At 40.5% G+C, this 58502-nt stretch overlaps 3 protein-coding genes across 3 annotated transcripts; 1 reads left to right on the forward strand and 2 right to left on the reverse strand.

Annotated features, from left to right (window-relative positions):
• Positions 1-444: 444 nt before the first annotated feature.
• Positions 445-15476, reverse strand: RNASEH2B (ribonuclease H2 subunit B). Its single transcript, XM_087715169.1, has 11 exons — positions 15348-15476; positions 13251-13322; positions 12545-12652; positions 10689-10765; positions 10282-10399; positions 7915-7979; positions 6754-6859; positions 6391-6472; positions 4789-4831; positions 2397-2477; positions 445-843 (listed from the first exon to the last, which is right to left on the reverse strand). Exons 1-11 carry the CDS (start codon positions 15433-15435, stop codon positions 736-738), a joined length of 948 nt encoding a protein of 315 aa, XP_087571295.1. The 5' UTR covers positions 15436-15476; the 3' UTR covers positions 445-735.
• Positions 15477-17919: 2443 nt separating this feature from the next.
• Positions 17920-22734, forward strand: SF3B6 (splicing factor 3b subunit 6). Its single transcript, XM_014070251.2, has 4 exons — positions 17920-18103; positions 19707-19825; positions 20621-20759; positions 21757-22734. The coding sequence occupies exons 1-4, from the start codon at positions 18074-18076 to the stop codon at positions 21844-21846; spliced, it is 378 nt and encodes a 125-aa protein (XP_013925726.1). The 5' UTR covers positions 17920-18073; the 3' UTR covers positions 21847-22734.
• Positions 22735-25103: 2369 nt separating this feature from the next.
• On the reverse strand, positions 25104-54029 carry FKBP1B (FKBP prolyl isomerase 1B). The gene is made up of 4 exons (XM_087716953.1): positions 53860-54029; positions 48964-49011; positions 27023-27135; positions 25104-25735 (listed from the first exon to the last, which is right to left on the reverse strand). The coding sequence occupies exons 1-4, from the start codon at positions 53894-53896 to the stop codon at positions 25607-25609; spliced, it is 327 nt and encodes a 108-aa protein (XP_087573079.1). The 5' UTR covers positions 53897-54029; the 3' UTR covers positions 25104-25606.
• Positions 54030-58502: the final 4473 nt, after the last annotated feature.

A 58502-nucleotide genomic window follows, 5' to 3' on the forward strand; every position in this document is an offset into this window, starting at 1 on the left:
CCTTACCAGAAGGACCCCCCCCTGTGGAGTACCATGAAGCCGTTACCACGGCGACTCCACTGCGCTGTACAGTAGAAGCCATTTTATGGCAGTATGGTAGAAGCAATTGTAAGGCACAACAGGCTGTATCTTAGCAGAACACACACCCCGAGGTCTTACCCCCACTAGACTAGACTAGACTAGGTTAGACTAGACTAGACTAAAATAGAATATAGTAGATAGATAGATAGATTCAGCTTCTCTTTAAAACAATATCTTTAAAATTCTCCCAGTTTATAAAACAATACCTCAATTCATTCATCATTTAAGTTGGTAAGCAAAGACTCTGATCACCCTGGTCACTAGTGTGGGGAAAAAAACAGTCAACAATAATAATACCCAATCAGTTTTTAAAATACAAAGAAGACACACGTAAGATTTCCCTCAGCCAAAAAACATCAACAATTTAAAAAACAAGAAGTGCAAATTTATTCAGAGATGAATGCATGCTTTGCATTATACTGTGACTTTTCAGTAATCATGATATAAAGACAGATTTCTATCTGTAGCAAATGACTGGGCCTAGTTTTCCTAATACAAACAAAAAAATAACTTTGATTACATTCATATCAGCATCGTAGGTTTCTACTTATGCCTTAATAGGGGAAAATTGAAGAAGAAAGAAAGCTATAAGGAGTTTGAGTTTCATTAAAAAAAACCAAGATAATTACTAAACCAAACAGCACCCGCCTCCCTTCATTTTGGTGTGGTAGTTTTTGGTCTGAAGAAAGAAGACATTGTTTTCATGCCGCTCTTGTCAACTTTCGCTAAAGCTTTTTGTGCAGATGACATTTTACTGCTTGCCTGAAAGTAAGAAGAAAACATCAGCACAAAGTTTAGGATTCAATTCTTTTCACATACAGGACTCAAATGGTAATTGCCCAGAATCCCTCACACATTTTATTCAGAGGGTCATTATAAAAATCACGCCAATCCCAAAGAATTAACTAAAGATTTTTTAAAAATCAGTAAACGATCTGAGAAGCAAATTCGTGTAAAAACATCCTTTTTCAGATTACACTGTGGAAAAAAAAATCAAATACAAGCATGTTCTTCCTAAACCATGTGACCTCCTGAAAAGATCGATATATAATATTTAACACTGTTGGTATGATTTTGATAATCATGAAACAAAGCCTGACATAAACATCAGAATAAAATTTCTACTTCAATCTTGATTTATTAATTTGTTAGTCAGCACTTATGGTGACTAAACTGAATCAAAATACTTATCAGAGGAAATACCTCACCAAGGCAATAGTAAACTTGGATAGATAGACTGGCATGCCAAAGATCCAAAAGAAAAGTTGGCTGCATCTTTTGGATGCTATTTGGAACCCTGACAGACTTGGATAGTTATGAGACCTGAGCAAGCTAGCAAGAAGATGATTTTATTGTCTCCACTGATTTTAGCTAGCCAAATCTTTGGCTACACATATAGCTAAAATTTGAACTTGTAATTCTCTAGCATTCCTAAGAATGAACCTATTTCCAGCCCTCCCAACAAAATACTATTCTAATCCACACAATTTTTAAAAACAGATTTACACTGATACTTCGCAGACATGTTGTCAAGCAGACAACATGAATGAGAGGCTACTAACACCAACTATTATGCATATCAAAGCAGCCACAGGCATAGGAAATCTGGCTTATCAGGAATCAATCACTTCTTTGCAATTCTCAGTTCATTGGCTTGGTAGGAGACCAGATTAAGTGGGCCGTCTAACCAGCGCTTTCAGTTTCTGTGCTACTTTTCATGTCCTCTACTGGTACTTTTATGTGACATTCTGGTTTTATACTAAATCGGTATCACAAGAATATTCCAAGCCCCGCTGATCTCTGTGGGAAACATTGTACTGAGCTGCACTTTCCAAAAATAACCCTTTTAAGATGCTTGCAGAATTAAAACCTGGCACCATTAGGAAAAACACTGAATATATTAATGCCACTGTTGCAATGTACTGTGCACATCGCATTAAGGCAACATTTACCCTCCAGCAGTGCTCAGATACCACACTGAGCCAAAAACCAAGCAAACGGCATTATGGTTTTGTGTGATAAAAGTGAATCCTGTAGAAAAGTAATTTAAACCTCCAGAAACCATGCTTTTATTTTTTTAAATCAGCTCTTTAAAAAGTAGTAGTTTTAATTTTCTCTCCCCACTCTTCCTAATATTTTATCTTGCTGCTTTGACAGTTAATCTGTCTACACTATTCTGAAATGCAGAATTCTATTGATGTCTTATAGCTCGCACTTGCTTAAATAGTTGTCCTGTTTCCCTCCCCTTTTTTTTAAAAAAATGACCATCTTACTATTAGACAAAATATGAGGAAAGAAAACACAGAAATACATACCTTTTTGTTTTTCAGATCACCAGTATTGAATTTAGTATAATCCTCCTCAGCTTCCACGGGACCATCTGTCAGTTTCCTTTTCTATAATGTTAAAAGAGTGATTTGTGTCATAAATCACATGTTGGGCTTGTGGACTTCAGTTAAAAATGTCCAGACTTTATGGAATAAACGTAGACATACATCCAGGGGTGGGCTGCTGGGGGTTTGCAGGGGTTCGCGAGAACCTCTAACTAAGATTCTGGGCAGTTTGGAGAACCCCCAAATGCCACTCCTGGCCCACCCCGCCCCTTCCAGGAGTCCCCCACGCAGCCCGTTTTGGATGCAGATAAGTGCAGGGCGCGCATGGAGGCTCGGAGAGGGTTAGGGTGTACCGCAAATTCAGGAAGGCCAGAAACAGGCCTGTTTCCAGCTTCCAGAGGGCCTCTGGAGCCTGGGGAAGCCGTTTTCGCCCTCCCGGAGGCTCAAGAAAAGCCTTTAAAGCCCGGGGAGGGCAAATACCCCCTGTCATGGTGCAGGAGGCCGACTAGGCCTCACCCACCATGGCCATGCCCACTCAGCAACCGGGCAGAGAACCCCTTACTAAATTTTTGAAGCCCATCCCTGCATACACCATAGGGAAATATGAAGTATCACTGTATGATCGAATCTTTGATGATTAATTAGTAAATCTTAAGCTGAGGTGTGGATTTTGAAAGTGCTGCTATCCTTCTCACATTTGTCAAAAATAAAAAACCCAAATGAGACAGTCATGAAATGACACAATTGGAATTTGGGACTGCGTACTACATTGCCACCTGAAAATACATATCTGCGTAGCCAAAAAATATGCAAAACAGTTTGTCCAAGACAAACTTTCAGTTGTTTTGTTCATGAATTCCATGTTTTAGATCTTCTATTCCGATATGGACAGAAACTCCATTGTTCCAGGTGTTACATTTTAGCTGCTGTAATTGAAAATTACCTCTTTAATGCCATCAGGTGGTTGTTCAGGATTCTGCATTTTCTGAATCCTATTGTTTCTAATAGCTGAATTATCTAATACGGTTTTATTTTCACACAATCACAGAATATTTAAATTACTTCAGAGTTTTGCTTCTTCTAATCCTTAGCCAATCCTACATAGATTGGCTGAACTTCTGGGTGCAACTTTGGCTTGAGTTCAAAACAAAACATATTCTTCATTTCTTGAACACTCATATTATTAGGGGTCAGCTTGAGTTCCATGAGATACAATAAAAAGTTTTTTTAAATAATTCAGGTTTTATTCTTGCTTAATTCTCCTAAGGCTTTAGCATTTTCATAATGAGCTCATATCAGATGTCAGGGTAAGACTGAACCTACTGTTTAAAGCAGGGGTCTCCAACCTTGGCAACTTTAAGACTTGTGGACTTCAACTTCCAGAATTCCTCAGCCAGCAAATTGGCTGAGGAATTCTGAGAATTGAAGTCCTCAAGTCTTAAAGTTGCCGAGGTTGGAGACCCCTGCTTTAAAGTGTATTTTTACACAAGGATGCCCAGCAGCTGAAAAGCTCACTGCTGCCTGATGAAGCAGCTTGCATAACTAACTTGATGTTACCTATATGCTTGAAAAAGCAAAATCTTTTTATAACAAAGGTAATAAATATTTCAAGAATTATCTTCCACTTCAATGAATTCAAAGTAATTCTTTTATAGCCTGGATTTTTTTTTCCAGTCCTGCTGTAAAATCAGTGAGCAGCATCTAAACCAGAGGTGGGTTCCTACCAGTTCGCACCTATTTGGTAGAACCGGTTCGTCAAATCTACCGAACCGGTTAGAAGAGGTTCCACCAGTGGACCCGGAAAGCAGGCCACACCTACAGAAGAGGTTCCAAAATTTTTTGAAACCCACCACTATGATTATTCTACACTATCATGCTCATATTTATAAAACTCAGTGCCTCTGTGAAAGGTAAGGATGACTACTGCGTTTGTGGTGCAATCAGAACATGCGTGTGTTGAAGTTGTTTTAACGCAAACCAAAGATGCCTTTTAAAAAACAAGTATACATCATATTCTTATGCATGCCAGTGCTGTGTGTGAGGTAATTTAAGGTGGTTCTGACAAGTGTCATCGGCATCTTCATATCCGGTCACATGGGCGGCAAGTCACTCCCATCCGGTCACATGGGCGGCAAGCAACTCCCACAAAGGAGGCCACACCCACAGAGTAGGTTCGAACAATTTTTGAAACCCACCACTGATCTAAACCAAGGGCAGATCTAAATAGGGTTTTCTCAAATATTACTAGATTATGATTACCACCATTTCTGACCAATGGCCACAGAAATGGAGCACAAGGATTTGGAATCCAAGCACCTCTGAATGTCACAGAGTTGTAAGTTTTGAGAAGCGGCCTGTCTTAAGAAGTCCTTACCTTTGATGCTGGCTCTGTGGGAAGATCTGTAACTTGTGGAAGTCTGGAAGACAGAAAGATCAAGTTAAACTCTAGAGCTATCAGATTATCTCAGCACATTTGTTTTACCTAATCATGTGATTATGAATTCTGCTGTGAGTTTTCCACAGAAATTAATTTACAGAATTATAACGCATTCATCAACAATTAAACAAAATGTTAAAGACTGTGAAGTTTTCCTTGAGTCAAGTTCAACTCCTGGTGACTTTATGGACATGTCCTAATGGTTTTTTTAACAGTACAGCAATACAGAAATGATTTGCCATTGCCTACTACCAAGATGTTTCTTGAGAGACCGCCTCCTGCCAATTACCTCCTCGCAACCCATTAGATCGCATAGATTGGGCCTCCTCCGAGTTCCATCTGCCAGTCAGTGTCGACTGGCAACTACGCGGAGGAGAGTCTTTTTAGTAGCAGCTCCGACCCTTTGGAACGATCTCCCCGTGGAGATTCGTACCCTCACCATCCTCCAGACCTTCCGCACAGCCCTCAAGACCTGGCTATCCCGTCAGGCCTGGGGTTAAAGATTATAATCCATCCCCGCCCGAATGATGAATGTTGCTCTATTCTTTTAATTATGTATTGTCCTATATGTCATTGTATGTTTCCCCTTCCTATATAAGTTGTAAGCCGCCCTGAGTCCCCTCAGGGAAAAGGGCGGCCTATAAATAAACTTAAACAAACAAACAAAAAAGTTTCCCCACCAATATTCCAATCGTGATATTTTCTGACCGTCTTCCATCTTCTAAGTATTAACTAGATTTGACCGAACTAAAGCTTTTTCAAGATCAGCTATGGTCAGCTACCTAACTGGGCAAATATATTTTTATACACTTACTAACTCATCTTAGTGAAATCAAATGTTAAGAGCATTATTTGAGAACCATTTTTCAGCTATATGGCTATATTTTTCAAAGTCTTCACTATGTATTTAGTGCATCAGTGCACTGGATACTTCAAGCATGTGAACCTTATCCCAAAGATTAAAAGGTAGCAAAGACAAAACATGGACTAAAACACACACACACACACACACACACACACACACACACACACACACACACACACTGGGGTACCCCTTCTTTCCTATACAACTGCCCTCTGGAATTGTGATAGAATATAGAATCTCTAGGAGGTAGGGGATGCACTGCATAGGAATAAGAGATGAAGACATAGTTCTTAGAGCATATGCTTGAAGGTAGTTAGCATAGTGTTTCACTTCAGCAAGATTCTGTCTACAGGTGTGGAACAATAAATAACTGTGCTTGGAAGAATCACCGTATGTCGTTCCTGGTTTTGGGGTCTAACAAGGATCTTCAGAAATCAGGTTTCTGCTACTTTGGGGAATATCCCCACCATTCTATGAAGTCCTGTTTAACACAATTTGCTTCACTGAACAGTATACTCCTAACTTGGGAAAGTGGGCAAGAAAAGCAGCTGGCAGGGAAATAGGGGCGGGCTCCACTACACTACTTAAGCACGTTTTTCAAACCAGTATTAGTCAATGGAAGCATGTCAAGGAAATTCTTCTTTGAAGCAGTTTGAAAAAAATTAAATTCTCACCTTAAATAATTAGCTAATGATGCACTTAGCTGTTCAGGAATATACTCTGATATTAAGCCATGAGCATAACAAATATAATCTTCTGAAAAATAAATGAAATAGATATTGCATGTTATTCACCTATCTTATTTAGCAGCCTTGGGTCCCAAATGTGCTAATTCTATTCACACACGCCCCCTTTATCAGCTCCTCCTAGTTTTGGAAAAACAAACAAACCAAAACACAAATGATTTTGCTAGGGTCCCTTTCTGGCAATGATTAAAAGGAGAAGTAAAACCCCAAAATAAGTTTCACAAATCAAAGTCCATGAAGGCAAAGCAGTATATTTTACTTTAAAAAGCTTTCTTCAACAAATTACCTTACCTTCTGTGCCACTGTTGGCCTGATTGTTGCTGATAAATGTAGCAGCCTGTACTTTTCCACCAACAGGTATGTTATTTTCTTTCAATACTTTCACCAGTTGGTTAACCTAGCAAAAGCCACAAAATAGTATCACCATAATCAAAGTTTGAAGCCACACACTGAAATCCATTATTTTTTTTTCATAGCAAATGTCATATTTGTCATAGGGATAGGAAGCATAGACATTTATCAAAATGGTATCTGTTCAGGCAATGAGATTTTTCTAAAGAATAAAATATTCCTATTAAAGTTGTACAGCAGAAGATTATGAAGAATTGTACTCTTAGTACACATTACTATTAGAATCACTGCATTAAGAAAGGTAGCTGTAGAACTCAAATAAATAAACATTTAGGTAAGTGATTAATGCACATTGTTAAGTTGCAATATCGAAATCATTTTCCCCTAATGTAACAAACATTGTTCCATAGTAACCAAACCATGGTAGGAAGAATAAAGCTAGCACAATTATGCTAATATCAGCCATTTCTTTGCAACTGCTCTCCTGAAATTGTACAAAAAACTTTTTTTTTTTAAAAAAAAGTAAGAGTTGTGTTACAGGACTCATGCCTGTTGCTTTTTAGACTATTACTAAATTGAACTAAATAATATATTATGTTATAGATTAAAAAGTGGATGTATTTGTAAATATTTACTGAAATTACTATGGGGCATTCTGTCCAATTTAATTCAATCATTGTGTTCTAAAAAGCTTTACCATTTTTTTCAGATTCCCTAAAGTCACCAATATTGAAACAACTATAAAACTCTGAAACTGATGACATGTGGATCCGAGTCCTTGGTATCATATTTTATAAATATACAGTCTAATGCTAAGTTAGAACTTTTTGAAAGACAAAAAAATAAGTCCCAAGAAGCAAGATCAGCCCTCAGTCAAGAACTGCAGTCAAATAAAAACCATATATGAAATGGCTAGCATTTTCTCTACACAAAGAGAGAAAATATCAATTTTAAAATCAATTGTTTACATTATTGTGTTTTCCAGTTATAACTATTACATATTTTCTTTATATTTCAATACATTGTATTATGCAATCGACACGTCATTAAAAAAAGAAATGCTATACTTAATATTAAAATGGGTGGTAGAGAAAAATATACCTTTTTATTTAACCATGTCAGTGTTTTCTTCTCACTGTATCTAAAAAATTTCTTACCACTTATTTCTGAGAATAAAGAGAAAGAAGAGAAATAATGAAAATATATTTAGTCTGTGCATTAATGGAATTGAGACAAACTACACATGTATTTCAGTATCTGGAGAAGTTTATCAACATCACTGAATATTTTGGAGGTGATGAATACACACCTTGAATATACACACACTTAATTAATACTAAATCCAAACCATAGTCTAGTCAATTTATCTCAGTGTTACCTAAAACACTTTTCTTTTGTGAATAGTGCCTTTCTGCTGTGTTGTATTACAATTTCCAGTATCCTCAGAATAGTTGTGTTAATAGTGGGCAGGAATGATGAGAGTTGAGGGAACCAGGACATTTCACTACAACTGGTAGCAGCCCTGTAGAGCAGTATTTCTCAAACTTGGCAACATTAAGACGTGTGGATTTCAACTCCCAAAATTCCTCAACAAGACATTCTAGCTAGAGAATTCTGGGAGTTGAAGTCTGCACACCTCAGTGTTGCCAAGTTTGAGAAACACTGCTTAAGAGATTCAGAGCCACGTTTTTACAATCTTGCAGGGGCTCTGGCACTGAGTTTGATACCTCTTTTTATTACCATATTTTTTGGAGTATAAGACACACCGGAGTATAAGATGCACCAAGATTTTGAAGAGGCAAATTAAAAAAATAGTTTTTTCACTCTGCATACCTCCCCAAAATGCCCATTTTTCGTGAAAACGGGCCTGTTTTTTTGTTTAAAAAAAGGGTGTGCATAGCCTTTAGGAGGCTTATAGAGTGCTTCTGGGGACTGGGGTGGCAAAAATGAGCAAAAAACGGTCCGTTTTTCGCTCATTTTTGCCCTCCGCAGCCACCAGGAGCACTCTGGAAGCCTCCTAAAGGCTATGCACGGTCATTTTGCAAAGGGGGCGGGGTTTTGGGAGGCAAAATATACTGTATTCAGTGTATAAGACACACCCAGATTTTCACCCTCTTGAGGGAAAAGGATGCGTCTTATACTCCAAAAATACGGTACATACAGTTAGAGCAAATGCTTATATATTTATAGAGAACATTTCTAGAAATATGAATAGCATGGTCTGGATCTTGAAGTTGCCTCCTAAAAATAGATGAACTCCTTTCGTCCATAGAAACTTCTTATTTAGTAGAGCACTGGACAGGCAACTATTTTTGCAGACTGCCTACAAAAACTACCAGATGCCCTGCCCTATTCCCTAATTCTTATACAGGTAGTCCTCATAGTTCGCAGTTATGACAGTGATGAAAAAGTAACTTTTTCAAAAGAAAGGAGGTAGGGTGGGGGAGGAGAGGGAGAAGAAAGTGATGGATAAGGTACAAATATGGCGTATGGAGAGCAGAAGAGCCCATAATTGTTTTTGGGAGTTGATGGTAAGATGAATTGATGCAAACATTTAGTAAGACAATACAATGTTGGCTATGTAATAGTATACACATGGTTATATGCTATGAAAATGAATATATATATATGTTATATTTATGCTGATAAATAAATAAAGCATAAATATAACAAATATAACAAAAAGGCAACAGTAAAAAATATTGGGTTTCTGTCTGGATGGTCTCTTGTGACGAGCCGAAGACAGAGAGTGGAAGTGTGACTTTCCTCCCATATTTGGGCATACCAGGGGTTGTGACTTTAAAAAAAATATATATATATATATATATATATATATATATATATATATATATATATATATATATATATATATATATATATATATATATATATATATATATATATATATATATATATATATATATATATATATATATTAAAAAAAGAAAAAGTAACTTTGCAACCCATTTTTGCGTTCACAACCTTCGGAGGTTGTAAAGCAAAGGAAAGCTGAAGTAAGATCAGTCAGTTTTACTTAGTGACCACTTTGCTTAATGACTGAGTTGCTGATCCCAACTGTGGTTGCTAAACAAGGACTACCTGGAATCCTTTAAGCCCTTCCCGCCCCAGCATAGGAGATGGAATTATGAATTAGGGTTAGGGGAATTAGGAGAGTATTGGCTCTACCCGACCAGGAGGACTATTCAAATAGAACTCTCTCTAGTAGCACTTCAAGTGACAGAAACCTGGATATAAACTCTAGGTCAACAACCTCAGTAGTTTCTTATTTAGGGATCACTTTGGATTCACACAGGACACTAGATTTATTCTATCTCATTTCTTTTGCTCCTGCATGGATGGTTTGTGGGAGGCTCCTAAAACAGCTGGCTATGTCAACTGGCCTAACCTAAGCAGTGGCTAAAGTTTGCAGGTCTACATTAATTAATAATATTTTTGCTTCTTCGGTACCTTTTTGCTCAGCTATGTGGTGAATTGACTGTGAAGTACTTGTGCAATGTAGCAATTGTATGCTGGAAGAAAACTCTTCATCCACCAAAACCTGATCCAGTGGCTGAAACTTTCCCTGCTGAGGGTGAGGCAGAGGAACAATCAGTTTAAAAAAAAAAAAAAGTATTAATTCAAATAATTCTTAAAAGAAAACATGGCTCCCAAAAAGTTTAATGGAAGGTTTTTTCCCCCAAATAAGATTATCTTACTGCTGAGCCAAATGTTCTAATACATAAGAAAGCAGTAGAGAATTAAATATAATTACCGAAATGGTTCTTGAGACATTTAGAAATGATGGATATTTTGCGGGGAGGGGGGCAGAGTTACATAATGTAACGTCATCTTTCTGAAATATTTTAGCTGCCTACCTCTTTCTCTGCTTTCATGAGGTAAAAAAGCACAAGAAACAAAGGGTCCATTGGTGTAGCAAAAAATAGACGTCCATCTGAAGGTGGAAAAATAAATATTATTCTAAAAGGAACTCTATCCACAATCCAGACTGCTTCCATATAAGTTAGGGACAATGATTTTTATTGAACATTTATAGGTATTTATTGAACATTTATAGGCCGCCCTTTTCCCTGAGGGGACTCAGGGCGGCTTACAACAATGAGGGAAGGGAGTGCAAGACAAGACATAAAAGAAAAACGTGAGTAAAAAAAAAAATTAACCATAAAACACAACATTCATTCAACATTCGGGCGGGGTGAGAGTAAAATCCTATCCCCAGGCCTGACGGGATAGCCAGATCTTGAGGGCCGTGCGGAAGGCCTGGACTGTGGTGAGGGTGCGGATCTCCATGGGGAGGTTGTTCCATAGCGTCGGAGCTGCAGCTGAGAAGGCTCTCCTCCGCGTAGTCGCCAGTCGGCACTGACTGGCGGATGGAATTCGGAGGAGGCCTACCCTGTGCGATCTGATGGGACGCAGGGAGGTAATTGGCAGAAGGCGGTCTCTCAGATAGCCAGATCCACTACCATGGAGCGCTTTATAGGTGGTAAGTAGGATTCAGCAGCAAAGTGAAAGACCTACAATCTATTCTTGACAATTTAAATTTAGACTTTAAAGTTTTTAAAAGGGTAAGTATATTATAAATAGGAAATATGTTGTACACCCAAATTACAAATATCTGTTGGTTTCCACACATATACAAGATACATACAGGAGAATAAAAATAATAGGACTATCTGCTATGCTACATCAAATACAGTTTCAAAATGTATTACCTTTCTAAGAACATCATGCAAACCAGGATAAGATGCAGCTGGTTTAAAGAGTTGCAGGCCATGGCTCAAACCTGCTCTGAGCCATTTTTTAAATCAAATTTGAAGTGTCCATAGCACCCTACCCAAATTTCATAAAAACCTCTATATTTTTGTTAAAATAACTGCTATATTAGTAATTTTTTTTACCTGCAGGGCAAAACTGAATCTCATGTGACTCAAAGTGAGAAGAAATAAATTGGATATTGTGATTCAGGTTAAGTATAGTCTGCTAAAAATTTCTCCAGAATTGCCCTATTTGGTCATAGTAATTTTCCACTTGGTGTTTTAAAAAATTGAGATGATGGATGAATAACTTGATTTATTCACCCCATCCCACCCAAGACCTGAGTCTAAGTAGAATAACTTGCCCAATACAGAGTAACAAATAAGGCCATAATTCTATCTTCTGACTATCTAACCTCAAGGGAAATGAGATTTAAGGAAAAAAGTCAATATCTCTCTCCCAGGTGCTACCAGAGAAAATGGATCGCTGAAAAAGGTAAAGTGTAATCCCTTCTCTGACCTCAACATTTTCTCAAAACACGACCAAAACGAAAACATGGAGGAAAAGGGACATCAAAAAACCTGGCTTCTTCCTCCCCTACCAGACATAAAGATTACACCAAATCCAGAGGTGGATAGTGATACCTTCAAATCACTGCAAAGAGACCATCTTAACATTTGATACAAGTCGTGATGATTCAATGAAATAAATGCAAATTTGTTGGAACATCCCAATTGCTACTTCTATAAGGGGTGGAAGAAATAAGAAGTTGTAATATGAATAACTTCAAGGTAGAGAAAATATTTTAAGAAGTGCAATTGAGACTCAAGGAATTGCACGAGAAGTGGAGAGTATACGGAACTCCGGGAATGTTACATTAAACTACAACTCCCAGCCTCTCTCATCAATGACAATGCATCCAGAAAGCCAGATTCCCCAGCCTTGCCTTTCCACTTACCATGCTGAACTTCTTGACTAATAAACCATGACCGGTATTCTTCATGAAAAGCTTTTATTTCAAATATCTGGCGTGCATCACTACCAAATAAATAAAGGGCAGCTTGTCCTGTTAAGAAAGAAACCAGTATCACATTATGGTTTTGCTGTGCAATATTTTTCCGAGGCTCATCTGACTTAAAATAAATAAAATAGTAATTTTACAGAAAAACATGTAAGTATGTATGAGTTGTAAGCAAAAGAAAAGTTAACAAATGTACAAAAGGCTAAAATAGCAATAGCAGTTAGACTTATATACCGCTTCATAGGGCTTTCAGCCTATCTAAGCAGTTTACAGAGTCAGCATATTGCCCCCAACAACAATCCGGGTTCTCATTTTACCCACCTCGGAAGGATGGAAGGCTGAGTCAACCTTGAGCCGGTGAGATTTGAACAGCCGAACTGCTGAACTGCAGTCAGCTGAAGTAGCCTGCAGTGCTGCATTTAACCACTGCGCCACCTCCACCTCGGAGGAAATGATTCATACTATTCCACTATTAAATAATCAAACAACAATTGAGTGTGTATACCATAGCATGTCAGCTTTTAAAGTTTCAGCTGACAAAGTGATAATAGTAACCATTAGGAGGACAAGACTATGACTACACATGGAAATAAAATAGATCAGATGGTGTTAAGCAAGTAATATTCTACAGTGTGGGCCTTGCCTGTATTTGGATGTGGAAGCCTTGTAAACAAAGGTCCAGCGCCCGGCTTCTTTGGGAGATCTGTTGCAGTTTCTGAAAAAGGGAGAATACTAGAATGTGATACCTATAGATAAATTATAACAGCACCTTTAAAACCATGATTGTAAATGTAGGACTAGTCAGATCTGAGGGATATAAATTCTTCTCCCAAGAACCAAAGAAATCTTCCTTTTGCCCTCTTCAAACTTGAAAAGAGTTTATTGGCTGAACCCTACCTCTTGAAGGCAGCCTTCTTATAAATAAGGCTGGAAGGAAAAGCCCAGACGTTGCTTTTCCTAAACCACTGATGTTCATGGGCATGGAAGTAAGATGGCCAAGCCACTTCACTTTATCCTGATGTCGTAGTCTGATTCAGAAGACAGCTGGGCTTGCCTGGATCCCACCAATGCATAGAGCCTTTTGGGGTCTCTCTGAGCTTGGTTGCTTGCAAATGTTTCATTACTCAATTAGGTGACATCAGTGCCACAATTTCAGATTAAAAATAGAAGATATGCAATATTTGGAGCATGACGGTCTTCAAACTTGCTATCAGGTTCCTTCTTTCTTTGTTTCTAAGCCAGTGTTATTCAAACTTAGCAAGTTTATGATATGTGAACTACGCAGCCCAGCATGTTCTGGGAATTAAAGTCCATTTGCCTTAAAGTTACCAAATTTGGTCTAGACTGATGTTGAAATGAGACCCCATGGATTCAGTGCCTGGTTTAACTGGCTAGAACATAAACTTGCAGGGAAATTGTGTGAAGCTGGGGTGATCAAGCTTCTTTGATCTACATATGCTTAAGCATGGAAGAGATGAATCAAGGGAAGAGGGCACCAATCACTGCTACTTTACACTTAGAAACCACTTAGTAGCAATAGCAATAGCAGTTAGACTTATATACCGCTTCATAGGGCTTTCAGCCCTCTCTAAGCGGTTTACAGAGTCAGCATATCGCCCCCACAGTCTGGGTCCTCATTTCACCCACCTTGGAAGGATGGAAGGCTGAGTCAACCTTGAGCCGGTGAGATTTGAACCACTGAACTGCAGATAACAGTCAGCTGAAGTGGCCTGCAGTACTGCACCCTAACCACTGCGCCACCAGTGAAATCCCACCAAACAATTGGATGAAACTCCACACCAGCTAAGGAATTCTGGAATTTGAAGTCCAAACACCTTAGAAATTAGTAAGTTCGAGAAACACTGTTCTAAACTAAGCAATATCAGGCCTGGATGGGAGACCACAGCATCGACCAGGCCAGCGGTCACCAACTGGTGGTCCATGGACCACTGGTGGTTCGCAAGAAAATTTTGATGGTCCACAGAAAAATTATTTGCATTTTTGACATTGCAATAAATACTATTTATCTTTTTTTAAAATCATATTAGTGGTCCATGGGATTTAAAATTATGAATTTAGTGGTCCCTGAGGTCCAAAAGGGTGATGACCCCTGGACTGGGCAATCAAAACAAAAATATACCATGAGGAAGCAATAGCAGATCTCCCCTGCATTTTAGCCAAAATGCCCTATACAAATGCACCCATCAAGTCAGAATCAGAATAGAGCTGGAAGGGATCTTGGAGGTCTTCTAGTCCAGCCCCCTGCTCAGGCAGGAAAGCCATATCATTTCAGACAAGTGACTATCCTGTCTCTTCTTAAAAACCTCCAGTGATGAAGCACCCACACTTTCTGAAGGCAAAGCTGCTCACTGTTAGGAAGTTTCTCCTTAGTTCCACGTTACTTCTCTCCTTGATTCGTTTCCATCCATTGCTTTTTGCCCTGCTCTTCTGAGAAGTCCCAGAAATTGAATTAAAACTCTGAAGACAGGTTCGTTTTACATTGGACCAGCCAACCTCTTCTGGGATCGCTGTCGGGCCGTAGGAAGGAAGAGATCGCAAACGGGGAAGGCTAACCCAAAGCCCAGCACCATCCACACAACCACCGACCGCGCTGCTTCCAGGCAACATAATAAAAAGCTCAATCGCTGGAATGCAGTCCGCAATTAGCCCTCCCCCGTGCACGGAAGGGAGCCGCTTCTTTTAACACTCCAGGATCGGGCTGGCTCTGGGGCAACGTTACCTGGGAGAACCACCACCCATTGACGACTGCTGCCAGCGCCGCTTTTTTCTGCCCGAGCCGCTGGCGCTTTCGCCTTCCCGCCCGGCATCTCGCGTCTGTTAAGAGCCGCAGCCTCCCTCCGCTCTTGCCTTACTAACCGCAGAGGTATTAAGGGTTAGAGCCGCGGGCGCCGCTTAGCTTGCGAGTCAAGTTTGAAAAATATCCTCACTGCTGCTCGCAAACCAGCCACAGGGAGCTGCCTTCCTGGCGTGGGAAGCCGAGGGTACAAGCGGCTGCTCTGCGGCTGCAGTGCAACTACCCTGAGCTCTTCCTAACTGTCACAAATATATCGGGATTGTAATGTTTTTGGCGTGGGCTTGGATGAAAAACGAAGGAAAAGAAAGGGAAAAAGAATCATAGACGTGATTTGAAAGCATCTGTGAAATACAGGTAGCCCTCTGTAAGATCTAAAAGAACATTTCTTCAGACCACGTGGAGACCACATGGAGGTTATTTATATGAAACATTTTATTTTCATCTTCAGCCATGAATTTTACAATGTTTTACAATGCATGGACCACAAACACACACAAAAAAACTATTAAAATTGAGGTATTGGTATCACTGTGCTTTAGAGCCATAATGCACAATGTCTTTGGATCATAAAAAGGATGGGCTGTAAGATCTAAAAGAACATTTCTTCAGACCACATGGAGGTTATTTATATGAAACATTTTATTTTCATCTTCAGCCATGAATTTTACAGAGCATTAAAAATAAATGAAGAATATAGCTACAGTAGCTATTTTAGATGTTAGAGGATGGCTAAGCAGATCAGCCCAAAGTAGGCATCCCTGCATGATGATTAGTTTAGATTAAGAGGTATCCCATACACAAAAGTGTAACAAAATCTTCAATTCTGAACTGAAGAAGCTTCTTGGATGAAGCATTTTCAAGAGAAAAAAAACAAGAAAGGCTAGTTGCTTTTTGAAAACACCCTAAGAACAATTCTGTTGCTGCCATCTCATGGCTAAATTATAGGACTTCAGCTCCTAACTAGTGCCACTTCAAGGAAGAAGTCACACGAGTGCAATTTTCCCCCTTATTGTTGTATGCTGCTATCAAAAGCAAGGATTTGGATGGAAATTTAACATATACATGATACATGTGCATAGATGATACACATATACATACACATAGAACTGCTATTATTGTTAAGAAGCCTCTTCTAATATCTGTGAAAACATCAGGACTAAACATGTTTCCTATTGAATAGTATAAAAAATTTATAGAACATTTGGGAAAAAGAATTTGTCAAATATATGAAGAGATGTTTGATCAGGGAATTTTATTACCAGCATTTAATCAGGCTTATACTAGTTATATTAAAAGCAGGTAAAATCATACTTAATATGGAAATCATTTTTCTTTAAAACTCTGGATTTTGTGATGTCTTTTTACTTACCAAGTTTTGGGAGAAAATATTGGATTATATAAATATAATTATGCACAAAAGGAAACCTTTTTAGGTATTTTTTGAACTACATTGAAATTGATAACTGAACAAAGTAAATGGATTATCTATGCCTTTACTATAGTCAAAAAATTGATATTGCAGTATTGGAAAGATGTATGGCTCCTTTCCTTCAATTGATTGAAGACATGATTGTATTTGCCACCTATGAGCAGATTACCTGTAGACCCAGATTTCACATGGACAAATATAATAAAATATGGGACTGTATTTATACAAAATACAATGTTAATAAAATATAATTATATAAATGTATTACACACACTTGGATTGTATATAGAATTGTAATTATTTACCGTTAAAATGATACAATATACCTTTTTTGTTGCATTTTCCCCTTTTTTAAAGAAATGTTTTCCCCTTTTCTTTGACAATGCAAGAATCTGTGCATTTGACAATGCATATATCTTTGTGGAGTCCCCCCCCCCCGTTTCTCTTTCATTATTATAAAAGCAACAAAAGAACAAGTAACAATTAAAAAAAGAAGTCACTCCCAATATCATTCAGAATCTGCTTTTCCATAAAATAAACCCATCATTCTTGGCCCTGCGCTCTGGAACAATGGACCTTGATTTTCTTCTTTTGAGACAACTTTTCGGATTATTTAAAGTGCTTCCACATACATTTGTTCAAAGGACTTAATTTCTAATCTGCTGATCATCCATGTAGCCTTTCTTTGAAACCGTTCGTTTGTTTCATTGTACTCTGGTATATTTGATTCAGGTAAGCAAAGAAACGACTCTTTTTTGAGCAGCAACGGATCATACACTTCTTTTTGTTTTACGTATCACAAAGCCAGGTAAATAATGAATGGACCCACTCCCAAATTCTGCTTCAAATTGGGGGATTAATGCTGGTGGCGGAAAAAGCATGATTCTTTCCAAGCCATCTACGGAAAAAAAAATTCTCCGCGTATCCCAGTTTAAGAATATAGGTACAAAGCAGAAAACCCCTCCCACTCTGACACTGTAGTAGATGGTTAATCGGAACCGGAAATCGTGGTAGCGTGGACGCCTATGTAGCCATTTGAGGTGGGCGGAGGAAGAAAGTGCAACAGCCGGAAGTCTGATCTTCTTCCGGGTGAGGCGTAGCGCAACGCAGGGGGCTTTGGCGTACTTTCTCTGCGTTCGGCGGTTTCGGCGTCTACCGAGGTCTCCTTTTTTTTTTTTTTTTTTTTTGGTGGGTGAACCCGAAGTATCCGAGGACCGTTGCCATGGCGATGCAAGCGGCGAAACGCGCGAATGTGAGTCGGGAGGGCGACCATTTTGAAGCCCCCCCTTTTTTTTTTCCTCCCTTAACTTGCTGCCTTTTGTCATTTGGGAAAAGAAGAAAAAACGTGAACGTGATCGGGGAAGCCGGCAGCTTTCCCGATTTCGTACCCGCCCATCTGGGCTAATATCCCCGTCATCCACAACTGTGTTATGTGTGATGGGAATTGTAGTCCCGGCCTTCTCGAGAGTTTCTTTGGAGGGGATGTGGGCTGAATGGACCTGCGCCCCATAAGTAGATTGGCCGTTGGCATCTATAACTCTCCTGCCCTTATGGCCGGTGTTGAATGTGGGAACATGGTCCCCCAGGATTGCTGCATAAGGCAGCAACCAATAACATCATAAACACAATTAAAATTAGGCGTGCTTTTAACAAAATAAGAAATGAGGTGATAAGCTGCCTGGGAAAGCCAAGGGAAATCATCAAAGCCATTAAAAAGCAAAAGAATATTTTGGACATGTGATGCAACACCCAGAAAAATATGGCATACTTCACTTAATCCTCCAGGGAAAAATTGAAGGCAAGGAGATCCAGGCAGAAGAACATCAAGGCTTCAAAACCTAAGGGACTGGTGTGGATGAAACTCAGTAGCACTTTTTAATGCGGCTGTTGACAAAAACAGGATTGCCAACATGATCGCCAATGCCCATGACGGATATAGCACAAGGAGAAGTGCTTTTTTGGATAGGGTGGGAATAGAGAAACTTGTGGTTCTCTTCAGCTTTGGTTGTACAGCTTGCCATCAACTGGGCTCAGGTGAATGTAATACTGTGTTAATAAGCACCCTGAGTTCAATGTAACACGTGGTTGGCAGCCACATTTGCAGTTCAGTTATTGACACCTAGAACCAGTTATTGTGGGTAGTAGAATATAAGGAATTAACTTGTATTGGAATATATTATGTGTATTTTTTGAAGTATAAGATGCACCCTTCCCCCCCCTAAAAGAGCGTGGAAATGTTGGTGCGTCTTATACACTGAATAAAGCCATTTTTGGCCTCCTAAAGCTCCGCCCCTGCATCCCATTTTTTGAAAAATGGGCGAAAAACGGGCCGTTGGGTGTTTTTGCCTTCCCCGGCCCCCAGAAGCACTCTGCATGCTTCAGCAGGGCTGGGGGAAGGGAAAAATGCTCCCGTTTTGGTGAAAAACTGGGGTGCTTTTTCCGTCTCCCAGCCCTGCTGAAGCCTGCAAAGTGCTTCTGGGGGCCGGGGAGGACAAAAAACTTTTTTTTCTTACTTACCTCTTCGAAATCTGGTGCGTCTTATACACCGGTGCATCTTATAGTCCGAAAAATACTGGTATATCATCTCATGTTTAGGGTTAAGAGCCATAATTGAGCATCATCACCTATTTGTAATACTGAACCCCAAACATGCAGAAGATCTCATCTAATGCTTTATGCATATATTAAACAGGAGGGGGAGAGAACAGCAAAGCTTTTACATCTGTAATAGCTTATGAAATTTGCCTGTTTCTATTTTCTAAAAGACAGATTCTGGGAACTCTGAAAGTATAGTGAAAAAAAAACATATATATATATATGTTTATGTTGCTAAAAGTTATGCTTGTTATATACAGATCCGTCTACCACCTGAAGTCAACCGAATTTTGTATATCAGAAATTTACCGTATAAAATCACAGCTGAAGAAATGTATGACATTTTTGGAAAATATGGACCTATTCGGCAAATCAGAGTGTAAGTCTGTTGTACATTTGAATAAACTGAACTTCGAATTAGACTTGATGTAGTTATACAAAACAGTTTTTTTAGTTGGCAAACAAATAATTATTGCAGTTTCATAAAATGGTTTCTACAATAGTGCCAGAGTGCAATAAACCTCTTAAACCTGGCTTAGCTACTTAGAACTTCTTTAATAAGATAGACACTTTCCCCAGCTCTGTAACTAATCTCTATCACTCTATGCCAAAGCAAACACATTACATTACAGCCAATCTGACAAAATAGGATGGAAATTATGTATCTGTGATTTATTGTGTAGCATCGTTGAAGGCATAATAAAATGAATTTAAATCAGGGATGAGCAATTTGCTCAGCTTTGGATTAGGTTTTAGTTTGTGTCTTGCCTAGGGCTGCAGAGACACAGCTAATAAAATTGTGATGTGACCACAGTGGAAAACTCCATTTGTAAACTGCCTCAATTTAGGATTTCCCCCCTGTTAAGGGAATGGTTTAGTCAAATATTAAGCTGTTTATTTCATCCCTTAATACCTCTAGGTCAATATAAAAAGTTCTGAAAATGTTAGCTCTGTTATTTTGGGGTGGGGGAGGGGAGAATCTGAGATTTGCAGATAGGATATATGAAGCCTAGTGCCTGCCTATTCCTGTCTTATACACATGTAAATTCATATATAGCATTGTTAACTGATTTTAACAATCAGCTGAAGTGTCAGGAAAAATTGTATTAGTGACAAATGTCATCTCAAAGATTCAAAATACTGGTTTGCTGACATTAAACTTGTTATCCTACAGAGGAAATACTCCGGAGACAAGGGGAACAGCCTATGTAGTCTATGAAGATATCTTTGATGCCAAAAATGCTTGTGATCATCTGTCAGGATTCAATGTGTGCAACAGATACCTTGTCGTTTTGTACTATAATGCAAACAGGGCAAGTATCTTCTTAAAGCATATCAATTCTTTAATTCTGCTATCTTTTTTCCCTTTTGATGAGAATATTATGGGGACACTTAATTTCCTTTTCAAATATTCTAACCAGGGAGATTTTAGCTGTAACAAACTGAAGGATTTGGTTAGAGAAGTGAGATAAGAGTTTTGTACATTTTCATATATTCTGCAACATATAAAGAAAAATGGCTCCACACCTAAGTTTTCCAAAAGAAAACCATCTCTTTAAAAAAAAATGAAAAATCAACCTCATGTATTAAGGTTCATATACAATATATATGCATTATTGCTTTCTTGACTTACTGTATTTTGATTATTTTAATTATGGATTATAAATCCTGGATATGAGTTTCCCTCCTTGGAAGTAGCATTAAGAATAAATAAATGTAGTCATTAGCCTTCTCAGTTTCATATTTCTTTCACTCTTAAAAGAACAAAGATTGTAGGGTTAACTCCCTTTGGGTAGAGGAGTAAATTTGAATCTTACTGTAGATTTTCTTTTTTCTTTTAATGTTTTGCAAAGTTTAAGAGTCATGTTTAGTCTACCAGCAGTTTTGGATATAGACCTCCAGAGATGTTTATAAAAATCAAAAGCCTTAAAGAAAACACCTACCAGCTTGTTTACTCTGTCTAGCTTAATGGTTTGTGGTGCATGGGTGGTCTCAAACTTCCATGTATCACAAGCATTTCACAAACCTAGGAATAGACATACAGGAGGACTCATGAAGTATCTCTCTCCTGTATAGCAGTACTGACATAATGGGGGAGGGGCAAGTTAACAAGGCCAGCCTGTTATTGTAGAATGCAATATCTTACCCTCATTTTCGCTTATTTCCAATTGTGTAGTTAAATCACAAACCATTTTTGATGTTAGGTAACCTGAATTGCACAAGTTTATCTAGTCCCAAAGTGAAATTGGCTTAAATGTTTTTTGTATTCATAATATGTTGCTTTCAATATTTATCTTTGTTCTGTGACAGGCCTTCCAAAAAATGGATACAAAGAAGAAAGAAGAACAGCTCAAGCTTCTGAAGGAGAAATATGGAATAAACACAGATCCACCAAAATAAAACTTTTCCTAAAGAACTGGTTATTTTGGATTTTTAAAAAACATCAGTATTTCTGGGCCAAATGTCACCCCTAAATATGGACACCTGGTATACGAAGGATGGGTAATTTTAGTTCCCCGTTTGATTACATAACCATCTTAATTATTCTCACCTTTGGAAGGATTACTCACTGCTATATGATAATGATTGGCGCTTGAATATTGAAATTAGCTAAGGAATTGGAGTAACATTTTTCCACAATTAGCCATTCTACTTTTTACCCATTACAATCAGTGGAATGTGTAAAATATTCTGAGGGTTCAGTCTTATATTTAATTTGTAAAGGAGAAGCATACATATTTTAAAATATATTTTGGTACTTGACTTCCTAAAGTATAGCCCATAATTTGTCTTTGCATAATATGTTGAAAAAAAGTGATGTACTTTAAAGATTGTAAACATTTTTCAGTGCTGTAGGAAGCGAAGTGAAGAAATGAAAAATCCTTGATGTTTATCTTGTATGTACTACTACACAATAATGTCAGTTTAAGGTTGTCATTTCCCAAGTGGCTCAGAACTGTTGTCTGTTTAAGAGTTCCATTGCTGACCTGTAGAGATCCACTTCTGTGTCTCTTCTATTGCAATGTGCTGGACCAAAAGTCTGACAGCATTTGAAAAAAAATAAAGCTTCTTGATCACATTAACTGCTTCAAAAAGCAAAAGGAGTTTGAGGTTGTGCGGACATATGCAATCCAAATTTTCTTTGCTAAAATGTATAGAAATGTTCAGTTTTGTTATTGTGTTGCTTTTGTTTTACAAGTGAAGGATAACACTTGCAATCAGATACAATAAGCGTTAAATATTTGGTTAACTCTTGTATAATGTCTTTATTTTTTAGAAATGTTTTTTTTAAATAAAGTGAGCTTATTGGGCCTTTAAGAGAACAGTTATGTGATATTCTGACTAAATGAGTCTACATTTGTTTCAGGTGTTATGATTTGCTACATACCCAGTTTTGTACATTTGTGTTGTTGTTCTTAAAGTAGTGCTCTTTGAATGAATACCCAGGCCTACTTTACTTACACTCTAAAAAAGACTTTTGTAGCTGTGTGCTGTGTTTTCACTTAGATTTTTTCAAAGTTGAAACTGAAAAGCTTTAGGTTTGAACCATCTCAAGTAGAAGCCCTCAAGGCTGGGTAAGCTGCAATTCTACTTGTCCCTCTCTTGAATTATCCTGTGATGAATTGTCCTGTGGCAAGTTGGCTGTGGTGAGTAGTCCCCTTCCAGCATTTTGATATCCCTGAGAAGTTCAGATATGATTGAAACATCTAAATAGTGGTTGTACCTTACAACATACATCTTGCTCCATACCATGCGCTGGTTGTAGATATGCTGGATCCAAAATACTTACAATTTCTGAAACCAGACCAGAGACTTGACCTTTTATTAGTCTGCTTTAAGGATCCTATTTCTGGTCTAGTTTTCTGGGGGAGGTGAAATTAGAACGAAATGGGAAGCAAATGTCTAACTGTATAAGATTACTCAAGATTTGTTGCAGCTTAGTATCACTGTACAAATAGATTAGCTAAAAGATATGAAAGAGTTAACATAGTATAAATGCAGTACATTTCTCACTTGATTTTGTAGCAACACTTTGAAAAAACATAAAATTATGTTTCTAAAAATAGTGCATCTTTGTCATCCTTTAATATAAATAATGGAAAAAATACAGTTCCCTTAAATCTATATAATGGATATAATACAATATACAATATAAAGGTCTATGGCAAGGGTGTCAAACTCATGGCGTCATCACATGGTATTTTGGGACTTTCCCCCCTTCGCTAAACCAGGGGTTGGCGTGGTCAGCGTGTGACGCATGAGGCCCCATGGGCCAGGAGTTTGACAGCCCTCAAACTGCAGGAATTGGGTATGGCCAGTCTACAGAAAAGAAGGACTGGGGTGTGTGTGTGACATGATAGCAGTATTCCAATATTTGAGGGGCTGCCACAAAGAAGAGGCGGTCAACTTATTTTCCAAAGCACCAGAAGGCAGGACAAAAAACAATGGATGGAAACTGATCAAGGATAGAAGCAACCTGGAATTAAGGAGAAACTTAAGCGAGGACAATTAACTAATGGAACAGCTTGCCTTCAAAAGTTGAAGAAGTTCAACTTTTGTGTGAATTTTAATTTGGTTTGTCTTAAAAAGAGTAGTGTCCAGATTCTCAGCTTATGTCTAATTTTGACAGCATATGCAGTTGGTATAAATTCTAGGAAACTAAGCTTGAGAAATAAGTCTAAGATTAAAAGTTGAAAGTGGTTTCTACTCCTCATACTTAGGGAATGGCTATGTTTGAATACTCAAACTGGGTGGTGATGAATTAGAGCTTCCGGGTATCAAGACTGAGCAATGACCCGTTTTGAATATAGTTAGATTTTTATGTTCACAACTGCGATTGACTCTTCCCTCTTCCATGTCTATTAGTTAAAATATATTAGTTGTGCTAAGAAGTACCATGAGGAATCAGTCACCAGACATATATTACACAATTTTGAGGCCACCTCCCTCCTTCGCATTCTTTCTAAGCTAAACCAAACCATTTTATTTCTCAACATAATGAATGCATCCCAACTTCTATTCAAGAGGTAAGAACCAGTTTATGGAGAAGATTCCGGAAGCAAAAGGGACTATTCTTTTTTCAGGATGCCTTCTTTTTCTCTTTGAGGAATAAATTCCCACTTCAGCAAGTGCTACATTAGGAAGTTCCTTAATCTAAAGACAATAACAACTAAACTGGAACTTGGAGCAGATTTCTCTGTAAACCCTCAAAGGATCTGGAAAATTCTACGACATTCGATATGCAGACTTTGAAGAGCATTGATAGGGAATTTGCATAATTCAAATCTAAGCTTATATTTGGATTTATGGACTGCATAATTTGGGTTGGTAAGATTGAATTGAATTTATTGCATTTATATGCCGCCCTTTTCCCCGAAGGGGACTCAGGGCGGCTCACAATCCAAGTCAGGGAAGGGGGTACAGATAAGGGATAAAAAAGACGAACAGAACAATACACAATTTAAAAGCACACAATAACCATACCATTCGAGGTGGGGGGCAAAAGCTCTTTAGCCCCAGGCCTGTCGGAACAGCCAGGTTTTAAGGGCTTTGCGGAAGGCCTGGAGGGTGGTGATTGATCCATTCAACAACAGAAACAACAGAATAAATTATTGTATTGGCTCGACGGTAGTTTAAAACGAGAAAGGCAACAGAGAAAATAATTAATACTTTATTTTTCTGAAAAGTTTTCACGTGTTAATTAAAACAGCTGCAAGTGGAACAGCTTGAGAAAAAAGTGGCAGCGCAGGTAACTTGGTTTGGCTAATGCCCACTTGTGTACACAATGTACACTTGTTTTCTGAGCACCTGTGTTCCTTTAGTGTATTATAAGGCAGTGGTTGTTCAATAAGTAAAATCTGTATATATAGCTTTCAATTATATATATATATAATTCTAATCACAATTTTGAAGCTTCACATGCAAAATAAAATGTACAACTTGCATTCCATAGTAAAGAAGCAACCAACTGAACAAATACCAATAATCAGTTTTTTTTTTTAAAAAAAAGGGAAAGGAAGTAGGCAAAACAACTTCATAAGCATTATTGGCATGACAACTTGAGCGAAGATATAAATTTCAGTGAGATTTCTTCCATTATAAAAGAATGGGGAAAGAACACTGATGAACAAGTTTTTTTTTTAAATTTTTAGTCCTGACTTTATTCTATCCTGAGCAGCTCCACATCAAAAATCAAAGTAGCATTGGATGGGATAACTCCAGGATGACCTGTTATTCCATATGCCATATCAGGTGTACAAGTGAGCTTTGCCCGTTGTCCAAGGCTCATCTGGCATTAGAGGGTATGAAAAAGAGAGAAGAAAAATGTTGAGAGCCCAATGTCCCAGGATGTATCAAGTTTTAAAACTGGCAATAACAGTCAAAGTTCTATATACCTTAAATCATGAGATCAAAACGCAATTCATGCCGCCAAATTTATTTCCTACCATTTTGAACCAAAAAATACTTCAAACGTGTAAGCCAAAAATATATGTTAAAGAAGTGTGCTCAGAGCAAATTGGTTGCTACACCGATAGGATCGAACCCCTGTTGGGAAGCCGTGCATGCCCCCTCTCCCCATTTTTGGGCACGATGGCTTCCTGCAGCCCTCTGCCAGCGGAAATGGAGCATGGAGGGGTCGCACATGCACCCCTGGGCCCAGTTTTCGGCTACAACAGCCTCCTGCAGTCCTCTATGAACAAAAAAGGAGCTACATTTTCACTGACAGAGATACTATAGGCCAGTTCTTTGTTCTCTAGGGCAGCCCCACTGGCCAGATCTAAGCACCCCACAGGCTGGATCCCTTGAGTTTGATACCCCTGGCTTGACTGGAAGGAGATTTTATCTTTGTGAGGCATATTCATTTAAATTTGATTTTGTATACAACAAACCACTAGATGGAGACAACAGGTAGCTATTAGAAGCAAACACCTACAGAGGTGATTAAGAAGCTTGCTCTTATATAAATCCTAACAGGATTAAATAGGCCCCTTACTTCCTTGTAGAAGACGGTATTCTAAGTTGCTTACATAAACAAGTGGGAAACATGGAAGCTCATATTAGGCAGAGTAAATACTCAACTGCTGTCAATTTGGTTAACTTCTCTCAATTAGTACAGAATGCCCTAAATTCACAAGGCCCTTCTAAGTTCATTTGGAAAACTTTAGGGATCCAGAAATGGTGTGTGGGTGATTCAGTTTCTAAGCTTACGTTTTATTCTCTTTAGAAGTGTTTCACATGAAATTGCGATCCCAAACGTAGAAGCAGGGGGGGAAATCAAACAATCATAGGACCAAAAGGAGGAAATTATATAAAACACAGGAGAATCTGAGCAGAAAACGCAAGGAAAAAAGCCACAAAAAAATAGGATTATCTTATCAGAAGCGTCCTGTTAAGTACAATGGATTTACTTAAAAGTAAATATGCTTTAGAACTGTTTGCCTGTCTGTACTAACCAACACATACATTGCAGAGATTCTAAATTCATACCCTTTCCCCCCCCCCCCCTCTTTCATTTATGACACTGTTAGCGTTATGACTGTGGCATTTTCTATTCGGAAAAGATAAATTCTCTTACCTGTGCAGCTCCTTCTTCAAACCCTTTAATGACTTCTTGTCTACCAACCTTGAACCTGAAAGGTTTGTTTCGATCTCGGGAGGAATCAAACTTCTTTCCATTCTGAAGCATTCCTGTCAAAGCAACATAAACATTTCCTATTCTTGTCAGGTTAAAAAGTTAACAATTGGCCAGGGGTGGGCTTCAAAAATTTTAGCAAGGCTGCTGGTTGCTGGGTGTTTGTGGCTGTGCCGTGACCTAGGCGGCTTCCTACACCATGGCGGGGGTGTGTGTGTTTGCCCTCCCCGGGCTCTAGAGGCATTCCTCCACCCTCCAGGAGAGTGAAAACGGCCTCCCCGGAAGCCCTCTGGCCCGTTTTTCACCCTCCCCAAGCCTCCACGCACGCCCTGCACTTACCTGCATCCAAAATAGGCCGCGTGGTGACTCCGGGGAGGGATGGGTGGGGCTAGTTAGGAGTGGGACTTGGGGGTTCTCTGAACTGCACAGAATCTTAGCTAGAAGTTCTCCCAAACCCCTGCAAACCCCCAACAGCCCACCTTTGTAAGAGGCATACCTCAGCCTAAACTAGTGGTTCCCAACATGGAGCCCACTTCCCACAAGGGGTGGTGGTGGTACAGAATTTGATTTTTAATAGGGGCAATTTGAACCTTGTTTAAACCAAGTTAATGGACTTTTAGGCTTCCTCGAGTTCACTTTTTGAGTAAAGTAAGAATTATATGTCACGGCAGGGGGGAGGGGGAATCAGGATTTTAGAAATGCTTAGTTGGGGCATGGCCAAAAGAAGGTTGGGGACCACTGGTCTAAACAAAATTGACAAATTTATTACAAGGGAGACTGGGTACAGGATAAGCTGAAGCCTCAAACAGAGGGCCAAGCTAAGATTAATAGGGAATTGAGATCCCAAGGCAGTGTTTCTCATCCTTGGAGTCTTAAAATTGTATGGACTTCCTCTTCCAGAATTCCCCAGTCAGCATTCTGAGAGTTAGAGTACATACTACTTCAAACTGACCCAAGGAATCTTGAAGAATGTAGGGAGGGAAAGGCTGGTGGCCTCTACAGTAGTAGCAGCCAGGCATGCTTACCGATATAGCCAAAAGGATTGGTATCCCTTCACCTTTCCCCTTATTTACAAGAATACCTCACCTATACATCAGAATCGAAAGTATCTGCTCCATGGATAATGGAATAAAGAATGGAATAGTGTATACCAGGGGTGGGTTTCTCGCCCCGTTCCAATCGGTTCGGTTGGAACGGGGCCGGCGGTGTCCTCGTGCACGCGCACAGTGCATGCATGCGTACTAGCATCTGTGCGATGCTCCAGCTGCTCCTGGAGGATCACGCAGGCGCTGTATGCGTCCTGCGCATGCGTGGAAGCGCAGAACTCGTCAAAACCGGGTAAGAAACGCGGGCAGCCGGGTGGACCCTTCGGCGTTCCCGGAAGTTACTTACTTCCGGGTTCGCCGACCAACTGGTTCGCGGGGACCGCCACAAACCGCCTGAAACCCACCCCTGGTGTATACCACTTTTTTTTGTCAATTGAAGCTTATTTCAGGGCAAATTGTGTTTCTTTAGGAAAAAGTGGAATGGTACCCATACTTTGGGGCACTGCATCTATGTATATACAGTTCCAGGTCAGTTAATGCTAGAATACATTTTTTTGTTTGATTTAATTTACCCTACGGTTCTATTCTGTTGCAAGGTATTTCCTTGCAGTATTCTAAATAGGATTGTCATTATACTTCAAGTGCCAGACTGGGAAGGAGCAGCAAATTTCTCACTTTTATGTAACCACCCTCTGTCAGTACTGCTGCCTGCTAAAATCCCAAGTGTCATCCGGACCGATTGGCAAGCAAAGCAGCTTTAGCAAGGTATCCAGTTACAGATGAACAAGATGATCTTTAACTGTTGAAGGGAAAAGATGACATAAACACAAGCTTTAAAAAAAAGAGTCTACAACCCCAAGGAAACTCCTCCAAATGGGAACTTGTTTTTTTCTTTTTTGGGGAATTTTTTTTAACTCTTCTCCTAAAGAAGAGTACATTTCTCTACAACAACTTGTGAAGTAGATTAGGCTCCGGGATGCTGACTGGACACAATCGTTGTACAAAACTCATAATTTGATTTGTTTGGTTTTGGCTTAGAGTGTATTATGAATAATAGTGCAACGTATTAGTGATGGGGTCAAGGCCGCCCTGTCAATGAAGTTCATATGCCTGCTGCAACTTCTTTAATGCATCTTAATTCAAATATGTATTTTTCTGAGCCTGCATAGCTACTGTGTCAGTCCAGGAAAAGGCACAGATGCTTCAAAGAGCTACCAGCAGGTAAAGAAGTTGGCCATTCTGGGTCCAAAGAACCCGGTGTTGGAATGTGGGAAGATGTCTATTTAGGTTTGAACACTTCACATTATAATTCTTATCCCTCTAATAAAAAATACACTTTGTGATTTTTTTCACGATGGCAAATTGCTCATTGTCCTAACGCAGCAAACTTTCCCAAACCACGCTCCAGTTGGTCTAAAATTATGCTTGTGGAATGCAGGGTTTAGTTCTGCCAGACATAACAATACTTCTGTAGCGTCAAAAGTTCACCTTCGAATTCATGTGTACGTAAACATTCCTCCAGAAGTCTGGAAGATTATCTAAGTGCTTTTTGGCAAAGCTTCAATGAGCCTCAATGCTCTCCTTAGAGAGATATTACTTCTATCCTACTACTCTCCCATAAAACCCATTTTACCCATGTCTTTCTGATGGTGAAATCATAAACATTGGCTTTAGCCAAAACAAGAGGCTTCAGTTTCTTTTGATTTTTGATTTTGATTTTATTACATTTATATGCCGCCATTTTCCCCAAGGGGACTCAGAGCAGAGCGTAATGTATCTCTAGAACCCATACAGTGAGAATGTAACTCTGATAAGTGAAGTCAAAGTTTATAAAATGTATACGCATTAGACCCCCATTGTCTAATGACATAGCCAAAGCCACTGGCCAAGTATCCCTTTAATTGAGTTGACTGACTTTGAGGCCAATTATTTTTTCATACTCACAAATTGAATGTTGGATGATTTTTCATGCCACATATAAACCGACACCACTATGGTGTTATAATTAATAATAGATGAATGAGTAATGAGATGGCAGAAAACTTATGCAAAATTTGGAGGACTGGGCAGGAGCTGTGTATATTTTCCAACATGCATTACTTACTTTCGTTTTGTTTTCTTGCCTAATGCTATTGCAGGGTTCAGACTTTAAAGGGTTATTACAAATAAGAAAACTTTAAGACATCAAAGAGCAGAAATTGCAAGAAGATAGGGAAGAAAGTTAGATTATTTATCACAGAAATATAAAAACAGTTAAGAGAATTGGACACAATGCTACTTTGCATGGGTTCCACCACAAAACCGCGCCCGACTAAACCGCGCCCGACTAAACCGCGTCGCTGACGTCATCAACAGGGTGACAACAGCGTGGAGACAGAAGCACGCTGTAAACCCTAAACCTAAAATTAACCCCTAAACCTAAACCTAACCCCCCTAAACCTAATCCTAAACCTAACCTTAAACCTAACCCTTAACCTAACCCTTAACCTAACCCTAAACCTAACCCTAACCCTTAACCTAACCCTAAACCTAACCCTAAACCTAACCCTTACCTTAAGTTGAATCGGCTTGCTTTCAAAGCGCTATTTAAAGTGCCCTTCTTTCTCCGCGCTGGCTGTTGTCGCCCTGTTGATGACGTCAGCGACGCAGTTTAATCGGGCGCAGCTTAGTCGAGCACGGTTTTGACGGGTCACGCTTAGCATGACACTGCAGCTCTAAACACACTGGGAGCTGCTAAAAGGTTTATCTTCCTACTCATCATAAAACCTTGTCTTTTTGGAAACATAGTGAAATGTGACTTGAAAAGTGTTGGAATGTGGGAAGATGCCTGAATACTAAGACTAAGACTAAGAGAGTAACAACTGTGCATTTTCTGTTCTTCCTCTTCAAATTACTATTACCTCCAGGTTCTAGAATACATCCTAGACTATTTAATCAAACGATACATTCCTACAATTCTGCATTGCAGTTCAGATCACAATGACCTCCTCGCAACCTGATTGTGAAAGTACATGTGGTGGCTTAGATCCATATCAGGCAGTGATGACAAACCTTTTTCTTACAGCGTGCCAAAATTGCAGATGTGGGCACGATAGCCCGTGCATGTGTGCCCACTCAATCCTCTCTGTCCATCTGCGCACGACCCCTCTCCAGGCTCTGGAGGCTTTCCTGAAGCCTGGGATGGGCGAAAATGGCCTCCCTTGGCCCCACGCAGGCCCTCCAGAATCCAGAAACAGATCATTTCCAAACTTCTGGTTGGGCCGTTGGGCCATTTTTTGCCCTCTCCAGGCTTCAGGAAAGTCTTCAGAGGCTGGGGAGGGCAAAGAACAGCTCCAACTGGAAGTTCAGAAACTATCCGTTTCTGGCTTTCAGAAGGCCTCCAGTGGGCCTGAGGAGGCCATTTTCGCCCTCCCTAGGCTTTAGGAATGTCTCTGGAGCCTGGGGAGAGTGAAAAATGGCCCCAACAGGCCAACCGGTACTTCGGCAGGTTGGTCTACATTTTTTAAAGAGAATTGTGAGAGCAGGAAGAGCTGAATGCATTCGCTCCTTAGCTCCCCACAAAATACGATTTAAACAAATTTTCTTTCCAACTGTGCTGGTTAGTGCAGAAAGTGAGCCAGCCTAAGAAAAAATAATCTAAATTGAAAGAATGTAGAATGCAAGGCAAAAAATATTGCTCCTTTTATGCCTTGCAGCCTATCAGGGTTAATTAGGGTTTTGTAATCATGAGAACACAATTTAGGACATTCAACTACATTATGAAGTATTGCTGCACCAAAGATGTGCTGATGCCTCAGGCCCCCTCAGGACTTATGGCTTAGTTGAAAAATTAAACGGCCAGCAGATAGTATGAACATCTGCCAAACCCTAATATAGCTGCAGCTGTTTTGAACTATAATCTAAAACGTCGTAAAGGCATGCGATATGGACAGTTTCGCCTTGATTTGAATATATGTTTTACGGATCCAAGGAATTGTCCCTGATTTTCCAACACGATTTTCATTTTCTTCTAAATCCGGATCAGGCCCTATAAATGCAGTAAAAATATTTCGCAGCTTGTTATTTGGGGAATGTCTAACTCTGCCACCGCTATTAATAGCTCTTGCTACGAGCCTGTCACGATTTTGAAAACCCAATACGGCTTTGGCTTCAGAATTGCTCATCATCTCCAACGCAGTCAGTCACTGAGTACAAATTTTTTTTTTTTCCCAAGGCTTGCAAGTTAATTGCCGTTTCCTATGTCCTCCTTTAACCAATGCAGCACGTAGGATCTTAGACAGTGGCAGAGGCACTGACTGCCTGGATACCTTTCATTTCAGAGATGCAAGTCAGCAATCTGGAAGGGTTGGACTGAGCACTTCATCTACAGTGAATATTACTGAGACTCTGTCATTTTGATATTGAGATTTAGTGGGCTGCTTTCAGATCCGTTTAGCTTTTTCAAACCAAGGAACATTCGGTGTATTTTGTATTCAGAAGTTACTTGTGCTTCATTCATAGGCTGGCATGTGTGGCTCTGTATGGTTCCACCACAAATGCGCGCACAACAAAAGCGCGCCTGACTAAACCGCGGTGTCTAAAGCGCGGTGACAAAACCGTGCGATGAATTAGCGACTAATTAGCCCTAAAGTGCGCCAACAAAAGCGCGCCAACAGAAGCGCGCTGTAACATAACCCTCAACCTAACCCTCAACCTAACCCTCAACCTAACCCTAAACCTAACTGTAAATCTTACCTTAAATGAAATCGCGCTTCGGTCGGCGCGCTGTTGTCGGCGCGCTTTTGAAATCGCGGTTTTAGCGCCGCGGTGTTGTCGGCGCGCTTATGACGTTTGCGCTTTTGACGGGTCACGGCTCTGTATAGGATACATTTTTACCAGCCCCAGCTTACTTTATTATGACTGTGTATCAGAGGTGGCAGGTTCTGACCAGTTCTGGAGAACTGGTAGCAGAATCTTGGAGTAGTTCGGAGAACAGGAAAATACCACCTCTGACTAGCCCCACTCCCATCTATTCTCTGCCTCCCAAGTCCCAGCTGATTGGGAGGAAATGGGGATTTTGCAGTATCCTTTCCCCTGGAGCAGGGAGGGAATGGGGAATTTACAGTATCCTTCCCCTGCCCCGCCCACCAAGCCACGCTCACAGAACCAGTAGTAAAAAATTTGAACCCTACCACTGCTGTGTATAAATGGATATGCATAAAAGAGAAGAAAAAAAGAGAGAGAAAATTAAAAGGTGATGTCGGGTGGAAAAATAATGAAAAATTGAGATCACTTATTTTATGCAGTACTCCAACCACCAAAGCATTTGTCATAAGAAAAAGATGTGTAACCTGTAACATTCTCATTTTTAGTCTAGGTAAAACTTGATCGTTTTGATCAACATTGCTATTAGTTTTTATCTCCTTTGCTTACCAAAATACCTGAATCAGACCAAAGCTAAAAAAAACTGCAACCACAAAGGGGATTACTGAATAGTCCTTCTAAAACTTTTGCATCAAAATAAACCCTGACAGCAGATTCCTTACAACCCATTCATTTTTACTCCAACTTCTATAGATCACTCTCTAGAGCATAGATGCCGAACCTGGTTATCACCTTTAAAGCCCTACATGGCCTAGGACCCGGATATCTGCAAGACACCTTCTCCAGGTGCCGTCAACCAGACAATGTCGGCTGGCGGCTCCCCAGGGGAGGGCCTTCTCTGTAGCCGCTCCGACCCTATGGAATGAACTTCCCCCAGAGATCCAGACCCTGCCCACTCTCATGGCCTTCCGAAAGGCTATCAAAACCTGGCTATTCCGGCAGGCCTGGGGCTGTTGACCTCATGACTGAGGTCCAGCCCCGACCTGATTGAGTGTATGATGTGGTTTTTAAATCTGTTTTTCTCTGTCTTTTTAATTCTTTATTTTTTTAAATGTATTTTCTGTAAGCCGCCTGGAGTCCTTCGGGATTGGGCGGCCTATAAATTTATTGAATACTAAATACTAATACTTTTGGCTTGCCTAAGTTACATTGAGTGAAAAGGAATTCTCTTGGGCTGCATAAAATATATGTAAAATACAGGTAGTCCTCAACTTACAACCACAATTGTGCCCAAAATGTATGTTGCTAAGTGAAAAATTTGTTAAACCAGTGTTGCCCCATTTTATGACTTTTCTTGCCATGTTCGTTAAGTGGACCGCTGCAGTTGTCAAACAAGTAACACGGTTGTTAAGTGAATCTGGTTCCCCCATTGATTTTGCTTGTCACGTGGTCACAAAAGGGGATCACATGTCCTTGGGACATTGCAACCGTCATAAATGTGAGTCAGTTGTCAAGCATACAAATGTAAACCAGGTGACCATGGCGATGCTGCTATGGTTGTGAGTGTAAAAAATGGTAATGTCACTTTTTTCAGTTCTGCTGTTTTGTTGAACGGTCACTAAATGTGCGCTCTACATGGGGCTGTCCCTGAAGAGTGTTCGGAGACTACAATTGGTCCAGAATGCAGCCGTGCAAGCGATACTGGGTGTACCTAGGTGCGCCCATGTTACACCTATCCTCCGTGAGCTGCACTGGCTTCCCATCGGTCTCCGGACACGCTTCAAGGTGCTGGTTATTACCTATAAAGCCCTACATGGCCTAGGACCTGGATATCTCCGTGACCACCTCCTACAACACACCTCCCAGCGTCCAATAAGATCGCACAGGGCGGGCCTTCTCCGGATACCATCGGCCACGCAATGCCGTCTGGCGGCTCCTCGGAGGAGAGCCTTCTCTGTTGCTGCCCCAGCCCTCTGGAACGATCTACCCCCTGAGATCCGGACCCTCCCCACTCTCCTGGCCTTCCGTAAGTCTGTTAAGACCTGGCTATTCCGGCATGCCTGGGGCTGTTGATCTCGACTGAACTTCAGCCCCACTACAACTGAGTGCATGTTGTGTTTCTGTTTTTAAGTCGTTCTGTCTTGTGTTTTAATCTTTTTAAATGTTTTTTAAATTGCTTTTATGTAAGCCGCCCGGAGTCCTTCGGGATTGGGCGGCATACAAATCTATTAAAATTACAAATTACAAATTACTGTTGTTAGTATAGGACTACCTGTAGTTAATGCATATAAATTGCACAATGTTAAAAGTTTGTGGGGCTGCATTATTAGCTGTTCAGAGCTGCACGTGGCCCATGGGATGGACATGCCTGGCACAGGGTATGGTCCTCCTTAGGAATGAAATGAAGATATTTGCCATGCTGAACTTATTATATGGCTTTAGCCAAGCCACCATCACTTAGCTTAACCCTCTTCTCTTTCTAACCCTCTTCTGCAGTAAACATACTGAAATCCAAGATATTATTCTAAAGCTGTTTTAACTTGTTTCCAACTTTATAATATGTCTATATTTATATGCATGCAATTTGTGGTCATAACTTTTACCTGGTCAAGTGCCCAGAAATCTCTGGTTACTGAATGGCATAAAGCAGTTACTGCATTATATGCAAATGACATGTAATTGTTATGCTTGGTTTATTTATTGAATTCTACAGGTACTCTTCAGAAATGCCATGTAGTCTGTGTGAAAATGCAACCTTTATTTTTACTCCTATGGTAACGAGCAGCTGCTACTCAGTTCTTTATCGATCAAATGGATTCCAGGTATGGGGCCAAGTGAGCCACAGGGATTATTTTGAGATTTATTACGAAAGTTAATGTTCTGTATGATACTGCAAAATACCGAATGCCCTGTTGCTTTTAATCAACTTGTGCATTAGCCTTTAATCTTTCATAGGCAGGAAATATACTAGTTATTATTTCTCTATAATACTATAGTGCACCAGTTCCGTCCCTGCCTGAACCGGGAGGCACTCGCAACAGTCACTCATGCCCTCGTGACCTCAAGACTGGACTACTGCAATGCGCTCTACATGGGGCAGCCCTTGAAGGGCTCAACTCGTCCAGAACACAGCCGCGCGAGCGATTGTGGGTGCACCTCGGTACACCCACGTTACACCTATCCTCCGCGAGCTGCACTGGCTACCGATCAGTCTCCGGATATGCTTCAAAGTGCTAGTCGTAACTTATAAAGCCCTTCATGGTATTGGATCTGGGTACTTGAGAGACCGCCTGCTGCCAATTACCTCCCAAAGACCCATTAGATCACACAGGGTTGGCCTCCTCCGGGTTCCGTCTACCAGCCAATGCCACCTGGCTACTACCCGGGGGAGGGCCTTCTCTATGGCAGCTCCGGCCCTCTGGAACGAACTCCCCGCAGAGATTCGGACCTTCACCTCTCTCCAGGCCTTCCGAAAAGCCATCAAAACCTGGCTTTGCCAGCAGGCCTGGGGTTGATGAGTTCCCCTCCCTGCTCGACCTGTGTGGTTGTGTGATTCTTGGCTATTTTAACTACTTGTATTGTGTTCTATGTTCCCCTTTTCCCCCTTTGAGTTGTTTGCCGCCCTGAGTCCCTCCCGGAGAAGGGCGGCATACAAATAAAATAAATCTAAATCTAAATCTAAATACTAAATGTGTATTTATTGACCACATGTTAGACTTTTCTATCTAATTCTGCAATGAAGTTTCAGATATGTTAATCTATTCCATATTCTACAACTGGCTTTCCCAACATGTTATATTTTATACCAGGAGTGTCAAACTCAAGGCCCGTGGGCCAGATCCAGCCCACGGGGTGCTTACATCTGGCCCATGGGACTGTCCTGGAAACAGCGAAGGCCCAGCCCACAGTGCCTCTGCCAGAAAAAACAGAGCTTGGGAGGGCTGCACACAATCCTCAGAGGCTCTGTTTTTGGCCATGACGGCCTCCTGCAGCTCTCTGCCAGAAAAAAAACGGAGTTTGTGGGGACTGGACGCAGAGCCCCCAAGCTCCTTTTTTGCTGGCAAAGGGCTGCAGGAGGCTGTCGTGGCCAAAAACAGAGCCTGGGCAGGCCAACTGATGTTGAGTTGGCCATGCCTACCCTTGCCACCTCCCACCCATCCCCACGAGATCAAACACAATCCTGATGCGGCCCGCAATGAAATTGAGTTTGACACCCCTGTTCTATGTGTTGAAAAGGCTTATTGTACCACTGATTTGCAAACATCTGCCATGGGCCTAAGATTCACTTATTACTTTTCAGGATAACATAAATTATTATCCTATAAATACTTGCTGCTCAGAGTCACCTCAAACTGTGAGATGGTCACCATATAAATTTCATAATAAAGAAATAGCCAAGTATGCTGCAAGTAGTGAGCCCATGTACGGAATGATCACCTATGGATGCATCAAAACATTGCTCAAGGAAATAATGAGACCACATACAGAAAATTGCCCTCAAATAGAAACTGTCAATGGCAGGAGAAGATTGAAAGCCAGGTTCAAGCATAGGTTAAAAAGCCCATATTAACCTTTGATTACCCATTAATAAATTGGAAGAGGCCATTTAGATTGTCCCCCACTTAGTAGTGCTGGATTCCAAATTCAAGCATCCTTAACCGATGACTGACCAGCATCTGTTTAAACACATGTTCCAATCTCAAATTGCTCTTATTATTCAGGAGGTTTTGGGGTTTTTTTCTTGAATTTGTCTCACTAACTTAAATATTTTATGCCTTGTCCTACTTCAGAAACAACAAAGACTTATCTTGGCATTCTACATCAGAGGGCCCCAACCTTTTGGGCACAAGGGTCCGGTTCCATAGATGCAGGGGTCTCCAACCTTGGCAACTTTACGACTTTGGACTTCAACTCCCAGAATTCCTTAGCCAGCGCATGATCCCTGCCACAGAGAAATGGTTTCCTGTGGACCGGAGGGAACATGGTTTCCCATGCTGCCTGCATCCCACAAATAGGGCTTTACTTGTTTGCACGGACCAATTGGTGGCATGTTGCCCAGGTTCGCCTGGTCCGCCAGTTGCGGCCCTACCTAGATCGGGGGGCCCTCACAACAGTCACTCGAGCCCTTGTGATCTCTAGACTGGAATACTGCAATGGGCTCTACATGGGGCTGCCCCTGAAGTGCATCCGGCGACTACAGCTAGTCCAAAATGCAGCCGCGCGAGTGATAGTGGGCGCACCTCGGTTCGCCCACGTTACACCTGTCCTCCGCGAGCTGCACTGGCTGCCTGTTGGTCTCCGGGTGCGCTTCAGGATACTGATGACCATCTTTAAAGCACTCCATGGTAGTGGATCTGGGTACTTGAGAGACCGCCTTCTGCCGATTACCTCCCTAAATCGACCAATTAGATCTCACAGACTGGGCCTCCTCCGAATTCCATCTGCCAGTCAATACCGACTGGCGACCACGCGGAGGAGAGCCTTTTCTGTTGCTGCTCCGACCCTATGGAACGAGCTCCCCATGGAGATCCGCACCCTCACCACTATCCAGACCTTCCGCGCAGCCCTCAAGAACTGGCTCTCCCAGCAGGCCTGGGGATAGGTTCCTAATTACCCGCCCGAGTGTTTGACTGTTGAATGAAAGTTGGGTTTTTATTACTTTTCTGTTGTTCACATATTGTTTTGTTTTGACCTTGCACCTCCCCTCCCTTGTCGTTGTAAGCCGCCCTGAGTCCCCTTAGGGAAAAGGGCGGCATATAAATCCCAATAAATACCTAAATACCTAAATGTTGCGAACCAGTGCCAGTCCACAGACTGGGGGTTGGGGATCCCTGTTCTACATGGCTTCCTATCAGATATTCTAAAAGATTCTTCTATCCTTCTTCAGATTTTTTTATTCTTCTATCATCTAGTTTGCCTTTTTCAAAACCCATTCCAGTTTGCCTGAATTGTTACATTTTAATAACCAAAGTATCTAACGTATGACCAATGCCAAATATGATGGAATTATATTGATTGTACAAAAATGCTTCTCCTGCAGCAGCCTAATATTGTGAATGTTTTTTTTAAACAAACTTGTCTATCTCTTTTTTCACTAGTGACTCATTCCGATATGCTTTTCACAAGTTCCTTGGCTAGGTATCAAATGACATTAGCAGAGTGTCTGAACTTAGTTTGGCAAACAGGATCTTTCTCTGAAGCTATTTGATTTTCAAACCCCATTTCAGAGAAGAAATGTGGAGACAAAAAAGAAAAACCCACATGACTTGGCCACAGGGAACCTTCTCTAACTTAAACAAGGGAGTTGCCAGTTAAACTTTTGCATATATGTCACCTGTAGATATATGCAAATGTTTTGATGCAGAAATGTTCCAAATTCTGAACGTCCTATTAGGCCTTTTCCAAAGATGGAATGTTTGGTCTTGAAGTATTCTGCATATTTCTATTGATATTGAAGAAAACTCCTGAAAATGCCATGGACAGTGAAAAAAACAAATAAATTGATCATTAAAATAATCAATCCAGAGTTCTCACTAGGGCACAAATAACAATACTTACATTATCCTACTTTGTACATGGAGACATATTTAAAATTGCTCTTACTATTCAGAAGGGTTTGGTTTTTTTCTTGAATTTGCCCTACTAACTTAAGTAGTAGAGAGAAGTTCCATATTCCATATTCCTATAGAAAGAAGTTCCCTGAGGATGGACTCCAGCATGAGTCCGAAAGCTCAGAAGAGTAAACTTCTGTCCCAGTGACCCAGATTGGACCACGCAACATTATCCTGGGACAGTATATTTGCCTTCATTCGTGAAGAACTATCTTCTCCAAAGTAGACTCTAATGCTGGGAAAAGTGGAAGGAAATCGAAGATGACCAGCAGCAAGGGGGATACAGTGGCAATGGGTATAATGTTGGAAAACCAGGATTAAGGAGAAAATCTATTTATATGGTCACTAAGAGTCAACAACAACTTGATGGCACTTAATTAGTCACTTAAGGTATCAGAAACAGGTAAGTATTGCAAATTGCAAGCATAAGAGCTTTATTTATTGAGTAAGTGTTGAAAGCTTATTACCCCATCTCTCAGTAGACTTATAAATATAGCATATTCTCTAACGAATTTAACACAAAAATACAGGCGCAGTCTGATAAGTTCTCACACCACTTATAAAGTCTGGAATAGCTCAGAGAAATAAGATGATCAGGACTATCCAAGCCAAATCTTCTCTCTTCTTCCCCTTTCCCAAACCACCCCACCCTTTTTCTAACTGCCATTTTCCAGTTCACTTATTTTTCCCTGTATAATCTGCACTATTGCTTTTATCCACCTTTTTTCCCCAAATTCATGCATACTCCCCTTCAGCCACCTGTTTTTGCAAGGAAACAAAAGAAAATACTCTTTATTTTTGGTATCACTCGCAAGAAAAGAAAAGAGTTATTAGTCACATTCCCAGGCAGAAAGCAGAGTTTCAGAAAACAAACCTGTGAGATAGTAACCTCTTATCATACAAACAGCCAACAGTTAAAAGCTGAACTGAAGTCCATGCCCAACTTCCTATTCCCTGCTTTCTTGGCAATTAGATATTCTCAGAATATATATGTATGTATGCATATATGTATGTAGGTCTTTGGTTATTCGGGTTTTCTCCCGCGTAAAATTGAGGTGTCTTGGCGATGTTTCGACAAAGTCTCATTCGTCATCTTCAGGCTTCGTGCTTCCAGGAGCAATGTGAGATCTCGGCTGTTTCTTCCTTTTAACTGCCAGTCGGGGTTTGAGCTGATTGGGTGGGAGCTTGGCTGTGTTCTGATTGGGTGGAGGTGTGTTCTGATTGGTTGGGGGTTTGTGTTTCATGTAAGGATAGGAGGGGTTTAAAGTGGCTAATGATGCAGTTGCAGTCTGGCTTCTGGTCCTTCTGAGTGTGGGCCTGGTGTCATTCATCATGTTAGGGACTCGTTTATCAATAAGGACAGGCTTCCAAAATGGCTGGCAGGCGGGAGGTATATATGTGTGTGTGTGTGTGTGTGTGTGTGTGTGTGTGTGTGTGCGTGCGTGCATGCATACATACATATATCATACATACATACATACATACATACATACCATACATACACACAGCCCCAAAGCAGAGAGATACAGATGTTTCATTCTATCATGCTCCTAAATGGAATTATGTACACTTCACAAACTTGCATATATAAAGTTTCACTGAGGTCAGTATGGCTTATTTTTGCCCTTACATGAGGTTGATGTCTTTACTACAGATAGTCCTTGACTTACAACCGTTTGTTTACTGACCAAAATTACAATGGTAAAGAAAAAAAATGACTTATGACCGTGCTTCACACTTACGACATTTTCAGCATTCCCATGAACACATGATCAAAATTCAGATGATTGGCAATTGGTTTATATTTATGACTGTTGCTGTTTTCCCAAGCGATCCCCTTTTGCAACCTTCTGACAAGCAAAGTCAATGGGGAAGCCAGATTCACTTAACCGTGTTACGAACTTATTGATTGCAGTGATTCGCTTCACAGCTGTGGAAAGAAAGGTGTTAAAATGGGGACAAAACTCCCTTAACAAATGTCTCATTTAATAACAGAAATGTTGGCTTCAATTGTGTTTGTATAGGGCAGTGTTTCTCAACCTTGGTGACTTTAAGTCCTGGGGACTTCAACTCCCAGAATTCTGGGAGTTGAAGTCCTCAGGACTTAAAGTCGCCAAGGTTGAGAAACACTGGTATAGAATATTCTTCCCTTAATAAGAAAATAAGTTAAAACCTTCAAGCCCACTGGAAAATTTGCATTCCATACAGTAGCTTCTCCAACATTTTTTATAGGGAGAATATTTGGAATGTGGAGAAACTGTTGTGGGTGCTTTTACAAATGTCTGTCAGCCAGGCCACAATGTAAAAATAAGTAGAATGTCCCTGCATATAGCCTCTGCTCTCCCTTTCACAAGATATTCCATTGTCTCTTTATCCTTTTCCTCTTTCTGGGTGGATGAGCGGACTTTTTCATCACCTCCAAAAGTCCCACTATGCCACACTCTTATCACACCCTGAGCTGCAGACAATCTTTTGTTGTTGTTGTTGTTGCCAATTGGATCCTGCTGGGTACTGGAGGAAGCAACCATATAAATCTCTCTGTGTTTAAAATATAGGAGTACAACACTTGTTCTCCACGCAGGAAACATTTGGTGGAAAACTACTCAGGACGTTACTGCTTATCTTAATTTTGCTCACCCTTGCACTCCCCAGTCTAAGCAAGAGAGTCTAGTTTCCATTGGCACAGAGCCACATATTAAGGAAAGGTTTAAGAGAACTCTCAGCTGGTGTTCTCTGCCAACAATAGATACCAGCAGCAAAAATATTTACAGAAGTAGAGTAGGGCTGAAAGTGGGAAGTCAGTCTAGTGCTTAATATAAACCCAAGAATACAATCAGAGGAACTAGTGACCTGTGTTGGCTTACCTGTGGAGAATGTCTGCACAGGATGCTCTGACCCAGGGAAAAGTGATTAAGTCCCAGATGCAGACTGCTCTTCTGAGCCCAAGATCTCTTTCGCACATGCCATTCTGCCCAATTTGTCAGCTGTGACCAGGGGGGCATTTGCCCAGGTTCGCCTGGTACGCCAGTTGCGACCCTACCTGAACTGGGAGGCCCTCACAACAGTCACTCGTGCCCTTGTGACCTCTAGGCTGGAATACTGCAACGTGCTCTACATGGGGCTGCCCTTGAAGAGCATCCGGCGACTTCAGCTAGTCCAGAATGCGGCCGCGCAAGTGATTGTGGGTGCACCTCGGTTCACCCACATAACACCTATCCTCCACGAGCTGCGCTGGCTACCTGTTGATCTCCGGGTGCGCTTCAAGGTGCTACTTGCCACCCATAAAGCCCTTCATGGTAGTGGATCTGGATACTTGAGAGACCACCTCCTGCCAATTACCTCCTCGCGACCAATTAGATCACATAGATTAGGCCTCCTCCGGATCCCATCTGCCAGTCAGTGTCGACTGGCGACCACGCGGAGGAGAGCCTTCTCAGTAGTAGCTCCGACCCTTTGGAACGATCTCCCCGTGGAGATTCGTACCCTCACCACCCTCCAGACCTTCCGCGCAGCCCTTAAAATCTGGCTATCCCATCAGGCCTGGGGCTAAGATTGTAATCTATCCCCACCCGAATGGTATGAATGTTGTGTTCTTTTAATTATGCATTGTGCTTATGTGTCATTGTTTGTATCCCCTTTCTCTATGAGTTCCCCTTTCCGCCCTGAGTCCCCCCAGGGAAAAGGGCGGCCTATAAATAAACTTTTCCAATTCCAATTCCTCCCCCAACGACAAATTTATAGCAACATTCTCAATGTTGCACATACATTTTTATAAGAACTGAGCTTAAAGCTTAAAACATCAAGATACAAAATGTGCACCAATGTTGTGTTTCAACAAGAAGCAGCACTAAAGGAAGCCGCTGGGCTGCTAGTATCTTAGACAGAAACAATAATAATAATAGCATTAATTGTGATCTCTGCCAATTGTCAGTTGTGATGGGGAAAAGATCTGGGCATGCTGCATAAAAGCAAACTGATTGGCTCCAAGCCAGAATCATATTCAAAGATGATCAATGTCATCTTCGGTGCATCTGTGATGGGGGCTGGCAAACATTTTTTCTAGCAGAGGCAACATCCCCCCCGTCCCCCGTCCTCTCACCCAAACTGTTCAGCCTCTGTAAGAGCCACTGGACAACTAAAAGAAAATGAAGCCTAAGCTGAGAATTTTCTTTACACTTTTATTGCCATATTTTTATGAATATGAATTTCACAGAAAACCTGGCTAGAAGCTAAAAGGTTTCCATTATTAGCCATGCCCATATACCATATTCACAAATCAGAAAAGTCTGTCCCTTAAAAAAAAACTGTTTGTAAAAATGAACTTGAGACAGAAAAAAAATAGGATTGGTTCTTACTTGTTCTTCTTTTTCTACTTGACACAGTACTAGCAGCTGTTCATATCCAACGGAGAGGCCAAACTGATGCATCAAGAGGTCCTTAATCGCACCAGCAATTATTCACATATTATCACCTCTATGACTTATTTCCAATCACTCATAGATACTTTTCACACTAGACTGTATTTTCACACATTGTCTGATCTCATGGAAAGGAAATAAACATGTGAAGAAACAGGTGCTAGCAATTCAGATAGAGTGCAAGTCGCTCTTTTAGAAGTGGTGTTTGCCGATAAAAAGCTGCATGGCGAGATTGTGGTCAAAAGATGTAGATTCCGTTCAACGTATGGTTGGGTTGTACATTTGACTGCCAATCACTTGCCTGCCAATTATTGTGGCCAGCTTATAATTAAAACTTTTCTTTTAAGTTAAAAAAGACAAAAAGAAATCAGGACCAGCCTCAAAACAACATACTACCAAAATACAGGTAGTCTTCAACTTATGATCACAATTGAGCCCAGAATTTATGTTGCTAAGTGAGAAATTTGTTAAGTAAGTTTTGCCCAATTTACAACCCTTTTTTTGCCATGTTTGTCAAGTGAATCACTTCAGTTGTTGAGCTATTAACAAGGTTGTTAAGTGAATCTGCCCTTCCCATTGACTTTGTTTGTGAGAATGTCGCAAAAAGATGATCACCTGACCCTGGGACACTGCAACCGTCATAAACATAAACCACTTGTCAAGCATCTGAATTCAAATCACATGACCATAAGGATACTGCAACAGTCATAAGTCTCTTGTGCAATGCTGTTCTAACTTTGAATTGTTACTAAGTAAAGTGTTGTAAATTGAAGAGTATCTATACCCCATTTTAGCAGCACTCAAACTCTACCCTGTCCCAAAGCTTGGGATAATAAACAAATCTCTACAAGTTGCTTGAACGTTATCAGGATGGAAATCATCCAAACATCTGGGTATTATGATACCAAACAGGATGAGATTATTTGATAAGGGAGACTACATCTCCCACAAACATTGATCCTATTATTCTTGTTGGGAATGGAGTGGAATTTGTAGTTGCTTTTCAAAATATTTGGAAAAGCAACTAAATATTCAGTCCTTTGATTAAGAATCATCAGGATTGAACTGCTGCCTCTTGTAGCTATTAAAGGCATAAGAACACTGGCATAAAAAGCAAAGTGGCTATTTAATCTACAGTATATCCTTTCAAGCATCCCAGCCTTCATAATATCATTGGGATGCATCGCTCAAGTCTCTTTCATTTACAGTGTCTGACATAGGATCCAGGCAAAAAATAGAACTTGGACATAGTTAAACAACCACAGTAAGTAAGAAAAAGCCAAAATGTTTATAAGACCTCCCTCCCCTAACCCTAACCCATGGTTTTGGTGGAGTGGGGATTTTTCAATCCACTGTTTTCTATTTTTTCCTTTCCTTGGAAAACCAAATTAAGGAAATGTAAATATAGTTTCCTTAGAGCCCAAGCATGGTTCATTCATGCAGTTCTCTTGGCAACGAGACAGAAGTGGTCTGCCAATGTGCTCAAATGTTCCCCCAAGTAGTAACTAATGCCAATCCATCTTAGCTTGTGAGATTGTTTCAGGTTGGTTAAGTGCGGCTATGTAGCTCCACTAGAATGAAATAGCTCTACAATGTCCTAACTTGTATTTGGAAGCAACCTTATCTGGGCCAGAGACATTTCTTTTTTGGTGATTGGTTCAGATGCAAGTATAAAGTCACAGAGCCTCAGGTTGCACCATTGTGCATTTAAATTGATATATTCTATTATTTGATGTGCATAAAGTGTTCTCGTTTGGAGAATTTTCAGCTAGTTTCATGCAGAAGAGTTCTTACATCTTTAACAGTGCAGATTTTCATGATGGCAAATCAGAGCAACTGAGATGTTTAGGAATTCAGCTCTAATTAGAGGAGTGGATCACACTCATTGGCCTTGCCTTTTTTGTTGTTGTTGTTGTTGTTATATTCTTATCCCACATTTTTACATTTCATACGCTGAAGGACTACTACCTGCTTTGTTTTCTAATTTTTGGAAGATGGTGTAGTTGAGCAGCAGGAACATGATGGTGGGCATGGAGGTCACAGCATAATCTCATTCCTGTAAGTCTATTGCATGGGTTCTAAGCAGGCCTAAAGTTATAAGAATAGCGATGCTGTTAGAAATAGTATCAGTGTATTATGTACTCCCTATTATAGTCCGTCTATTTGTAACCTTTAATTGGGTGAAGCGGTGCGTCACATGGCAACAATTTCTGAACCAAGATACCTCAAATAGGCTAAATTACAGAATGCATCAAAAATCTGGGACCTACAACTTCTATGGGATTAAAATTGGGCAAAGTTGTGGTCACTACACTACATCATCCATACATCTGGTCCATAGTTTCTTTGGACAAAAGTTGTCTTTTTGAGGGGTGTCAAAGTGGCGGCCCACAGGCCAGATACATCACACACAGGCCAGGCCCATCCCAACTCTGCAAAGGGAAAAAAAGTCACATGACAGCAACGTAACACTGTGAGTTTGACACCTGTGTTTTACATTGATTAATTTCACAAACTGCCAACCCATAGTAAACTTAAATATACAACTCGCTAAGTTCTCACACAATGCTAGCCATAAATCACAAGTGAATAAATGTGTGTATAGCACTGTTAAAAAACAGAACTATGGAAATCAAACCACTATTTATATTATAGTCACTTGTTACTTGTATTCCTTGATTTACTATCAGAACTTGCTCACTTTTACAGCTACTTGAAGCACCCCCAGCACATAACTATGATTTGCAATGTTTTATGCTGGTTTAGAGCATTTACTTCTGGTTTCCAGCATAAAATGCCCATTGGGGAAAATGAATTCACTTAACAATTGCTGCATTTGTTTAATGATGTCATTAGTAGTAACTTCTAATTCAGTCACATGGTGCCTTGACTTACAACTGCAATGACTTAGGACTGTAATTCTAGGCTTATTTATCATCACAGATGGCTACCTGTATATACTTCTGCTTACTTTGCTTCTGTAGTGTAAGTATCCCATAAAGCACAGATGCTGCTAGTTTTGGCCCATTTCATTTTAAATTAAAGCAACAAACACTGATAATTTATCATTCCTGTTATGAAGGAAGATGAAATATGAAAACAAGAACTACCACCTTAATTATTTACATAGTATGATTACCAATATAAATTATTACTAATTCAATTCACAATATTGTAGTCCTCTTAAGTTTCTCTCATTCTAAAAAACAGAACACTAAACAAGGAAAATGGGAATTTTATTGACTACATCTGGGACTTCTTCAAAGCAACTATTTCTGCAGAGTCTCAGAAGACATGTTTTCCACAAAACATACAAACTGTTTTCTCTGCTATTAAGAATCACTAAATACTCCCACAACTCTTGGCAATCCATTTTATAGATAATCAGATTAATTTTCTGGGAAAAGAAAAACCTCCCATCTTTTGAGGCATGGTAATGATGTAGCGAAAAATTGCCATATAAATGAATATCCCACCTTAGGTTACAACAGTTTTAAAAGATGAAGCTTTGCAAAAACAATAAAATTGTGTGTGTGTGTGTGTGTGGCTAATCCAGTTTTGGCTGCTTTATCTTTCCTAGGGCATAGTTACAATGTGTGTGGTGATGCAATTTTCTGTAATGTTACTTCCAGTGCAATTTGCATTACACTGTAATAGATGTATTCTTTCTAGCTAGGAAGACACATATATCTTCCTATTAGATTATATTTCTTTATCAGGCACCTGGTTTCCTTCTGGAATCAAAAAGCATACTTATTACAGTCCTCAAGCTTGCTCTGTCTTGAATCAAATGGATTCATCAGCGCACAATGGAAAAATTCAAACATGAGGAAAAAAATTGTAGAAGAAATCACAGAAAAGCCAAACTACATTTCTGGTATAGAAGGAAGGGGGAGAATACATGAAAAGTATCCTTACTTCCAGAGTGTGCAAATATTTGACAATTAGATTACTATCAGACTTGGAGAAGGATTGCTCACTCTAATTCTGTACCAATTTTTACTTACTGTGTTGATATTCTACATTTCCCCACATTGATTTTATTTCTATTACATACAAAACTGTCTTCCCTAATTTTACCTCTAAAACAGCCCTTCATATAGGTTGTGTCAAGAGAGAGTAACTGGACAAAATTCAGCCAGTGAGATTCATGATCAAGTATGGACTTCTTGATATTTCTAATTCAAGTTTAATAGCCATCATTTTTAGATCCAATTCTATCACGGTTTCAAAGTCACTGTATTTACATCAAAATTAGAGCAGCAAGGTACCAGATCCATTTTACGTCTGATACAAATACTGTTTGCAAGAATTGATGTTATTAACTGTCTACTCCCACATATTCACTTAGCTTTGCTACATAAATATATACTACATATGGCAATTCTTACCAGAAGGGAATAAATGGGATCTGAACAGCCATATTATGAACCAAGGGACTCTTCCCAGCAACTCAAACTTTCTTCTAGAATTTAGACATAGAGCTAGAACATTTCATCATTTTGGAAACACCTGCCTCAAACATTAGGAGTAAATATTTGGTACTTCTAGTACAATCTGCTCTGAGATTTTGATGGAGTCTTTATTGGAATAATACTGACTATATTGGAAGTAATTCCTTTGTACTATAACTTCTTTAATTGGTTGTCACATCTGTAAAGATGAGGAAATCCTTGGATCCTAATGCTCCTCGCGTGATAGTTTTTTAAAGCTTCCATAATTCATTCTGGAATCAAGAGGAGTTCTACCTCTTCATACCTCAAAGACACTACCTGGAACACTATTATCCTGCCATCAATGATTGGGGAAGGGCATTAAACTCAAGGATGGGGAAAGTAGCACACTAGCAATAGAAATATTTCTGCTACTAAATTGCTCTTTTCCAATTTACAGCCTCAACCTGTATCTCCATCAAGTTCACTCTTTACAAAGTGGAGTGGGCTGGGTAGGTGAGCGTATATCTGAAATGAAAATAAACAAATCACTTTATTCATAATGGACCTTACCTGTGTAATGGACTACACATGTTTGGCCTTTCTTTGGGAAAGTCCTTCCTGTTAAAAATATAAAACATGCTTTAAAAGAACATATTAAGTATCTCCTTGGTAAAATATATATTATTTTAAAAAGATAAAACAGAATAAACCAATACATCAAGCTATATAAGAAAAAATAGAAAGCAGTTTAATAATTCAGTTTTAACACTATGGGTAATAGTAAAATCCAGTCTACATATGTAATGGAAAGTCACACACTGAACAATTACACACATAATCAGTGTAATGTCTCTATATTATTCCCCTCATTCTGGCATTCGTCATGTTTTCAAAATGTTATCCCACTAGGGAAAACCTTCCATATCAACCTATTGTCATATCTTTTATGGTCTTTAGTAAAATGCATCCCAGGAGGCACCTACATTGTGTTAACCACTACAAGGTTTTTTTAAGCCCAACAAATTGAGAATATGCCATGGTAATATCCTGTAGCCTTTTCTTGCTGTACTTTGAAAAAGAAAAAAAAGTAAGGTTTAACCAGTTGTTATAGTCAGATAGACTGGCTTTCTGGGGAACTAAGCTTTTAAGGAAGTCCAGAATACATGGGAATTTAGCCTGATCTTCAGAAACAAAATGCTAATAATTAACTTTACCAAAAAAAAACCCAAAGTGATTACTGAAAATGAATAGAAATAATACATCATTCATTCATTCAACAAGGAATGTTACAATATATCTGAAGTTAGCTTTAGAAAAGGGGAGTTAAAGTATAAGCGAAGGTACGATGCTAAAGTTAGTTAGCTTATTTTAGTGTATGATTGTTAAATGTTTATGCCCTGTATTTGCTCTGGCAGGTTGGGGGGGGAGGGTGGGAGGGGATGTGGGATTGGGGGGGGGGAGGGAGGGAAGGGGAAAGGTATACAATTGTAAAACTTATTAAAACTTTTTAATAAAAAATACATCATTATTACTAGTACCTTTTATTAAACATTCAAGGGTTATTTTGAAGCATGATTTCAGATACAAGCCACTTTGGTCTAGTGGTTAAGGCACTAGGTTAGAAAGGGGGAGACCATGCGCTAAATTCCACCCTAGCCAGGAAAGCCAGCTGGGTGACTTGGGGTCATTCACTCTCTCTCTGACCTGCTCACCTCACACAGCTGTTACTGTATGAAAATAGGAAGAAGAAGGTGTGGTGGATATGTTCACCACCTTGAATTATTTGTAAAAACCATAAAGGCAGGATACAAATAAAATAATTATGATAACTTTAACACAGGGGTCTCAAACTCGGTTTCATTGAGGGCCGCATCAGGGTTGTGTTTGATCTCAGGGAGCCACGGTGGGTGTGGCCAGGGTGGGCATGGCCAGCTCAACGTCACTCTGGTGGCACAAACGCTCTTGCCAATGAAAATGGGCTCTGAGCTTTTAGGCTGTGACAGCCTCCTGCAGCCCTCTGCCAGTGAAAATGGAGTTCACAAGGGCCACCCACAGCCCTCCCGAGCTCTGTTTTCACTGGCAGACACACCACGGGCTGGTCATTCGCTGTTTCCAGATCTGGTCCCCGGGCCTTGAATTTGACACCCTTGCTTTAACACATCCACATCTCCCTAGCTCAGGTCTTTGGGAAAGACTCAATATAGATGAGTAAATGGATAAAAATAATAACCCCAGTCTGAACATCTAGCTGAATGTGCAGTGAATCAAAATAATAAATTAGCTTGTATACAGAAATCAACAGGTTTTTTTTTAACCAAATGACAATCATTCACAACTAATGTTTCCAGATTAGCAGTTTGATCAAAGGTTTGCAACATAGATCATCATAGACTAATGTTTTTGACAGATCAACCAGCCACATACGGGTGTAGTAAATGATCTTATTCTAAGATCCTTGCTACACATCTCCTTTAAAACTTACCGGTATTTGCTCAGCAATTATTAAAGAAAGGTTCTTGATTTTATCTGAGCAGGGTAACAGAAAAAAATCTCGGTTCACATTAACGGCCTATTTCCCACAGTAGCAAACTTAATGCCTCTGAAAAGCTAATAATCTTAATTGCAAAACAATAGCTCCCTTTTTTAATTTTCCCAGCAACTAGCCATCAGAAATATTCCTCCTCCGAATCAGGAAGTGCTAAATATTCATCATGACTGATAGAAACTGAAGAGTCTAGCCATCACTTCATCTAAATATTAAAGACGGAAAGCTTTGCAAAAACTTTATAACTAAGGTCAAGCATGCTGCGGCTATTTTAGGCATTCACAGGAGTCGTTTTTTGTGTCATGAGATATGCGAAACAAAAATTTCACATGGAAATTCTGCAAAGATACCACAAGGCCACATTTTGCCTATGCTGTGGGTATTGAAGTCTGTTATCTGGGAAACACATTATCCTCAACTGCAGATGCCATAGAAGGAAATCTGTGCTAGTTTGTGATGGTAAAAAATCAGAAAGTGAACATTTCCCAAATTAAGAGGGGTGGGGGATATTAACGAACACTAATGGTTTTTAACCCATTACAATTGTTAATTGACGAAGTACTTGTAATTTGTTTCACATGTAAGTTGCGCCTGCTTAACCCAACCTGCCTTCCCCTCCTCGTACCCCACTCCAGTTTAAGATCTGCATCAATCTAGCCTCTATGCTAGGTTGCTAGAATTGGGTATGTCTAGTTTAATGAAAAGAAGGACTAGGGGTGACATGATAGCAGTGTCCCAATATCTCAGGGGTTGCCCCCAAAAGAGGGGGTCAACCTATTCTCCAAAGCACCTAAAAGCAGGACAAGAAGCAATGGATAGAAACCAATCAAGGAGAGAAGACCAACTTAGGAGAAATTTCCTGACAGAACAATTAACCAGTGGAACAACTTGCCTCTAGAAGTTGGGAATGCTCTAACGTTGGAGGTTTTTAAGAGGAGACTGGGCAACCATTTGTCTGAAGTGGTATCGGGTTTCCTGTCTGAGCAGGAGGTTGGACTAGATGACCTCCAAGGTCCCTTCCAACTTTCTTATTCTGTTATGCATCTGATGAAGTGCGCTGCGGGTTTATACTTTTTAATTAAATGGGATTGTTGGAAAAGATGCTATCAGAAATGGCCTTTAATAGCAATAGCAGTAGCAATAGCAGTAGACTTATATACCGCTTCATAGGCCTTTCAGGCCTCTCTAAGCGGTTTACAGAGAGTCAGCATATTGCCCCCAACAATCTGGGTCCTCATTTTACCCACCTCGGAAGGATGGAAGGCTGAGTCAACCCTGAGCCGGTGAGATTTGAACCGCTGACCTGCTGATCTAGCAGTAGCCTGCAGTGCTGCCAATAGCAAGAACTTTGCAAAACCAACATGGGTTTGTATCACCCCTCTTTAATATCCATTAATAATAATTAATACTCTCCTACTAATTATTGACCACTTCTCCTGATTCTCCCAAAACTGTGCTGCCAGGTGCTGCAGTTGTAAACTTGGCTGCTCTAAGAATAAAAGCCTTCTCCAGGTTGGCACCAAGAAACAGATCATCTCTGTCTGCTAAATGGTGATGGTCACTATAATTTGCTCTTGTCCCTAAATTACTTCACCATGCTTGGATTTATGCAGCTGTCAGTAAATGCCATTTAAATAAACCCTAATCGCTGGGGGTGGCTGCTCTTGCCAAAAAACTGCAAATGACTGACCCCATAGAGCCCTCTAAGATATTTTTTTCCTTCTTTATGCCGTTCTGGAAAGACACCAGTCTCCGTTTTCTAAATCAGGAAGTCTCACGTTTTTCCTTGACAGCAACTCCTCCTTTTCTCCTGGCAATTTCCATTGCAGATTTTGCTTTTATAGCCTCTAGGTTCCCATTCTCTTTGGGCCACAGTTCCTAATATCTGGAGGAAAGCCATCCAACTCCTCACCGTTTTTTGATCTGAAACTTCCATCAAACGCTACCGAAGACATTTTAGGAAACTAGCGAGTATTTATTTTATTTTATTTTATTTATGCACAAGATAACAGGAATAAGAACAAACATGGACACGAACACAGGAAATGGGTACAAATAAATGGGGACAATTTGGACAGGGAGGTGCGCTTATCTGGAAGCACAGATTATGGCAAAGGAAAGACAGCTGAGGATCAGAGTATATAAAAATTCATGAATTAATATATATATATAGGAGCCAAGGTGGCGCAGAGCCAAGGTGGCGCAGTGGTTAAATGCAGCACTGCAGGCTACTGCTAGATCAGCAGTTCAGCGGTTCAAATCTCACCGGCTCAGGGTTGACTCAGCCTTCCATCCTTCCGAGGTGGGTAAAATGAGGACCCAGATTGTTGGGGGCAATATGCTGACTCTCTGTAAACCGCTTAGAGAGGGCTGAAAGCCCTATGAAGAGGTATATAAGTCCACTGCTATTGAATGCACGGAGAGGTGTTACACCATTCAGACAACTCTCCTTATTTCAAGTTTAGTTTATTCCATCGAAGAAATCTATTCGCTCTTCCCATATACACTGATTTACCAGGACTGATGTTGCTCCATCACCTTTGCTGTGTAGCAAGCACACCCTTCTCGCGGGATAAAAAAATAATAATCTCAAATTCGGCTTCCTGTCCCAAATACTGGACTCTAGTTCTCCTCCGATGTCTTCTTCTTCTTCTTTTTTTTTTACATTCTCTCTCTCTCTCTCTCTCACACACACACACACACACACACATACGACATCTACACACTTCCCCAAAAGATATTACCTTGGCCCCTGCAGCAGTTGCAGAGAAGGGGCAGTGGTGGCTGGGGCAATAGCGCGCCTCCTCTCCGGCTCCCTCCGGCTACAATCCCCCCCCCCCGCCATCCTCCTACCTCCGCAGTCTCTATTCCAACGGCGAAAGTCACAAAGGGAGGTAAAAAAAAAACCCGTAGAACCGTACCGTCTCCCGGAGAAATGGTCTCGACTTCCACTCCCATGGCTATCCAACCGCAGCTTCCGTCCCCCACGTCCAACCGAGCCCGCTTCTTAATCAAGGCTGTCGTTTTCAGCCCCGGCTCCGCCAAGACTCTTCGGCAAACGCATCCCCCCCTTTCACCTGCCCTCGGAGCTGCCCGTCAGGATGTCCAGCCAATGAAAAAGATGGGAGAGGGGAGGTCTTCTCGTCTCCCTTAGCCAATCCCCCTACTCCATGGCAGAAGAAAGGCAGGGCTGTCGGAGAGGGTGGGTGGGGGAAAGCCCCCGGCTTTGCTTCATTGGACTCGGTAGCCGCTTGGAGTGTCGGGGTGGGCGCGAGCGGCTAAAAGCGCAGCCTGAATGTGCAATCTGCTTCTTGCTGGATAACGGCGATTGCTCCTTTGGGGCGGCGGGATGCTTGCCCGTTCAGACGTGCGGCCGGGGTCTATTCTCGGGGTCAGCTTTGGTGTTGTTTTTTTTGAAACGCACGGAGATAGCAAAGATTCGCTGTGCTGAATTCATCCTTGATGGGTGTTGAATGCATCCAGCGGTTAGCGTCAATGATATCTAACCACCTACGCAGACTGACCTAGCCACTTGATTAGTGTCTATATAGCGGCCACATCTCCCCAAGGCCGCAACTGTTTGTTTCTGGGCAGAAGCTGCTCTTGACCAGTAAGTAGGTAAAATCTTTATTAAGGTCAAAAACCAGCAATACACATTAGTTTTTACACTGTATCAAAAAATACTAACATTAAAATATAATTAAAAAGTATTGACATTAAAAGTGGATAATAACATGATGGTCCGGTTCCACCACAAAATCGCGGTCGACGAAAGTGCGTATGTGACGTCATCACAGCCCGACGAAAAAGATTGAAAAATGTAAAAATAAAGCGAAAACCTTCCCCTAACCCCCCCAAACCTAACCCTAAACCTAACCCTTAACCTAACCCTTAACCTAACCCTTAACCTAACGAAAAACCTAACGCTAACCCTTAACCTAACGCTAAACGTAACGCTAACGCTCTAAACCTAACCCTAACCCTTAACCTAACCCTAACCCTAACCCTTAACCTAACGCTTACCTTTATGTGAATCGGCTTGCTGTAATTTAATTTTTATTTCAATTTTTCGATCTTTTTCGTCGCGTTGTGATGACGTCACATACGCGATTCCGTCGACCGCGCTTTTGTGGAACGCGGTTTTGACGGGTCACGGATGGTCCAAGATTGTTAAAGGTATATCCAGATAATTGGTACAAGATAGTACTATACTTCTGTAGCCAATTTTTTTCTTATGGATATTGCAGCAGCACAGAACTTCGCCACTGCATACTTGGTAACCGGGTTAGTGTCCTGGAGGAGAAAGCCTAGATAAAAATGGTCTGCCCTCCCTGGCAATCTCTCTAATAAGGGGAGAATATGTGCAGACCTACAAGCTCTGTATAGCTCGCAGTGTAATAGAACATGCGAATTATCCTCCACTTCTCCTTTATCACATATGCAAACCCGTTCTGCTATAGGTGTTCTCTTATACCTGCCCTGGAGGAGTGCTGAAGGAAGAATGTTAAATCTGGCTCTGAAGAAAGCTATGCTTTGTTTTGGGAAGATCAAATCATTTAGATAGCTTGCCGATTCCCACACACCCTGTTTGATTCTGTCCCTACTGTGGAGAGGCAACCTATTTAGTTCTTCTTGGAACTCCATGTCCCTCATTCTATTAATTACTACTTGCTTTGCTTGCTCAAAGCCTAGGGACATTAAGAATAAAGGAGAGAGCTCATAAGAGCCCAACTTTTGATCAATTGCCTGTTTCCAGGGGGATGGGAAATTGTCAGTCAACACTAGTGGGGACAGTCCCTCTGGAAAGAAATGTATTTTAAGCCAATAAATGATCATCATCTTCCAGGCTCTTACCTGAATTTGAGGCATGCCTGTCTCAATTCTTAATTGGGCATTTGGAGTTCCATTGGGTGCGGCTAAGATGGCTCGCAGGAATTTAGTTTGTATGGTTTCTAGCAAGTTTCTCTTTGCAAGGATTCCTGTTTGTGCCCCATAAAGAATTTGTGCCAATGTTTTGGCCTCAAAAAGTTTTAAGGCAGCAGGTACTAACTGACCTCCACCTGTATAAAAGAAATGTTTGATTGCATTTGAGGACCTAATGGCTACTTGCAATGCGTGATCCAGGTGGGCTCTTGACCAGGATAAGATGACTAAAAGTATTATTTTAGTCTGATCTAAAAACTACACACACAAACACACATACACACACACTCTCGCCGCCTCGCAGCACAACAGTGTCTGTGTTCACTGGAATCACACAAACGAGCATCTTCAGGAAATCAATGATTCCTTTCTGTAGGAAGTTAGCACCCACCCCTCTCCTAAATGAAATATGAAATATTCTAGGAAATATTAAAAAGACGGAATATTATACTTCCCTGGATGAGAAATGGAGAAACATGTTTTTAGACAGGAAACAGACTCACTCATAATAGCCCCCACCATCTTCAATAGCCCATAGCAGGTAAGAGATAAAGAGATAGCTAGGTCTATTCATAGGCAAATGCCCTCACCCAAGATCCAACAAAGGTAGGATTAGCCCTCTACCCATCTCACCACATGGCACCTGGGAAGATTACATCACCCAGCAAGGCTCAACCAAACCTGGGACTCAGGACAGCCTACATCAGTGGTAGTCAACCTGGTCCCTACCGCCCACTAGTGGGCGTTCCTGCTTTCATGGTGGGTGGTAGGGGTTTGCTGCTTTATAAATTTTATAAAGTAAAGTTATTTCCCTACTTTATAAATCACCATTACTGTGGAACCGGTGGGCGGTTAGAAAATTTTACTACTGACAGAGATACAAAAGTGGGCGGTAGGTATAAAAAGGTTGACTACCCCTGGCCTACATAATTACCCCTGCATGGCCCCATGGGAGTCTGACAACCAATCAGAATTCAAGCTGAAATTCAAAAGTCCAGACAGCATATAAAACTCAGGCACTCTCAGCATCTCTTTCCTTTTTTTCTTCACCCAACATCTTCAAGGCATGTGATCCTGTCCATCATTAAAACCATCTTTCCAAACAGCCACCATGTTTCCAGTGACTTTCTCCCCACTTGGAACTGAACCCAGAAGGACATTTCTATTTTCAATGTTAGAAATAGATGAGGTGCAGCTGTGATGTTCTTTGTCCTACTTGAAAAAAGGGGGGTAACCTAGTTTAAGGACTTTGTAAAAGCTGGTTAGTTTAAATAGAGAAGCTTGTGAGCTTTCCTCATGTAACTTAGATTCTTTCCCCAAGTGCACTTTTTCTACATTTTATTGAAATGGATTCTACAATGTTTGCTTAACAATTGTCATATTCGCTTAATGACCATGATGTTCACTTAATTTCTGCCACAAAAATATTTAAAAATTGGGTCTAGTCATGTGAGACTCAACTTATGATCATAACAACTTATAACTATAATTTCGGGATCAATTATGATTGTAATTGGATGACTGTGATGTTGGGTGTGTCCATCCAATGATTGCTTTCCATATTTTTAAGATGATGATTGAAGTATGGTTGTTGTGTTTTGTACAAATTCTCTGCCATTAATAGCTAAAAATCAAAAGGATTCTGGTAGCATCTTTTTTGACTAACAGTTTAAGGCAATGGCCCTCCACTGTTTGGGCACCAGGGACCGGTTCCGTGGAAAGAGGGCTTTTTTCGTGGACCAGAGGATGTGTGGTTTCACATGTTGCCTGGATCCTGTGGACAGGGCTTGACTTGTTTGGATGGCCCAGTTTCTGGCATGCTGAAGACTGCTGCCATTCCACAAACGGAGGTGTTGGTGTTGGGGACCCCGGTTTAAGGCATAAACTTTTGTGAGTTACAGCTTCATGATTTAAGATATAAATTGATTGCAATGAGACTGTAGAGGGGAGGGCAAGACAGATTGATTATGCAGGTGCAGGTTACTAGTGAGACAGATTATAAGTACCTTATTAAATAACATCTACAATATAATATGTTAAAAACCTCCTAGTTTGTGAAAAATGTACCAAGATACCAGTGGTGGGTTTCAAAAATTGTTGGAACCTACTCTGTGGGTGTGGCCTCATTTGTGGGAGTGGCTTGCCACCCATGTGACCAGATGGGAGTGGCTTGCCGCCCATGTGACCGGATATGAAATTATGAATTAGTACTTAGGTTGGTCCAAGTAGCTATTCAGAAACTCTGGCATTTAAGCATGCAAATCTTAAAGCTGTCAAGTTACAAGATCCTTGCCAGTGGTGGGTTTCAAAATTTTTGGGAAGCTCTTCTGTAGGTGTGGCCTGCTTTCCGGGTCCACTGGTGGAACCTCTTCTAACTGTTTCGGTAGATTTGACGAACCGGTTCTACCGAATAGGTGCGAACTGGTAGGAACCCACCTCTGCAAGATACCCCTAAATCAATTTACTTTAATATTACTGTAAACATCTGCTTTTTGTCATCCAGGATTTCTTACAAAAGCTGTGGTTTAGCTTTCAAATGTATTAAACACTGTAAAATCTATTTGCCTGAGCATGGTTGCAGGCATCTTTGATCAGAGGTCTATTCCAAAAATAATATGACAGGATTAAGACCCAGATTTTC

This window comes from Thamnophis sirtalis, unplaced genomic scaffold (assembly GCF_051295495.1).
Source record: "Thamnophis sirtalis isolate CommonGarterSnake01/CBP01778 unplaced genomic scaffold, rThaSir2_p1.2 scaffold_5, whole genome shotgun sequence".
NCBI classification, from domain to species: Eukaryota; Metazoa; Chordata; class Lepidosauria; order Squamata; family Natricidae; genus Thamnophis; species Thamnophis sirtalis.

Bases quoted from the DNA above. Each gene is read 5' to 3' on its own strand.
- RNASEH2B (XM_087715169.1), bottom strand. From the start codon at position 15,435: ATGCCGGGCGGGAAGGCGAAAGCGCCAGCGGCTCGGGCAGAAAAAAGC. The intron at 13,323-15,347 runs GTAACGTTGCCC...TCCCTTTTTCAG, and splicing joins ATGGGTGGTGGTTCTCCCAG to AAACTGCAACAGATCTCCCA. The intron at 12,653-13,250 runs GCAAGGCCCACA...CTTTCTTAACAG, and splicing joins GCTTCCACATCCAAATACAG to GACAAGCTGCCCTTTATTTA.
- SF3B6 (XM_014070251.2), top strand. From the start codon at position 18,074: ATGGCGATGCAAGCGGCGAAACGCGCGAAT. The intron at 19,826-20,620 runs GTAAGTCTGTTG...GTTATCCTACAG, and splicing joins CCTATTCGGCAAATCAGAGT to AGGAAATACTCCGGAGACAA. The intron at 20,760-21,756 runs GCAAGTATCTTC...GTTCTGTGACAG, and splicing joins TGTACTATAATGCAAACAGG to GCCTTCCAAAAAATGGATAC.
- FKBP1B (XM_087716953.1), bottom strand. From the start codon at position 53,896: ATGGGAGTGGAAGTCGAGACCATTTCTCCGGGAGACG. The intron at 49,012-53,859 runs GTACGGTTCTAC...TATTTTTAACAG, and splicing joins GACCATTTCTCCGGGAGACG to GAAGGACTTTCCCAAAGAAA. The intron at 27,136-48,963 runs GTAAGGTCCATT...TTGCTTTGACAG, and splicing joins ATGTGTAGTCCATTACACAG to GAATGCTTCAGAATGGAAAG.